Here is a 68,232-nt window from a genome sequence, read left to right as displayed (position 1 = left end):
AAAAACTGTCTATTACAGAATTCTAAGCCATTATCAGTCCTAAGAGATTTTAGTTTCTTACTGGTTTGATTTTCAACAAGAGTTTTCCATTTTTCAAACTTGTCAAAAGCTTCTAATTTATGTTTCATTAAAAACACAAACACTTTCCGAGAATAGTTATCAATTATAGAGAGGAAATACCGATTACCCCCATGAGTTGGCACATTGGATGGACCCCAAACAGAACCTCCGGGGATCTAGTTCGTTAGGCGGTTTCTTGAGAGCCATTAGGTTGGCTCTTGGAAACCGCCGGAACCGGAGAGGATAGAGAGACACGACGGTCATTTTCGGTTTGAGAGAGAAGAAGGAGAAAGCGGCGGAACCCGCGTGAGGAGAGAGAGAGAGTTGATTAGGGTTTGATAGGGAGAGAGTATATATATAGTCAAACCGGGTCAGATTTGGTGGAGCGGGTCGGGTACCGGGTAGGGGCCTCTAGGTAGTGGGCTTGGTGTGAGTGGGCCTCGGGTTTTTGGGCCATTTTATCTAACACCTTCTAATATTTTATTTTGAATTTTATAAGATTATTTTTTAAAAAAATTTCCAAACTTTAAAATATTTTATAAAATATTAACTTATATTTTCATTTAAATAGTCTAGAGTAAACTGGTCTACCTTAGTGCTTTAGACTTGCTTTTCTTTATAGACAGTGTTTGAAGTTCCGTATCTATTGAGTCTGAGCCCACCAAATTATAAGAAATCACTGGAATTTAATTAAACTCGGACCAGGATCTAAATAGCTCCTCAACCTCGTAACAGCGAGGGTTAGCCTAAACACACAACGCCAAAGCAAGAGAGTGATGAATGCCCGACGGCCCTAATTATTCGTCTTAAAACTAAAATAACTTGTTAGAATTTAAGAATTAAGATAAAAATGACAATGTATTATTTTTTAATCTTTAACTAAATGAACTTATAAGATTTTAGTATTTTCATATGTAAATTATCTTATTATTAAATCTTTCAAATTCTTATTAAGAAGGGAGTCTTGATAATTTTAAATTAATTCTACACACATATTTAAGTATACCACATATGATATACTTTAACGCCGAGGTACGTAAGATGGTCCACTCTTCCAATAGTCAGTAAATAAGATTTACATACGACGGAGAAATAATTGACCAAAAATTCAAATTCAATTTAGTCAAACTTAATTAATTATACAATTTTTTATTTAATATTGTATGTTAATCACTTGATAAATATAGCGATAATTATATTTAATCTCAAAATATCAACTAATCTTTAGTATATCCCTAAATAATATTTAAATCACGAATGATAATGAAATAATAAATTATAATAAAGTAAGTACATATTAATAAAAGTTAGCTTTAGTCTTAACCATCGATCAGATCAAAATCTCATTAATAAATAGTTGTCATTCTAAAGGAAAGTACAAGTACAAATTCCTAATATACCTTTGCATGCTAAACCAATTCAAATACTCTTCTTAAAAATCGAAAAAAAAAAGAAAAATAAAAAGGTAATCTTTGCTATTATTTTGCCTTCTAAGTGTAATTATAACTAATCGGCTTATTACTTAGGTACATGCACAGTTGGACTTATATTCCCAAATGACCCACAAGAGAAAATCCTAATAATCAACCAAGGAGGCGTCATTCCAGTGTCGATGGGAGCTATTTCCTGGTGGTTTAATGGTGGAGATTCTGATATTACCATAATATTCTTAGGGGAGAGCAGCCAATCCTACAATCCAGGCCAGTTCGACTACTTTTTCCAGACAGGATCCCTTGGTGCTCTAGCGGGATTCTCCACCGAACTTATTAGTAAAATATATTGTTTGAACGAATCGGATTCAAAAAAGCTTGCGAACAGTCAAACTAACGCATTGCTTGTCAAGATTGGCGAAGAAATAAATATGCCCCGCCAATCCAATTGCGAAACTAAAGACTATGTCTTTTATTTTGATGATTTAATCTCTTCTGGTGTTAATGGATCGACGTCTGGAGTTAATCACGCTGAACTAACTGCGAAGAATTTCCCTTTTCTTGACAAAATAGGGCTTAGTGCCAGTCTGGTGAGGCTCGAGCCCAATTCTGTATTGGATCCGTATTACAGTACAGATGGATCACATCAAATTATTTATGTTACGAAAGGCAGTGGTCGGATTCAAATCGTGGGCCTTAATGGCAACCAAGTGTTGGATGCTCGTGTGCAAAAAGATCATGCACTTGTGGTGCCCAAGTTCTTTGCGGCAACTCAATTAGCTGGTGAACATGGAATGGAATATTTTTGTGTTTTCACATCTCCAAGGTAAGTTCAAAATATAATTTCTTTTTTCCCTAACCAATAAATAGTTGAAATAAAGAGTTTCAGGTACTCGAGAGTAATTTTCATAATGAAGAAATGAATTAAAATTGAAAATGCTAGGCATTTGATTCTTGTGCTTGCAGGCCGATACAAGGGCAGTTGGCTGGGAACAAATCAGCTTGGAAAGCTTTATCTTTACCTGTTCTTCAAGCTGCATTGAATGTATCTCCAGAGTTGGCGAAACTTTTCAAGTCGAAGATATAACAATTCCTTTTGAGGAATACAACCTATATTATGTATTTGAGTATGGTATTTGTTAGGAGGTGAACACCTCATGTATGTGTGTGTGTATTTTTTTTGTATATGAGTTGTCTACAATATATAATTTGGATAATTATAAATTTAAATAATTTTAAATTATTCAACTCTGAATTTCAACTATCTATTATTGTGTTAATGAAGTTCAAATTCCTCCAATAATAAGCATTTCAAATTTAAATCAATCAATTCAATACATATATATGTATCAATTTTTTTGATCCGAAAAATACATTTCAATTGATAAGATAATTAATTCAGTCAACTTTTTAAATTGTACGTTAATTTAACTGCCAATAACATATTTTACTTTTTTTTATAATGTATTTTAAATTCACACATGGATGACGACGTATCATGACAATTGATTAATATAAATTAAATCGAATTATGGAGTTGGGAGACGAAATAATCAAATTAAATCCATCCAAAGTAGATAATTTCAAATTCTATGCTGACCAAAATAGGTTTTTGAAGTTTTCAAGTAACAAACGCACACTGTTTTTGATTTTTTCAATTCAATTAGAAGTTGAACAAAACCATTCATATAAATATAAATATAAGAAATTGACCAATCGACTTTAATATTCAGTATATATATCAATTTATCATAGACTAATTAAATATGTAAAGTAATAAATCATAAACTATTATAAGTATCTAGGTGGGATTAATTGAACTTAATATTTGTCGTTCGATGTGTTATAGACACAAAGCGACAATTTTGATACTATTAATTTTTTAAAAATATTATTTAATTAACAAGATAATTAATTTATGTATTTTTTTTTTGAATTTGATATTAATTATGTTTTTTAATTAATATATTTTATTTTTATTTATAATAAATTTTAAATTTTAAAAAATTATTTATTATATGCATTAAAACGACGTGCTGTCACGAGTAATTAATATATATATATATATATATATATGGAGTATGGCCCAGGGAATATATGTAGCAAAAACATAGTATATTTTTTTGTAAATTATATTATATTATAATTACCAACTTAACTATATTTATGTAATTATCACTCCACTCAAGAAAATTATTAATTTAAGTGAATCCAACGTCAATATGGCAGATCGAGACAATAATATTTGAATGGATAAATATAAAAATTTTAATTTTTTTAAAAAAATTAAAAGAATTAGTAAATAAATTGATTTAAGAATAATATTAATTGACAAAAGTTTGTATTTCTATTTCCATTGAAAAAATATTTTTATTATAGGAGTTGTTGCATCAACTAATCACCATTAAATAACAATTTATTATTTTAATGAATTTTATTATTTGTAAATATGTTGAATTGATATTACAAGGAAAACGTCAAAGGCAAGAAATGGTCCTTATTTTGAAGTTATTATTAAAAGGGATAATTATACGTAAACTCTATGATTGGAAAAAATATATCTAACACATATGATGTTTGCTTCCATCTAACAAATAAATTTCTCGTTTATTTAAACCTCGCCAAATATGCTAATATTAACAAAAAAAAAAAAAGAAAAACTGAATAAAATCTGATATTTATCTTCAACTGACTTATTATTGACTTATTGAAAATCAAATCATCTTTTTCAACTAAATTACTCCTCACATGCATTAACGTGTGAAGATGTATGAGGTAATTTGACCATAAAAGTATTTTTTTGACCTGCAATAAATCAATAATAAGTTAATCAAATGTATTTTATTTGTTTTCTTAATATCAACAAATGCAGTGAATTTTAACTAACGAAATGACTTATTTATTAGACGGAAGCAAACCTTATGAGTACTAAATGTAATTTTTCAAACAACAATATTTTTACGTATAATTACATAAAACCTCAGAGAAAGAAAGTGTAATTATTCCTTATTAAAACGACATAATTATGCATTTCTATCTTCATTAAAAAAATATATATTTTGCTCTATACTTTTTGCATTGAAAAAATATCATGGGTTCAAAGAATGCAGCGGTGACATTTTTAGTTGACAACCAACATATAGTCAAAGGTCAAGCAGCTCTGGTCTTGAACAAGTCTCTAGACTTTTGATTTGACAAAATATTTGAATTCCAACTATGCACATCTTGGTATTTTTATTTTTTTATATTGATAGATATGAGATTATATTTAATTATATAAATATTTTTTATTGTTTAAAAAATTACAAGTGCATCTTCTGACAACTACATCTTATATTTCATGGCAAAATTTTATACAAACACAACTGATGTACATTTTGTGTAAAAATTTCGGAGGGTGTCAATGTAATTTAATCTTATTGTTATAATAATTTCTACATGTCTATTGTGTATTTACACCAGGGATAGTTGTAGCATTTTCTCATGAGATTTGGTGTAGTTAGAGGTAGATCTTTTATGGTTTGAAAAATTACACATAGTATCCCAATGTTTACTTCTTTCAACAAATACTTTCTTCGTTAGTCGGAATCTGCCGAATTTACTGATATTAGCAAAAAAATTTAAAGAAAAAATTCAAATTACTCCGGATTGATTTAATTTTGATTTATTGCAAATTAAATAAAATCTTTCTTCCCATACTACCCGGATACATCTCCACATGTTAGTATATGTTATTAGGTACATCTTTACGCTTGTAATAATAACTTAGTCAGAAAATATTTATTTTATTTGCAATAAGTCAATTGTACGTAAATATAATTTTTTTTTTAAATATCAGCAAATTTAGTTAATTTTGACTAATAAATGGGTATTTTTATTGAATGAAAACAAACATCAGTTTATATAATTTCACAAACTATAAAAAATTTACGTGTAACTATACTAAATATGAGCAGAGAGAATGATGTTATAATTATCCATTTTTTCCTTCTATTTCATCTCTAATTTTTCCTTTTTCTTTCTAAATTATTTTATTAACTTTGTACTTTTCTCTCTTCTCACCTTTTACGACTGTTTCTTCTTTTTTTCTCTCAATAACTTGTTATAATTTTTGATACCGTAGTCAATTAATACATATGTATATATATTTAAAAAAATTAAAAAAAAAAATATCCATGTATTATTATATATAGAGGCAGAGGCTGAGCCGGTTTTTGAAACACACACATCATCCAATTATAGCTTCTTGTGCAACTCTCAGCATACATTCTACGTACGTACGCAGTGCATAACTTGATGGAGTCTAATTCATCTTCCCAAACGGCGGACGCCTCCGTGTATGAAGGCGAAGCCGGCGGATACTACCCTGGGACAGGGCCCCAATCTCCGGCGATTCCCCAGGGGAAGCTCGCCGCCGGGAAACTTGTTTTGCATCCGCGCGGCTTTTCTCCGCCGCACTACTCCGACACTTTCAATATCGGTTATGTTGCCCAAGGTTTGTGCTGGCTATGTTTGTACAACTATGTGTTAATACATACATATATATATATATATATTGCGTTTATAGGATAAAATAATATTATTATTATTATTTTCATAAGATGTTGTTAGTTATGATAATTTTATAATGAATATGATCAAAATTATTAAAATCTTATAAATTAGTTGGCACTATAAAAATTACTAGTTTATTGAGACGGAGTGCGACGGTTAAAGAACATTGCAAGCTGTGACAACATTTGTATGTAATTTGTGATGGATAATATTAGGTACAAATAATATTGTATGTAATAATTATTTTTTTATTTTCAGTGGATCTTTTGGAGTGAGTGTCGGTGTAATGATGTTGTCGTTTTTAATAAATGTGTGTAAAATTTTACAAAAAGCTAAGACATTTCAAAATTAATTTCCACAAATATTTGTCATTATTCAGTCTTTTTAAATTCAATAATCACTAATAAGTTTATAATACAGGTACATGCACAGTTGGACTTATCTCCCCAAATGATCCGCAAGAAAAAGTCTTGATAATCAAGAAAGGAGACGCCTTTCCGATGAATATAGGAACTATTTCCTGGTGGTTCAACGGTGGAGATTCTGATTTCACTATAATATTTCTAGGCGAGCGTAGCCAATCCCTCAACCCTGGCCAATCCGACTACTTTTTCCTGACTGGACCCATAGGTGTTCTAGCAGCCTTTTCCCCCGAATTTATTACTAAAATATTTCACCTAAAAGAATCGGAAGCAAACATTCTTATGAGCAGCCAAACTAACCCATTCCTTGTCAAGGTTGGTAAAGAAATAAATATGCCTAATCAATCCAATTGCGAAACTAGGGAATACGTTTTCAATTTGGATGGTTTAATTTCTTCTGGAGTTAATTATGCTAATATAACTGCTGAAAATTTCCCTTTGCTCGACAAAATTGGGCTTAGTGCCAGTTTGGTGAGGCTCGAGCCCAACACTGTACTGAACCCATCTTATAGTGCAAATGGGTCTCAAATCATTTATGTTTTAAGAGGTAGTGGTCGGGTTCAAATCATGGGCCTTAATGGCACTCGAGTCTTGGACGCTGACGTGCAAGAAGATGAAGCATTTGTGGTGCCCAAGCTCTTCGTGGCAACTCAATTAGCCGGTGAACAAGGAATGGAACTCTTTTGTGTTTCCACATCTTCGAGGTAAGTTTAGGATATAATCTAAAGAACGACCGTAAGAAAAAACAAATTTTTTTTGACCAATAAATGATTGAGTTTTACGCACTCAATAGTGATTTGATGCTTTTGGTTGCAGGCCGGTAGTAGGGCAATTGGGTGGGAAAGATTCGGCTTGGAAAGCTTTATCTTCATCTGTCCTTCAAGCTGCATTGAATGTATCTCCAGAGTTGGTAGAATTGTTCAAGTCGAAGATGGATTTATAAGACGATAACAATTCCTTTTAGGGAATATAAATTGTATTATGTAAGGAGGAGGAGGTGCACACCTCTTGTGGGTGTCTGCATCTGCAATAATTGTTTATTCCTGTAATAAAAATAAGATGTCATAATTGAATCATAGATTATTCTCTTAAAAAAGCTTAATTTATTTGAATTTATGGATTTTTTAAATTTAGGATTTCAAATTTCTAACAATAAATTATCCGAATTTATTTGGATCATTTTAAATTCAAAGCATTTGAGATCCTTCAAATCTATTTCTGATTTATATTTTTCTGAATACTGATGGATTTTAAATTCTTTTGATACGAAGTTATTTGAATTTTTTTTTTCCAAATTCTTCTCCCAAATTCAAATTCATAAATATTAACGTAACCAAAAGTTACATTTCTATTAAAAAGAAAGTGAAATTGATTTACGAAAGTATTTCAAATAATTTATATTAAAAGTCTTTAAAATCCATCAGTATTTTATAAAAATATAATTCAAAATAAAGAAGTAAATATTTAAAATTATTCAAATAAATAAAAAAATATTATTAAAAATCTGAAATCTCTTATCTCAGTCAATCATACTCCAATGAAATTGATGAGTCAATCCACCTACACGTCTTTTTTTTTATTTATATTATTTAATAAAAATATAGAATATGCACACAAACACGGATATAATATACGTCAGGCCGCTAGTTCTATATTAATTATTTCATATCATAAAAAATATATAATATTAAAATATAGGAATAATTACACGTAAATTTTTTATGATTTGAAAAATTATACTTAATATTTTTTATGTTTCTTTCTATTCAATAAATAGATCGTCGTTGATCAAAATTTATGAAATTTATTAATATTCGCAAAGCAATTGAATGAAATTCAATATCTACTATCGATTAATTTATTACTAACTTATTACAGATCAAAAAAAAAAAATTTGACCGAATTTCAATGTTTTTTTTTGGCAGATCATACGGAAAATTATTTTTTATCTTAATATCAGTAAATTTAATAAATTTTAACTTACTAATTAATTTATTTATTAAATGAAAATAAACATAAGAGGTACAAAATATAATTTTTTAAACTACAAAATTTACATATAAAATTAAAAAAATGATAGTGTAATTATCCCTAAAATCTATGACGATGAATAGTTGACCAATAGGTTATTGAAGTTTGCAAGAGACAAACTAACACTGTTTTTAATTTTTCTATTCAATTAGAAGTTGACCAAAATAATTCGTACAAATATATATATATATATATGTATTCATATTTTTATTGATCAATCAATTATGATTTTCAATATACCAAAAATTAATAATCTTAATTTTATACCGGGCCCCACAGCAAATGTCAAAGAAATCTTCAACGTCAATTTCTCCCTTACTAATCCACGTATCATGTCAGATTCAGTACACCTTCCATATATGGCATACATAGTTAATGGTAGTTTATCCTGTCGCAGTTTCTTCAAAATCGCTCCATGACATCTCATGGGACCCAAAGATATAAGCTGACAAACATCCACTATGTTTGGTTTCATTTTTTATTTATTTTGGTGTGTTTTGTGGAGATAGAGAGAAACAAAGATAAATAAGTATGTGTTAAAAATAGTATTTATGTTTGAATTTATTTTTGTAGATAATATAAAATAAGTATGATATGTTCGATGAATTTAGTGGGAGACAAAAACTATTGTTCATTGTCAAATCATGTCTCTTATATATATATTTATAGGGTGAATAGCAATTTATCCCCCTATGATATTGAAAATGAGCACATTACCACCCTATGAAAAAAAATATAGCAACTTACCCTCGGAGGTAAATTGTTTCATTTTAAAACTCATAGAGAGGTAAATTGTTGTATTTTAAAAAATACAGGAGGTAAATCACTATTTATTTTTTCATAAGGGAATTTGCTCATTTGCAATATCACAAGGGGATTGCTTGTATTTTTACGTATATTAATATATATATAAGTATGTATATAATTTTTTGACTTGTTTGGTCGATAATTAATGTAGACTTATTTAGACAAAAAATAAATAAGACATTATTTCAAAACACCACCAAACACTATGATGATATCTCAATCCTAATACATAGTTAATTGATATTTTATACTGTCACAATATCTTCAAAATCGCTCCATGATATCTTGTGGGATCCAAAGGGATAAGCTGACAAACATCATATCTTATTGACGACAATCCATGTGATGTTTCGTAGATTGAAATTGTCGTGAATTATATAATTATTGTCTTTATGATAATATTAAAAAGAAAACACAAGTTTTGATTTTACAGAATATTTTGGATTTGAATTCTCTATATGTTGATTTTTTTTATTTTCACAATAAATTATATCGAATATTCTCGAGAGTATGTTTAATATACATACACACACAAAAATATTCTTTAAAAAATTATAGGTACGTATTTTAAAATTATAGTTATAATTATAAGTACATTTCTGATTCAGTAGTAAAAAGTTAAACAAACACCTTATGAGGGAGTATATCTGTAATTTCACAAAAAATAGAGGTGTTCAGAAATAAGCTGAACCTAAGAGATTTCGGTACAATTTATATTTTTATAATAATTGATATCAAGAAAATTAAAGCAGAAATAGACCATCACAATAATGTAATAAAAACAACAAATAAATTAAAAGAATTACTCATAAGATAGAAAGAAAAATCTTAATTCTGATAAAAAAAAATTAATTTCTCATAAGATGAACAAAAATATTATATAATTGATATAAAAAAATATTTTGATTTTTTCAAATAAATAAGCAAAATATTAAACCTTTTATAAAAAACATTATTATATTTTGCTATTTTTAGATCTAAATTTATTAAAATAACATTATTAATGCATTTCATTTTCTCACGACTAAATTTGGCATTGCAATTAAAGAAATTAAATATTTACCTAATTATCTGTTAAGCAAAGACGGAAGAAAAGGCGCAACTCCAGAAAAAATTTGGGCTAAATTCCATTTTACCCCTGTATTTTTTTAAATAATTAAAAACCCCTCTTATATTTTATAAATTACTAAAAACCCCCTGTGTTTGAATAAACTCAGCAAAAAGAAAAAATCTCTTTGGTTAGAAACTAATAGAAGGTGGGGTGCAAGCGCTAAAGTGCGTTTGGGCTTCATTTTTTTATTTTGCTTATTTTTTACCTTTTTTTTTAATTTTAATTGACTAAAATTCCCCTAATTATATTTAAAATTACTATAATCAAATTGATTTTTTTAAAAATTTCTTTTTACATTTCATCTTTTCTAAAAATACAAATTCTTTTATTTTTGAACATAATGATATTAAATATTAAACAAAATTATAGTTAAATGTCTAATAATTAAGTTAATTAAAAAATAAAACTAACTATAATTAATAATTAAGTTGATTAAAATTAAGGCTAAAATGTATTTTTTTTGCCCCTTTCTCGTCGGAAACTTCTCTCTAAATTTTCTGCACCTTCAAGACGAGTTTTCGGCCACTAGTGGTACCATTCGGATCCTCTTTTCAAAAGTAACATTTTCATGCCCTCAATCTGAGTTTTCGTCAATGGGAGAGATTGTACTCAAGCCACAACTGTCGAACCTGTTTGCAGTCAATTCATCACCGTTCGGACGAATCTCGATTTTGATTAGATCGAACGATCAATATCTGATTAAAAAAGATCAAATGATCATTAAAATAAGAAATAATATATATTAAGTAAGGGTATAGTGATCATTCTATAAAAAAAAAAAATAACGCCATTAGTTATGTTTAACGGGGAGGGACGATTGAGCTACGTTTAAGAAATACTGGGGATTAGCCTCTTTTTAAAACAAAAAGAAATTTTTGACTGACTTTTTAAAACACGGGAATTTTATACATTACCAAATTGATAACCATAAAGCTTGTCCTGAAATATGTTCCGTAACATGATAAAATTGTGCATCATCTATAATTATACATTTAATTTATAATAAAATAATTACATCGCTCTCTTCTATAATTTTTGTTTAATTACACGTAAACCCTATATATTTTGAGAAATTATATCTAATTCTCTTGTCGTTTGTTTTCGTCCAATAAATCTCTTTATTAGTTAAAATTCGTCAAATTTGTTGCTATGAAACAAAATTCATATTTACCGTCCGATTGGCTTATTAAAAGTCAAATAAATTTTTATCTGACCAAATTATCTTTATATATTTTCACACACTAATACATCTAAAAATGTATATATTTACCCTTATAGAGTAGTTTTCTTTAATGCTTTACTTTTTATCCAATTACGATACATATATATTTTAAAAATTTTAAATTAATTATGCACGCATATTTGAATTTTCGCACACATTTGAGTGTGCCCGCGTATTAATTTTTTCTTACAGAACTGTCTCTTCAATAATAGACTAATAGTGTTGTATTATATATGGGGGCGCACAGCCTTGAAACTCACACACACCATCCTCCAATTATTGCTTGTGCGCAACTCTCACCATTACCTTATACATACACAGTTCATAAGTCGATGGATTTCAATTTATCTCCCCAACCTGCCGACACCACTGTCTATGAAGGCGACGCCGGCGGATACTACTCTTGGACAGGGGCCAAATCTCCCGCGATTCCCCAGGCCAAGGTCGCCGCCGGAAAACTGGTTTTGCGTCCGCGCGGCTTTGCTCTGCCGCACTACGCAGACACTTTTAAGATCGGTTATGTTGCCCAAGGTTTGTGCTGTCTACGCTTATACAATAATGGGTAGAAATACATTTTGTGCCGGTGATCTTTGAGAACTTACAGGTCCTTGAACTATTGCAATGCTTACAAGAACAAATCCCTGAACCACGTTCGGCCTTTGCATGCTAAAGAAATTCAAATATTTTTCTTGAAAATAATATCCATAGAAAAACGACGACGATTTTTGAATTAATTTCCACAAATTTTTGTCATTATTCAGTGTTTTAAGTTTAGTAATTACTAATTAGCTTAAAACAGGTACATGCATAGTAGGACTTGTCTTTCCAAATGACCCACAAGAGAAAGTCCTGATAATCAACAAAGGGGACGCCATTCCGGTGCAAATGGGGGCTATTTCCTGGTGGTTCAACGGTGGTGATTCCGATTTCACCATAATATTTTTAGGTGAGAGTAGCCAATCCTACAGTCCAGGCCAATTCGACTACTTTTTCCTGACAGGGCCCATCGGTGTTCTGGCAACATTTTCTCCTGAATTTATTACTAAAATATTTCACTTGAAAGAGTCGGAAACGGAGACGCTAGTACACAGCCAAGCTAATCCGTTGCTTGTCAAGCTTGATAAAGGAATAAATATGCCCAATCAATCCAATTGCGACACTAGAGAATATGTTTTCAATTTGGATGATTTAATTTCTTCTGGAGTCAATTATGCTGAAATAACTGCCGAAAATTTTCCTCTGCTTGAAAAAATTGGGCTTAGTGCTAGCCTGGTGAGGCTAGAATCTCACTCTATCCTAAACCCGTATTATAATGTGAACGGATCTCAAATCATTTATGTCCTAAAAGGCAGTGGTCGGGTTCAAATCATGGGCCTTAATGGTACCCGAGTCTTGGATGCCGACGTGCAAGAAGATCAGGCATTCGTGGTGCCAAAGTTCTTCGCAGCAACTCAATTAGCCGGTGAACATGGAATGGAATTCTTTTGTCTTTCCACGTCTTCAAGGTAAGTTCAGGATACATTTTTTATTTTTTCGCAATAAAAAATTTAAAGAACGAGCATAGAGTAATCTAAAATAAATGGTTTTGACCAATAAATAGTTGAAATAAAGGGTTTTGAGCACTCAATAATGGATTAAAACTGAAAATAATGATTGTTTGATACTTTTGGTTGCAGGCCGATAGTAGGGCAATTGGCTGGAAAAGAATCGGCTTGGAAAGCTTTATCGTCGCCCGTCCTCCAAGCTGCACTTAATGTATCTCAAGAATTCGTAGCATTTTTCAAATCGAAAATTAATTTATAAAACTGTTAGTTGTTACTTTTAAGAAATGCGCTTTATATTATTTGGATTGTACCTGTAATAAGGAGGTGGGCACCTCCCAAGTGTGTTTCTGGGGATGAAGTATTGTATTTTCTAATATGAATTCTACACAATAATTGTGTGTTTCTTATATTGTAACAAAAACATTGGTATTGATAGTATTCTTAAGTTTATTTATTTTATTTTTTAAAATATGACGTGTTGATTATGTATTTTATTATTATTTATAACGTAATTTTAAGTGTGAAAATTTATTTGTTATATGTACCAAAAATGATGTGCCACGATAGCTAGTATAAAAAATAACGAAACAACTTATATTAGTGAAAAATACATATAAAATTATAATTGTCTATAAATAAATTAAAAAAAATCACTAGAGATGTTTTAAGATGTTCACTTTTACCAATTTAATCATCAAAATCTTTACTACTTTGTATGTACTCTCAACCCATTATTCTTCTTGCAGATTATTTATACATTTGATTTCTATATTTAATAATTTACTCATATTTGAAAAATTATTAAGTTTTGTGAGGTTTTATTATAATATTATAGTCACGGCTTATTAAATAAAGGAATAATTACATCTATACTCTTAATCTATGATTTATGTATATAAATTATTATTATATTTTAAAAAATTATATATATACCCATTATAAATGTGAACATCATTTATATAAATCATCTATAGTTTTTGAAAAATTACACACACTTTACAAAAACGTCAATAGCATTACTTGTTAGGGGTGATTTTTGTAATTATATAAAAGATAAGGGTAATGATAATTTATGTAAATAAATTATAAATTAGGGGTGTAAATATAAATATTCCTTAAATAAATAATTATTATTGTTCAATAATCAATATTATTTTAAATGGGCTTTATCAATAATTGCAGTATTCAGCCACTGGGCCTTGCAACCTATATCGACCCGTTAAATAATCGGGCCAACCCGATCCAATTGAGATGTCCGGACTTGTTGGGAAATTGAATGGATTTACATCCCCACTGCAGGCGGGAAAATTTCCACCCCTCACCCCCACTGCAGGCACATAGCACACTCTCTGTAATCAGCTGTGCGTCCATATCGCAAACACTTTGTGGGCAGAAAGCTTTGTCTCAATCCTCATCAGAAGTAGGTCGGCTCAGAGATGTCGAAGTTTGAGTACCCGAGACTTCCTCGGCACGAGATCCTTGCTGCGCTGGCGGACTCCCAAATCGCCACCCTGTCGGAGGCGGATCTCCTCCGCCCAGACCCAGACCTTATCTTCAACCTCTACACCCAAATTTTCCTCCTCATAGACACACTTCAGTGAGAAAACACTAACCCTAAATCTTAGTGGATTCTAGATTTTTCTTTTCTTCCTTCCCGATGCTTGTGTGCGTAGTTGTTGAATTCCATTTATAATGTCCATAAGTCTCCAGGGAGGACCAGGGGCAGATGGAGTTCGGGGCGCTGGAACTCCTTGAAAACCCGGATCATCACATGCACTCAGTTCAGGTCATGAATTTGTACAACAAAATCCGAGAGCTTGTCGCTGCCGTCAATTGCCCCAAGGCTTTCACTCCGAAAGACTTGATAAAGCCGGAGACTGAACGCACGGAACTCTTTCTCAGCGCCCTTCTCAATTTTTACATCTACAGGTTTTTTTTGCAAAAATACATGGTGGTTGCTTCTGGATTGTCTGGTGGGCAATAGAATGAAATTATATTCGATGAATAATTGTACTTTTATTTTGGTTTAGAGAGACAAAATTAGATCTATTGAAGCCTATTGGGGATGATTTGAATCTTTTTGAGGAGCGAGAACTAGCTGCTAAAGATAGAATGTCCCAGGTACTATTTTGAGTCTAAGGTTTTTGCTGATACTTATATGAGATGTTGATTGATGTATATACCTGTTTCTTAATTTTTCAACGTCAGTTGAATGCGGAGATAGCAGAGTGTGAAGAGTTGAGAGAGAGGGAGGTGCCGCTTGTCCAAGAAGTAAATTCAAAAGTCAAGGAACTTCATCAGACTGTTTCAGGTCTTAACAAGCATCAAATGACCTTGAAGACTTCAATTAAGCAATTGAAGGAGAAAGCTAAAGAAATGGATGAGAAGGTTCGGCTTGTGGCTTAATGTTTGTCTTCATTCAATATCTTGGATTCTTTAAGTGGATTCTTCTGTTTTATCTGTATGTTTATATTTGCCTACTACAATTTCCCTTGCAAGGTTCACAGCTTAATATAAGGCAAGCCATATTAGTTTATTCCGAAGATATGTCTTAAGTTTTACCTTTGTCAACATCAGTTGCCAAACTGGATTTGCATATGTTTGTGTTTCTAGTCGTAACTCTTCCTGATTCTTATGCATATCAGATATCTGAAGCAGAATTCGCGTTAGTCCAAAGTGTCCAAGAAAATGCCAATTTACGGTCCAAAATTGTCCAGTCACCAGACAAGCTTCAGGTAATGTGTATCTTAAATGCTGATATGCATCAATTTGCCTACTTGCTGTTGTGTCTTAAATGCATGAGTTTTCTGTGCCATGCCATGGTTCAATGGACCAATCACGTCAAAGCCAAAAAAGGATACAGGATTAGGCTACATAAAGTTATACTTTATAGGGAGTATCAGTGTATGCCCGAACTGATGGTGTCATATAGTTGATAAACATACCAGATCCACTGTTCAGGCATTAATAAGGAACCAAGGCGTCAATCATGTTGGGGGGGTTATCCATGCATTGCATCTTTACTGGGTTATACCATTGGTATGTGACTTTAATTTGCTGAAACCTGTTTATGTTGTATTTTTGTTGTGTCATTTCAAGGGTGAACTTATTTCATAGTACTTTGTTTCAACCGGTCTGTCTTCCTCTAGATACCATGTGTAATTCATCTAACCAAACCCGGTACTCAAGTCTGTCTTATCCTATAATTAAGCCTGATGTTTAGACTTTTTCTTTGTGTCTAACATTGTGTAGCATGCCTTACTCAATATATTCATAGCTGACTAAGATCCTTCTTAATAGGTTGGATTGAAGAAGTATTCCGCTGAAACCCTTATAGCCTAACTGTCTATTGTATCTGTTTTCTTGATTGTCCCAATTTTCTAAACTGTTATGACCAACTTTTACAGAGGGCTCTGGAGGAGAAAAAGTTGGTGCAAATTGAGACAAAGAATGCTGAAAGAGCTGCAGTACAAGCTTTCCAGGATAAAACCACCATACTTGAGGCATATGCTAAGGTGTTCTGTGTCTAGAACTAGTCACATTAAAATTTGACCTTCATAATCATCCATATTTTTGTTGACTGAATTGTATGCCATGGCCGTTTCTGTTACTATTTAAATTCACTCCAGGAGTTGCATTTACGAACTCATTGTAAACGCATTTATGTACTTATTTTGACTCTTTGATGATATTCAATGAGCTTACTGAGATTTTCTTTTTGGCCCTCAGGCTTGCAAGAAAATGTCTAAACACTTCGCTCAGATGCAAGCAGTACAAGAGCAGGTTTGTCAATATCGAATGCACATTAGTTATGCTTCATGACCTTGTTCTCCTTTACTATTTTATGGTGATATAAACCTTTAGTGGAATGGGTCAAACTGCAAAGGTGCATCTTTTATATCTCTTTTTGGGGATTCGTTGTGTTTTTAATTTCGCCGAAATCTGGTCATTCTTTCTTCCCTTTATTTTCTTTTGGTTGTCAAATCTGCATCGAAGTGGAAAAGTAACATCAATAAACGTGACCTCTAGGATAGTCCATGTGGCTAATGCAAGCACTTGTTTTCATGTCTGATTCTTTGATTTGCTGTTCATTACTGCCAAGTGCCAACAGGTAAATTCTGCGAAGTCAGTTGATAAAGATGTTAAAGTCCTCAAAAGCAAACTCAGTGATGAAGGAGTTTTGATTAAGTCACTCGAAGCAAAAGTTGTGGAGCTACAATCAATAGGTACCCATAGTTTAATCTCCTTTGAATTACTATTCTTTCTACTTTGCTCTTGCTCTTAAGTTCAATATAATCTGCAGCGGACCAGTTAAAAGAGTTTAGAAGACAGTTGGAGAAAGAGACAGCTCTCAAGCATGAGGAGGTGACCAAAGAGTTAAATAATGTAAAATTAGAAGTGGGATCAAAGAGGAAGGCGTTAGAAGTGAGGCATAGACAGGTGGAATCTGTGGTTTCAGAGGTATGTACATATCTCAATTTTCTAAGGTTACTTTATTGAACTAATTGTCTGATTTTACATTTATATGCATGTAACGTTTTACAGGCGGATGCTATAATTTCAAAGAAAAATATTGTAAAGGAGGAGGGAGAAGCCACAATGCAAGAATTAGGCAGTAAATGTGAAGAAATTGTGGCTGAGGTACACCTTTTCATGTTTATAGTTTCTTTTGTTATTTTTTTCTGTTTCTTTATTAATTAGATTTTCTGTTCTTCTTACAATTTTCTTAATTCCGTCGCCATAATCTCGATCAATTTACTTCTACAACTCTTAATAAAATTAGTTAATTCACAAGCCATTGAGCAATTAAACCTACTCAAATTGTTCTGATAATTATAAATTGTGTGTGCAGTTCAATAACTACTCAAAATTGATAAGCAATTCGGTGGCGGAGACCGAGGCAGACTAAAAAGTTATTCATGGAAGGAACTGAATGTATGAATTCTGCCCTTGAGCTGTGTGCTTTGTCCTGCTGAAGCATGGAAATTGTTAAATATCTGTCACAGTTTTATCTCTTATGAAACTGAATGCCTGAAGAATCTTGTATTTATATGAGAAACTGATGGAACGAAATCTTGTATGTCTACTCTCCTTTCCCGTATAGGAAGGTTTCTTTTACTCTTAACTAATCCTAGTTGATGCTATTTCACTGAGTCGAGTTTCTGAATTTGAATCTCATCAAATTGAGTAGAGCAGTAATAATTGCATTGTATCAATTAATAAATGCAATTATGATTTATAATATCATTCATCTCTTCTTTGAAGTAAGTATGATGATGTGTGGTCTTTTTTATTTCTTGTGAAAAATTATGGGTAGCTTGGCTTGTAAAAGATGTGTAATAAATGCAAGCAATGAGAGGAAGGAATGTGGCATTGAATGAGATTTTAGGTTGCGTCAATTCAGAACTATCTCTTCCCGCAATTATTAAATCTTAGGAAACAGCAGCCCAACCCCCTTCCTCACTCACTAAATCAATTCTTTGCTCAACTAATTGCCAAAAAGCCATAGCTGATTCTTTTGTGGCCATTCTTCATCATGCACACACCACTGTTTTCCATTTACCATTACACATCTACATGATCTATCTATCTATCTATATATATATTGCACTAATCACAACACATAGTCACTAGACCTTTCTATACTGTCGTATAAGTTTGGTTGAAATTAAATTAATTATATGATAAATATAATATACTCATAATTTAATTTATGTATAATTTAAAAAAAATAATCAATTATACAAAATATATTGTATTTATTCTATAATTAATTGGAGTTGAGGAAACATATTTAGGTAATAATTTTCCCTCCCTGTGTTTTCAATTTCATTCCCACAAAACAAAGCCTTTAATTTCAACTTAAGAAAGTAGCATAAGTATGAAATAATGAAAAGCCAAGAACTCATAAAGCAACTCCACCATATCAAAAAAAGAACTCCACTCTTCACTCCCTCTTCCCCCTCCTTTCACACTCCACCACTCTTCACAATGCCAACAGGGCGCCGCCGCCTCCTTATGTTCCTTTCTCTCTCACTCTCGGCGCTCCTCGTCCGCTCCCACTACTTCCCCTCTACTCCCTCTGCTGCTCAGTCCGACTGGAAGTCCGCCCGCGCTACCTACTATGCTGCCGCCGACCCCATCGACGCTGTTGGCGGCGCTTGCGGCTACGGAGACTTGGAAAAGAACGGATACGGCAAGGCCACCGCTGCTCTCAGCACCGTCCTCTTCGAGAAGGGCCAGATCTGCGGCGCCTGTTTTGAAATCCGCTGCGTGGAGGACCTCCGATGGTGCATCCCCGGCACTTCCATCATCGTCACCACTTCCATCACGGTCACCGCCACCAATTTCTGCGCCCCCAACTACGGGTTCGAGGCCGACGGCGGCGGCCGGTGCAACCCCCCGAACTCGCATTTCGTGCTCCCCATAGAGTCGTTTGAGAAGATCGCTATTTGGAAGGCGTCTAATATGCCTGTGCAGTACCGAAGAATCAGGTGTAGGAAGGAGGGAGGAGTGCGATTCACCATCGGCGGCGCTGGAATATTCCTGTCGGTGCTGATAAGCAACGTCGCCGGCGCCGGAGATGTAGCGGCGGTGAAAATCAAGGGATCTCGTACGGGGTGGCTTCCGATGGGGAGAAATTGGGGGCAAAACTGGCACATAAACGCGGATTTAAAGAACCAACCGCTGTCGTTTGAAATTACGAGCAGCGATGGAGTTACACTAACATCATACAATGTAGCCCCCAAAAACTGGGAATTCGGGCAAACATTCGAAGGTAAGCAGTTCGAATCGTAGGAGTTTGATGAGGTTGGTTGTGTCTAGTGTAGGGGCCTAGGCTCAAGTCTTGGCCTAATTTTTCTTGTACTGCATATTGTAGTGTCTTACTCTAATTTTCTGACACGTCCAAGAAAACCACCTGAGAAAGAACATTTGATCATCATCTCCACATGTGCACTTTTTGCAGCGTAAAACCTCAATCTATCAGAAGAGTATATGTTGCATCTTACCAAATATTTCATTACTCCATGGGAGCTGCAAATGTTTAAATTTGAGTTGGCGTCATGTATTGTATTTTTGTCTTTATACACACATTACTCGAGTAAAATACTTAATATTTAAATATACAAGCGATTGTCGTTTTTAACTTGGTAATATTTGAGAATAATTGCGCTTTGATTAGGCCAAATATTTCCCTTGATTGGTGGTTAAATTCGATGATTTCATGTACTGATTGTGTAGAAAATTGTAACACGATATCAAGTGTGCTTCAATCACTCAAGAAATGTACATGTATCCATGATGATTGATGATTTACCATCTTTTGTTGTATGAATACGGAGATACGAATGTACCTCAAACTATTGTTATTATAATTATAATTTTAATTTTTCAAACATATAATAAAATTAACACTACAATAAAAATACATAATCACTCAACTCTTAATTGCAATTTCTTGGACGTTCATAATTTAGCAATCAAATTGGTTATTTAGCATCATCATCTTTTCTCCCTTGTATCAAGGTTTTGGATTCAGTACCAATTCTTATTGTTAGAGGGGGTTCCTTTGCTAAAATCCAACCTAATCAAATTAAAATTTTCTTATATTGAAATTGGTTAAATACCGAATCGATTCCATAAATATTCAATAAAATTCAGTTGCACTTAATTTTTCACCGAGTTAATGATTTTTTTTATTAAAAAATCCTACATATTTATATTACAGATAATATTTTAATATATATTTATTATGGTTATGCATATTAATATTATATATTTATAATATTTGTAGGTATAATATTTATTGTATTTGTATATAATATATAATATAAAGAAAAACTAATATTCGGTACAATATGGTATATTGGTATCAAATATCAATATCTAGCAAGTACCAAAATTTATCAAAATTGGTTAATGAATATTGAATATTGGTATCAAATATTTTGATATTCCTTATATTTGGTTAAATTCAACATGATCAATTTATCGAATTGTATACACTCCTATAGAGTGCTACAAAAGAAAAGGAAAAAAATAATCATACTTTAATTAACTTAATTGTTTGACAATACTTAACTTGATGATATTACAAATCTTTTTGAAACATAACTGATAATAATTCATTTATATATATATGTTTTCTGGTGATTGAATAATGTTCATAGTATAACGAATATTAAAAATTTAAATTTTCATTAATGATCAGATGTCAAAAGTTCATTTTAAGGAGTTAGTTAATATTAAACGTTTAATATTATTAATTATAAAAAATAGGCTAATCCTTTCCCATTGAGAAAAATAATTTAAAATAAAATAGATTAATACTTTAGAATGGGAAAATAAACAACGAAAGAGTCGCTATTTACTAACAACACTTTATATCGCATTCCTATTCTTCCCGCCATCTTCTTCAAACGCATCCCCGTCCATCCTCCTCCGCCGCCGACGCCGCCAGCCTTTCTCCGGGACACACGCTGGCCTCCGATTTCTCCATGAAATGGGACCTCCAATCTTCTCCAAAACCAACAATGAGTACCCTCCTAGAACCCTTCCTCAGATCGTCTCAAGTCCCAATTCAGCCCTCCTCCTACGCCGCCGTTTTCCAGGCATTCACGGGGAAGAGCCTCCTCAAACAAGGACAGCAGCTGCACTCACACTTGCTGCTCCGCGGACTGCGCGGGACCTCCTTCCTCGCAGCCAAAATGGTCGCCATGTACGCCAGCTCCGGTGACATTACCTCCGCGTCCCGCATTTTCCACTCCACTCCAAATCCATCTCCCCTTTTGTTCAATTCTATCATTCGTGCGTTCAGCTTGTACAGATATTCTGAGGAGACGCTGCAGGTTTACGTGCGAATGTGTACTTTGGGTTTTCGCGGGGATTATTTCACGTACCCGTTTGTTTTGAAGTCTGTTGCAGACTTGTGCTTTGTTCGCTTTGGGAAGTGTACTCATGGGTTGTCCATGAAACATGGGCTGGCTTTTGATATGTATGTGGGAACTTCGTTGATCGATATGTATGTAAAATGTGGTGAATGCGGTGATGCGCGTAGACTTTTTGATGAAATGCCTGTCAGGGATGTGGCGTCTTGGAATGCGTTGATTTCAGGTTACATGAGAGATGGTGCCGTTGATTTAGCCAAAGAGTTATTTGATAAAATGCCCTTGAAGAATATTGTGTCCTGGACGAGTATGATTTCAGGGTACACTCAGAATGGGCTGGCGAGTGAGGCTTTGGAATTGTTTGATGAGATGTTGAAGGAAGACTCAGAAGTGAAGCCCAATTGGGTGACGATTATGAGCGTCTTGCCGGCATGTGGGCATTCTTCAGCACTAGAGCGGGGTAGGAGAATTCATGGTTTTGCTCAAGAAAAAGGTTTGGACTCTCATCCTTCGGTACAAACTGCGTTTGTTGGGATGTATGCTAAATGCGGTAGTCTAGTCGATGCTCGTTGGTGCTTTGATAGAATAAAACCAAACTTGAGGAACTTGGTTGCTTGGAATACAATGATTACTGCGTATGCTTCTCATGGTCTTGGTATGGAGGCAGTTCGGACGTTTGAGCAAATGATTCAAGCTGGGGTTCATCCCGATGGCATTACATTTACAGGATTGTTATCAGGATGTAATCATTCTGGACTTGTCGATATCGGATTAAGATACTTCGAGTCTATGAGTTCAGTATATTCTGTGGAGAAAAAGCATGAGCATTATGCTTGTGTTGTCGACCTTTTGGGCCGTGCTGGGAGATTGGTGGAAGCCTACGAGCTTATCTCTCAAATGCCAATGCAAGCTGGGGCAAGTGCTTGGGGTTCTTTACTGGCTGCCGGTAGATGTCATCGCAATCTAGAGATAGCAGAACTAGCAGCTAAAAAATTATTCATTTTAGAACCCGAGAATAGTGGGAACTATGTTATACTCTCGAATATGTATGCTGAAGCTGGCATGTGGGAGGAAGTGAATCATTTGAGAGCTCTATTGAAATCACAGAATGTGAAGAAGAATCCTGGATGTAGTTGGATTGAAATTAAAGGTAAAGCCCATCTATTCCTTGGGGGAGATGCATCTCATCCCCAAACAAAGCAAATTTACTTGCTCCTGGAGGAACTTCCCGAGAAGATGAAGGCAGCTGGTTATGTACCAGATACTAGCTTTGCGTTGCACGATGTGAGTGAAGAGGAAAAAGAATATTCTCTAACAACACACAGCGAAAAGCTGGCAATTGCTTTTGGGCTCCTTAACACAAGTCCTGGCACAGTTCTCCGAGTTACCAAGAACCTTAGAATCTGTGGAGACTGCCACACAGCAATCAAATTCATTTCTAAGATATATGACCGGGAGATTGTTGTGAGGGATGTAAATCGCTTTCATCATTTTAAAGAGGGGTCTTGCTCCTGCGGAGACTACTGGTGAAAAAAGGAGGACCCGTAATTTATCATCTAATATTCACCTCCACAGATTTGTTGCATTAATTCTCTGCACCAGTGCACAAAGGTTACAGCTTGATTTATGAAGAACTTTCAGCATGAGAAAGCAACATATAAGGATTGGCTTCCTCCTCCATTCAAGGATTTCACCTTCTACTTGAAGTCATATCAATTGACACTCACCAACTGTAATGTGATCGTAGCTTGAAGTAAACAACATTGATTGGAGAAGTAGCTTATTCCATGGATGCACAGGGAGCAGATCTCCATGTCTGCAGGATTCATGCTGAAATACCCCCTAGTGGATTGGAAAAGAAAGAGACTTGCATGCTAGAAGCATACAGGGAAACTAAGTTCATGATTGCAAAAGCAAACGAGGATCAAGTTGCTCATTTAAGCTCCAATAGACTTAAAGTTAGCTTGCATTTGAGGTGAGTTACCAGTCCCACTAAAATCAAAATTGAACTCAGTTTTTTGCCATTGCACCACTTTACCAGACCTGCATTTTGGCGGTAAGACAAAATGTGCATGTTTTCTCACTGACACAACTACTTACTATGACATCTTTGATTGTGTTCAATGTTGAAGTTAATAAATATAACATATGTAGGATTTTTGGAAAGACAGTTTGTTGCTGAGAATATGTTGCTTCCACTGTAATGTGAGATATGTCTTCCTATAAAGATCTTATTTTGAAGCTATACATAATAGTGATTGTATTCATAAAATTTTAAATTTATTTAACATGGAATATAAATAAAATAAAAGTATCAAATTGCGTTTTTAGATTTTATAAATTAACCAAACCATGATTTTTATCTTTATATCCAACAAAATTCATTCAACCTTTTTTTCTTTTTAGTATACGATTCGTCACATCATTGAATGCATTCAAATTCAATACTATTAAATAGATCAATAAATGAAAAACTCTCATTGGTGATTGTCCCAAATAGTAGGCATAAATTCATATTTGTGGGGTTCAAATTCATAATTTTTTTTCATTATAAAGCCTCAACCTTATCAATGAAGCAAACTCTCGTTGGGGATTCATTCAATCTTTCAATTCCATAAATTTACATATGTAAAGCAAATTATAAAAACAAAAAAAAAAAAAAATCAAGAACTAGACATGAAACCATGCCAGCACCAAAATCAAATAAAACATAGAGGTTTTTTCTTCAAACTTGTAATCCATCATACATATACTATCCTCCCACAATTCCCACAAATCCCACAAAACAAAATTGGTAAAATATTGCAATAAATGTGTATTAGTTGGGAGGGGCACAATAGAGTTGACAGAGACAAACATCCTTGGACTTCGGAGAACATCCAGACAAAATAATACAATTCTCCCCCGAACTTATCTTTACAAAAATCTTTGCATTTGTTGGTTTCACATCCTGGAAAGTTGACTCTCCTCTCACACATATGTGGCGTCTCTGATTCCATACCTGACAACAATTTACTTGTCAGAAATCCATACATATAATTTTATAATTCATTTTCATTAAATTGATCAAATATACAACACAAATAAGTTTGAATAGCAATCATTAGTTAGTTTCAATAATAATAATAATAGATAGAAGATATAAAGGGGTGGGGTGATAAGGAAAAGATGGAAGAGCATAGGGACCAGGTAGAGTTGAGGTTAGGATGATAGTGCAGCAGCATATCAACATTGTTGCTACTTTCATCCTCTTCTTTCTATTTTATGAGAAATAAAATATGATTTTATTATTATCATTTGAACTTCATTATATGTATATATATATATATATATATAGGTAGATGATGAGAGGAGTAGTGATTGGTGCTGATGAGGCAATTAATGTGGAAATTTGCATTGTGTGAGAAGTAGTAATTAAAGAGGGTGGAGAATGTAGCTACCAAAATTTATTACATTTATAATCTTTTCATTTTAGGGAAATTTGCACTCATACTTTAAAAGGTCATCTAATCACAGTAAAAGATTATAATAAATTTTATAAATAATTATATTATGGGGGGAAAAATAAGAAAAGATTGATTGGGGTGAGAGAGGCTCGAACTCTCGACCTCAGGATCACTCAACAAGCTATGAGACCTACGCGCTAGCCAACTGCGCCACCACCCCTTTTGTTTCCTGACTTCCGCGGGAAGTTTTTATACACTAATGAAATATTCTCAATCCAAAAATGTAACTTGAAAAGTATGAAGAATGATTTCCAAAGTTCATTTGCCATAATTATGAAGAGGGGAATGTACGTATAGTAAGATTAAGCAGGCCTGAAAAATATGATAAGTATTAATAATTGAAACACACTTGATGCATGTACATAATTTATAAAAGTATTTTGGTATTTTTATCAACTATGCTAGTTACTATATGATCTCACCTTAATAATAGGATGGATAAACCTTAGTTCTATCTAATTCCCTTTAGGGAAAAAGAATCTTAGTTTTATCTATTCATTAAGGGGGGACGAAAAATAATTTATATGAAAAAATTTAAAAAATACAATAATTCAGATGGCATGTATAATTTACCATAAAACGAAAACAGTCGAAAATTGTCTCAAATATGTATTACAGAAGTAGTTTTTGGTGTCCTCTTGTTTGTCTGAATGAAAAGCAGATCATGGGCACTTCTGACTGTTGAGCTTGGAGATGTTCCTACAGCAATGATAATGCCTCCTGCTGCTGCTATTCTTCCACAGGGTCAGCTTGCTTTCTGAAGATGAAGATGGCTTATTTGTGTTTGATGATGGATAGACAAAAGTCGCATTTTAGAAATACATTTTGTATTCTGTTTTGCTGCTCTATTGTTGTATATCTGATGTGGCGTACTCATTGGTCCATGTCATGGGTGAGGTGGTTAGTTAGTTACTGGTAGTTTTTGGGTTAGTTGGCTTGTTTGTATTTAAGCATGGGTTCGAACTCCAGCCGTTATCTTCTTCTCCAATTTTTGAATACTGAACCAGATTTCCTAGGTTCTTCCATCCCCTGTTTTATGGCTGTATCAACTTTGATGTTTTGTGCCAAATTCAACACTGACTCACTGGGTTCCCAGTGACCAGCGCCCTTGATCAAAAAAACTCACGTTCACAATTCCATGTCAAGGCAGTGTTTATTCATCAGAGTATTTGATACATTTACCTTACGACCAGTATAGAAGTTGATCTGTACAATACTACTCGAAGTGTTGTGGCTGCTTCTACATGTTATCCTCTACAGAAAGAGCAAGGTATTACATATTATCTTGATTCCTCCTCCACGGGAACAACAGAATATGTACATGATATATTTTCTATATTCGTGCCATTTTCTTTGACCTTGCTCCATGATATTCTCCACATCTGTAGTAAACTGAGCCTGAAGTCAAAAGTTTAAAATGAACTCATTAATGTGCAACAATAAACCAGCAAAAGAACGTCTGCGAGTTATTTAGCAATAATCAGAACTTTTTGAATTGTAAAAAACTATGACAAACACAACTGTTGGACAGGGCAGTTTCTAACTTGAAACTTGAGCAACTTAAAGCAAAGTTTCAAGCTATATCATATGGGTTGCAGTTGGTAGATAATCTTGATGTGGTTTTCAAGTGTCTCTCTGTCGCTGGGGCTCAAATCTCAATTATTGTGGAAATGAGCTCGCCCGTGTGTGCTTTTTTGTTTGTTTGAAAAGGATTAAACGTTTCGTTTTCTTCCTTTTCTTTTAAATTTTTTGTAAATTACAATTTACAACAACTTTCCTAAGGTTTGACATAGTTACAAATACCCCTAATTGTTTAAAAAATTACAGATATCCCCGTAATTTTAACGGCCGTGTAACAATTAGCCCAATCCGTTAAGTTTTCATTCATTTTTTGTGGTGATTCAACCAAAATGCCGTTGTGGATTAAAAATTATAATTTTATTTATTTTTTAAAATTTTCTAATATTTTTTATGGACTAAGTGAATAATTTTTTTATTAATTTTTAAAATTTCTCCATCCACCCTGTTTGATTTTTTTATAAAATTTTTAATTTTAAAAAAATACTGTAAGGGCAAAGTTGACAATTTCATACCTCCATCCAAGAATTACATCATACCTCCATCTAATAATTACATAATTTTATCAAAAATTATGGGTATTTATAATATTTCAAACAATGTGATATTCGTACTTATGCCAAATCTTAAACTTTTATATAGAAAATGCTCCCTTGAGGTACCGTAGAAATATAGATTGCATGCTCAGATAAAGAAGATCATCAATAATTTCCTCATACAGCTATTTCATAGAAATAGCCAGCTGAAAGCAATGCATCACACATATTATAAGATGCACAAAATAAGAGCATCAACAGAAGAAAACCATACCTTTCTTCTGCAACCTCCCTCTTTGCAAGCATAAGTGTTAAGAAGACGGGGACCATAGCAGCGCATAAATGCTTGAGCGTGTGCCCACTCACAATATGATAAGTCAAACTATAAATAGGTTTGTCAGCTGCTTCTTCAATCTTAGCTAGGAGATAGAACCCTGTAAATATAAACAAACATTTACTCAATCATAACAGAAACTCATAGCAGGACTGCAGCAATAAACAATGCATACCTGCTGCCCACAGCCAATATGTAGAATGTGTGTACATAGGAGGCAATAGTATAGCCATTACGGGGATTGCTATACATGGAACGAACTGAACCAAAGCATAAGGACGAAGGTCATCGAAAAACCTACAAAAGAAAAATTGTTAGCTAGGTTATCAAGCTGAAAAAGCAAGATGGACAGAATCTGTCAACACATCTGCTTTTGTAGTGGTGCAACCATTTTTAGTGACCTCCACATTTGCAAAATGTTGATATTATTGAAAGGCTTCATAACAGACACAAAGACTCTGGAGTCTATATAGTTTGTAAGATTTTATCCTGCTTGACCATTAACTTACACCTTTTCTGTAAAAATACAAGAATATATATAAATTGCCAGATTCAGGGAAATTGGCGACTGCAACATTGTTTTACTAATTAACATAAAACAGTATTATGTATCACTACAAACAAGAGTTTGCTTACCTCCAATATAAAATACTGACTGCACCTGCCAAGAGAAGGGGAATAATGGACAAGGTTCCTTTACGCTCATCTACCCTCTCAATAATAAAGATCGCGATGATTGAGGTAAATGCCACTGTCATCTATGATCATCATATTTCAAGTGTCAATAACTAACCTCGCTACCATATAAAAAATAATCAATCAAATAATTGAAATCAAACACCCCTGGGAAGCCATGCAGTTCAAAGTGCATGAAAGCTCACCGGCAAGCGGTCCCAGACAAGACGAGCATCATTAGGTTTAAGATGATAGTAAGAGGAACCAAAAGCAACTGCTGCAACACCAATGAAGAAAAATGTCCAACCGCAAAGCTCACCCTGCAAGCTTTTGATGCATACATATGAAGAGAAAATTATAACCCTAAGAAATTGCTGTGAAGGGCTATCAAAATTTTACTACTTCGCTATGATAAGGAAACAAAAATATAGCACCTTAGCTTAAAGTAGTTCTTGTAGTAGCAAAGTACAAGGCCTATTAGACCAACAATGAAGAATGGGAAGTTGGAAATCACATTCAATGTGTTTGGTATTCCTGCAATGATAAAATGACAAGCAAAAAATGAAGCAGCCCAGACTGGAAACTATGACTTTCTTGATAAAGTTATAACAATAACTATGACAATAACCACAAACAGCAGCAGCATTTCTAGCATTGGATCTCAAATTCATGGCCTTGCTTTAGAATCAATATTTAGCTCTGGCGTCATATTCATGACCAGTTTTGACACCCGAGATTTCTGAAGAAGGAGAATTCATATATATTTATTTACAAAAGAATTCACACTACCGTTCCCCCCCCCCCCCCCCCCAAAAAAAAAAAAAAAAGAAAGAAAACGACGTTTTTAAAACTGTGATCTGATAAATACAAGTCACCAAAAAAAAGAAGCCCCTGAAACAGTTAATCGAAAACATATCAAGTGACTAACTACTGAATACCAAACATACACATAAAAATGGATTCTATTCCTAGAAGTTGCAATTTCAGATAACGCAACCGTGAAAACTACTCACAGTCAACGAAAAACTAAAAATAAACATTAATAATTAACCAAAATACTTGACAAAAGAAAATGCAAAAATTACCAAAGAATTCACGTTGATCGGCAAAATCGTGGTATTCCTGAGACTGAGGAATTGCTGGAGTGACTAACATCAGTACTACGAAGCATACGATAGCAACGCCCCATGCCAACACCGTACGCTTCCTCATCTCCTCTGAGCTCTGAAGGTAGTGAAGAGAACTGGCGGCGGGAAACTGCGCGCAAAGATCGGGAAGATCAAAAAGCCGATCGCTGCAAATTGGTACCCAGATTTTTATCTTTCGTCTTCCCTTTTCCAAATCGGGAAGAGGAGAAGATACTCGCGTTCTCAACACGATTTCATGACTTAAAGTCGCGGATGACACGTCATGAAACTCGTGACTGAAGCGATAAAGGCTGATGTTTGAAGTCGCTCTCGTCAAAGTAGGAAAAAGAGAAAAACGCAGCCCAAAATAATAGAGAAATTGAGTGTAGTGGAATCTCCTTCTCCTCTTCCTAGGAATCATCATAATTAACTAGGGAAAAAGAAAATTTTGGTCCATTAACTTTGTCCAACCCCCACCCCCTAAAGTAGTAAAGAAGGACTCTTTGAGGTCACATTTTCTTTCTATCCGACAGGACAAACAAATAGGAAGGGTTAATTTGAGTACACTAACTTTCGTTGTATCACATTTTGATCAATAATTTACAGAAATGGGTCAATTAAAATCCTAATTTGTATTTAATTGACCTATTTCTGTAAATTATTGGTCAAAATGTGATAACAATAAAAGTTAGTGTACTAAAATTAATCACGGATAAATTTAATGGAACAAATTTTTTTTTTCCCTAATTAACTACCTCACACCACACTTCTGTGTCCTCTCCCAACTTCTTGCTCCAAATCCCATCCCATTCGATCCCTCTCCTCTCAAATCCTACTCTCCTTTTTTAAAATTATTATATATTAATATTTATATTTTTAATATATATATATATATAATTATTTATATACAAGATAATGCATTGCGCAAGATTATACATATTATATCTATAATTTGAGATGTAATATCGACTTTTTAATAAGATTCACATGAACGCACATTTCCATCTTTTCATAATTTTTGCCTAGATAATGATTATTATAGCGAGTTTTTTTTTTAATAAAGAAATATATAACGTGTTATATGTTATTGCGTTGGTGCAAAGAAATATTATCTTCTTTCACTACTGTAATAATGCACAGAAGCAGAAATACAACAGCTTGAACGATGATGAACAGCAACCTGGAGACTAAGGATGGTAGAAGTTGCTGAAGCTGGCGTATTGACACTAACAACTTTGTAAGTGAAAGAGCACTTTTATACCCATTGTTTTATTTTTCAGTCTTTAAAAGTTGTTATTAGAATTTGTACGCCTTAGGTAGTGAAATTGCAACTTTTACTTTGTTCGTCTACTAGTCGTTGAGGCGCTGTTGTGAAATTGCTTTTTGCTTCTTCCCTATACGTGTCAGACTTCGGTGAGATGCAGGGGGAGTGAAATCGATTTCTTGAATCATGAAGTTACAACTTCTTTTCTGTTCTTCTTCTTCTTGACACTTTTTCTTTTACCAAGAATTGTTGAATGCAAGAATTCAATGAATCCCAGAGGACGAATTCAACTGAAAATCGAAAGATCAAGATTCAGGTATATATGTGGCTGGTCTTTTTTTGGGGTTTTCTTGAAAATGTTCCGTTATTCGCCGCGTGTGGTTTTGAATTTTTTCTTGAAGTTTTGCGTGGAGATTCCACCAATCCTTAGCTTTTAATTCCTTATATTATTCGCGTCTTGCTTTCAGGGAGGCCTCGAATATGAACCCACTTTCTTGTTTTTATTTCTGTTATGTAGGGTTTGCAATTGCGAGTACATTGTGCCGCATGGTTTCATGGTCGGATGAAATAACAGGTTCTCTTTTTTTGTTTAGTTTTTTTTTTCCCATGTTTTCTTGTGGAGACGTTAAATCTTAGAAATATCCACATACGAATTGCTGCTGTTTACAAGACTTTACGCCATTATCTCTAATTTTTCTTTTGAAAGGATGTTCACTGTCGTTTCTGCTTTTCATTTCCCTGTTTTCGTGGATGTGTTTTTCTATTATTTTCATCTTTGATTAAAGAAAACTTTGCGGTCGACAAATTGTTGTGAATTAGATATGGTTCTTTTTTTCTCTTTCTGGTTGCAGTGAATTAAATATGATATTGCTGGTGCCTTGTGGTTCTATTACAAAAATGAAGGAAATATTCTATTGTCAGGCTCCAGTGCCTCTACAACTTCTGGGAAAAATGAAGAAGATGGCACTTTCATTGTATCCCCAGGTGACTTATTACCTTAATTTATATTTTTCAATCTTTCTTAAAGCTTATCGTATGTATCTGATTCATAATTTGTGAAATCTGAAAGCCAATTTACAATTGAATTGTACATTTTGCACTTGTTCTTGCAGTCATGTTTGTGACGTTTTGCCAATTTCACTTATTCTTAATGCTAATCAATGGTTAGGCTAGCACTAAAACCATGTTCTATGGGCCGACTGCCATTGATTGTGGATGAAGTTGGCTCTTGGCAAATTTGTTAGATTATATATAGATTATAGCTCTCGAAATGATTTTATTGTTGAAGAATTTCAGTCCTCCACCTGTGATTTTTCATGGTCATCGAGGTCTTGTTTTCTATGTACTTGATTATATAGACATGTTTACTAGCCTTCTCTCTTATTGATGACCTAATGCTTCTAGCTCTTATATGAATATTTGGTGATTGTGTTCTTTATTTAAACTGGTGGCAAGGTGTGCAGGCCGTGGATTGGTTTGTAATCTTGGTGTTTGGCTGATCTTCCCATGATTGGGATGGGAAAGAATAGAAGTTTTAACAACATATAACTGCTGGTCTTTAATGCTTCCATGTCTCTTTGCGATTGTATATGGTACTACAATTTCTTTCTACGTCCGAGGCTAATTTTACAGAATGGCTCAGCAGACTGTTTGAGTTTGAATTAGTTGAGGATTCCCTTGTTTTGGAGAGCGATGGACAATCATGATTTCTCTTCGGATTAGCTGCATTAGAGCGCCTGATAATATTCACAGGATGCAGAAGTTTTCTCATCGTGGGACATTGCTGGGAAGCCGGTTAGCACCATTATCCACTTATGGCCATCTAAAACATTAAAGGTAAGAGAAACATCACTTTGCATCACCTAATCTGATAACAACTAGTAGCTGCACAACTGCCACAAATAATGATTCTGTAGTTTCTTCTTTTGTTTTTCTCTTATAATCTTGAAGAACATTTTTTATTGGTAGTATTGGAGAAATTACCTTATGAATGTGCTTAATTTGTTTGATTGGTAATCTAGATAGAAAATCTGTTTGCCTAACATTGAACCTAAGTAATATTATTTCATTCTCTGTTTTCATTGGGCACGTACTGTGGGCAAAGAATAACGGAAAAGCTCTTGTCTATCTATCGAATTTTAGATGTTGATTTTTCATAGAAAGAAATCTGCACTTCTTGAAATTCGATAATTTCTGACTCTTTGTTGCAAGATTTTTACTTTTGATGTTTCTTTTCTAAAGTTCGAAAACTTACAACAAACTGCAAACCCAAGTTCGGGGAGTTTTATCTTCAACTACTTAAAGCAAAAATCAAACAACCATTGTCTATATATGTTGAGTTTGTCAATTATATCATGGTGATGGTCTTACAACTACTCTAAGGTAATGGGAACCTCATGTAGTGACAGCTTGACTTTAATCAACATATGTGTCACTTTCTGAGCCATAAGTAAGTTTTTATTTCCTACTATTACCCTTGTTACCATCAGTTTCAGCCTATCTCCTAACTTTATATGTATGTGTATATATTGGACTGTAAGGGCCATGTGTATGTTGTCTTTCAATTTGAGTTTATATCGTGAAGTGCTTTTGCCATGTTGTTTATGCCTTTCGACTGGAGAATGCTATGAGCAATGATTTCAGTCATAGGCGGACACTGTGGCACCCAATGATTTTCATATCTCAGTTTCTTTAATTCTGTCTTAATGCATACTATATGATATGAAGGCAATATCTGTTCTTTCTTTCGGCGACTCATAACACATATAGCATGCAATTACAGAAGGCTATCAACTTACATGAGAAATTGTTTTTCGATACTATGTGTAACATGCATTTATTTGATTGTATAAGTGAAGCATGTGAGTGAGTATAGGTGATCTACACTCGTTTATTATAAGGCTGAGGGATGGAATCTAAATTTGGTTTGTCAATGTTGTGCGAACTAAAGTAATCTCATATTCTTAAAAATTGTGTGGAATCAAAAGGATTGAGTAGGAAATTTAAATACTAAACTGAAACACACATGAGCTACAAAAAGTATGTATTTTGACAATATTGAGAGCTTAATGGTGGCCGGTGTGGCTATATTTTTCTCTTTCTATTTTTCTAACTGAAAAGTAAGTCATGTTTTCTATTCATTCTTCTCTGTTAATTTTTTTGCCATAATTGAAAGTCAAGATAAAGGTGAAACCATTGCTTTTATACTTTGTAAACTTCAAAAACCTAAAGCTCTGTCTGGTTTCTGTGAAAAGTTCAACGTTATCATCGTTGTAATTTGGAAGATGATAGGAATTGCAATTTTTGGGGCATATTAGAATATGATGATGCAATTGGAGAGTTGAGTGTTAAATTGAAGAACGAACCTCCATTTGTTTTTGTAAATTTATCTTGGTTTATTCGTTGTGTTGGGTTTTGTTCATGGTCTTGCGTTGGAGTTTTTTGATGTCATTTATTTATCATTTTGTGTAATTATACACAAACATCACGTTTATTCATGTTGTTGACATCTTCGACTTTGCAGGTGTATCACATAAAATTTTGTTGGAAAATCTTTATTGTTCAATCATGTACTGTCTTATTTGTGAACTTTGATAATGGAACACTATATCAAAATATAGGATGGTTGTCTACATGCCAATTTTTATTTTTTCCCACCAAGATTTGGTAGTTGGTACGTCTTTGTCAATATATATAATTTGCAAAATTGTGAAACGATTTTAAAGAACATGGAGTTTTGGTAACTATAATAGTCTCATACATGAGAAATCATATGATTTGCATTTGAGGAATTAACTATAGTCTATATGTTACAAATTTATTTTAACTTATCAAATGCTTTTGTTTTCTAAAATAGTGAATTTACTACAAGTTTTTTACTTGCATATGCATGAATTTTGTCCAATTGCTCGTATGAAAAAATGTTCTTCCACCATCAACTCTTTTGTTTTCAAATCAACATTGATTAGATTGCACAATTTATTTATTTTTTTTTTAAAAAATCTCTATATATTTGTATCTATAAATATATAAGTAATGAAGTATAAAATCTATGTAATAATTGTTTTTCTGTAAGTGCATGATATGGTCGCATATTTAGACCTCCAAGAAAAACCATATTTTATTGTTGTTGTAATGAAACTAAATATAATAGCTTTTATAATCGTAAAAAGTACTTCAAAATCATTCATTTGATTAAATGGATGAAATATCACATTTGTATTAAATTTTTTATAAGTTTTTGAAGACGCTAATTAACAAGAGACATTATTAACTATATTAACATTTGCCAGTATAAATATACACCTATTTGAAAAATAAATTAATTAAATTGGCATGTAGACAACCGTTCAATATTTTAGTATATGATGTTTTATTATTGATGTTTACAAGTAAAATAAGTTGTGGTTTGTACAATAAAGATTTTCTAGCAAACTTTGTTGTGGGGCACGTGCAAACTTCATCTGTCAATAACATGAATAAATATGGTGTTGTGTAAAATTTATACAAAATTTTAAATTTATGACAACGAAAAATTTCTAAAAAGCAAATCTTGGAACATAACATAACACAAGAATAATTGAGAATAAATTTGCAACATCAGTGGAGAATTGTTCTCCAGTTTAGGCTTCAACTCTCCAACTTGCGTCCGTAGTATTCTCTAAGGCCTCAAAAGATTGTATTCCCTCTCTTTCTAAATTATAATAGCGAGAACATAGAGCTTTAATAATAGAAATCGGGGGACTTTTGGTTTTTGAAGTTTACAAAGGGAAAATGCAATGGCATTAAACTTTACTTGATTTTCAGATATGAGAAAAAATTGACATGGAGGAAACAAATAGGAACATGGACTTATTATTCAGTAAGAAAAGTGAGAGAGAAATCTGTAGTTACATAGGTTATCATTTGGTTTTAAATGTTGTCAAGGTGCATCCTTTGAGCCAGCCAATGTGTGTTTAGTTTAGTATTTAAGTTTCTTACAACAATCTTTTGAACGCCCATACAACTCTTAGGAACATGAGGTTATTCAAGTAAGCACATATTGCAAACCAAATAAAGACTCTAAACACCTCAGCCTTCATGGACGAGTATGTAGAGAGATTGCATGTTTTTCTCATTATTTTTTATTTTTATTTTTACAGGTTGACATCAGATCGAAAGATTGCGATTGGAAGTCGACATACTTGAGGGAAATGGCTTTCCGTATAACACCTGACGCTATTGAAGACGATCTCAAGTCTCAACACAAGAGCTTTTCCTAATTGTACGCACCAGTATCCACCTGATGAGTTCAAGTGATTCTGAATACAGAGGCTCTCGATGACAAATGAGGAGTCTTGCCTACTGTAAATTAGAATATTTTGTTAGTATTTTATAGCTTTTCTGATATTAAAAGTTAGGCGCCTTAGAAAGATGTAAAAGAAAGGTTTTTCCAAGAAAATGCAATCCCACATTCCTGGTTGAGATGAAATTTTAATTTCCCATCCAATCTTTTTTGCCTGGCTGCCAAGAGGTCTTTAAATTCCATGAAATTGCAAAGGCACTAATTTCCTGTATAAGTCAACTATTCCATGCGGACGGCACACTAATTCTTTGCATCAATTCCAAATTTCCACATAAAATGCTATTAAGCCAAAAGCAGACAAGAAAATCAGGTCAACTTGCTCCATTAAACATTCAAATTTAAGAAAGGACTCACACAAGAGAAACTTGTCTATTTCCTCTTAATTTTCTCTATTCTTTCCATCTTCTTTTTGTCACTGCACCACACTGGCAACGTCCTCCCCTTTGAAACCACACATATACATAAACTTCTCATCTTCGAAAATATATGAAATATGAGAATTACAAGGAGTGAGTTCGTGTAACAAAGTCCACATGCTGTGGAATAAGCGAGAAATACCTAAAGAATTATGTGTTTTCCTTCTTTTTAGAGCATATGAGTTGATTCTGATCAGAACATATATTCTCACATTTGTGATCTTCTTTTCAATTTCTATACCAAACAGAAGAAAGTATATATTTCAATCATCTTCCTCCAAACTTGGTACAGTAGATATACATCACATCTTGGCCTCAAACAAATGGGTGTTAAAACTGCTTTCTTGCATCGAAATTTGGATGAACAAAGATACATGTGTCAACCTTGTGGTGTTGTTAATAACAAACAAATCACTTTATGGATTAAAACAATCTCCTAGACAATGGAATAAGAAATTTGATCATTTCATTCATTCTTCAAAATTCCAAAATAGCGTATATGGTCCTTGTCTGTACTTTAAATACGATAACCACGTCCCTCTCTTTCTTGTACTCAATGTGGATGACATGTTGAATGTCAGTTCTAGCATAAGCATGATTGAATGTTTTCAAAAGAATTTATGCAAAAATTTTGAAATGAAAAATCTAGGTAATTCCAGGAAAAAATTGGGATTGACTATGGAAAGGGATATAAAAGATTCTACGATTTTCTTAAACCAAATATTTTATGTAAAATCTGTGCTTGAAAAATTTTCTATGTCAAACTCAAAATCTTCTCTATTCCTTTGACTGCTCATTTTCAACTATGTAAAGACCAAATTCCAAAAACAGATTATGAGAAAGAATACATGAAAAATATTTCTTATTCAAATGCAATTGGTTCTGTCATGTATCTTCTAGTTAGTACTAAACCTGATATTGCATATATTGTTAGTTGTTTGATTAGATATATGTCGAATCCAGGTCTTGCTCATTAGGAAGCTCTTAAATGGCTTTTGAGATATTTGAATGACTCTATTAGTTCTAGTATTAATTCTCTAAATGCTTTGAAGGTGCAAAATTAGTTGGCTATGTGGATTCCAAATATGCAAATGATAGGGATAGTAAGAAAATCAACTACCTCTTATGTGTTTACTTTGTGTGGAGCATGCATTACCTAGAAATCACAACTTCAACACATTTTTCGACTTTCTAATACTAAAGCTGAATATATTGTCACAACTGAAGCTTTTAGAAAAGTTATTTGGCTTGAAGGATTATTAAAAGAATCATCTGAAGATAAAGAAGACCGCAAGCAATCAGGATCGGAATCAGAAAAAAAACAGCTTCTCCAAACTGATGAAAAAATAAGGTGACAGCAAAAGAAGTCAAGAGATTTGACCAAATCACACGTGTCAACAATGAAGCGACACTTGGCAGATGAATGCCATGCAGACGTGAAAACATCGTTTCAAGTCCGGACAATTTGGTTATAAATATAACCCCTCCCCCCTTTTATTCGTAGGCCCTCAACAATCTTCATATGTTGAAGTAGAGGCACTTGTAATTTGTTTTTCTTTCTTTAGTTATATAAAAGTTTGATTTAGCATAAGAAGGGATACATGCCACCTGTGAGTTCTCTTATTTATCTTTATGCACTTGCCACCTTCATTCTTGTTTCTATTATGGTTAGCCTAATGCAATGTTAAATTACTGCTGCTAAATTATTCAACTATAACGGAGATAACATGGCTATATATATTTATATATATAAAATAAATAAAAAAAGAGTGTTTTTCATTACTTATGAAAATAAGGAGAAATTGAAAAACTATAAAGATAAGACACTTTGTGTCGTTATTTTAAATTATGGGTATGAACGAGGTCGACCTTGCCATCACTGTCTGGTTTTGCCGTTCTTTGGCGATTGTTCTTGGGCCTTAGTGTGGTATCTTCTGACTAAAATTCAATACCCATTAGTTTAAATTAATGTAAAAGGTTCCTAATTTAATCTTCTCTCATGTTATTCGATTCTTTTTATATTTGTCATAATCGAAAAATATTCTTTTGCTACATTCCACCTTCATGGTCGATTTTCTCAACCGCCTACATGGTCGCATTTATTTTATTTTCTCTTATGCATTCCGCCTACATGATCGGTTCTTCATACCGCTTTATGGTCGGATTTAAATTTTGTTTTGAGTTTTCCTCCATGACCTTCGGTCATGGCTATATGGTATCAGTACCATAACTCTACTAAGGAATACATCTTTATACCATCTAAATGAAGTTAATGTCTTACATTTTAGATTCTGTAGTAGTGTTCGAATATTTTCACTATTATCTGACCATCTACTTGTAAAATGTTCAACAATGTTTATAGCTAATGTATAAACTACTTTCTCTTTTCTAATATATTATTTTCAATTTTTACTATATTTAATATTTCATCTTTATCAGCTTGGCTGAGATAATTATCCCACCATCTCTTTAACTGACCAGTGAATCCTGCTATGATCATTTAGCAATAGCCTTTTTGAAATTATTATTTCCTTTAAAGATAGTAATATGCATCATCCTTCTATGTATAGTATTATAAATTTGTCTTTCTGTAAATCCATCAATGTTCCATTCATAAATTTGTTTTCCATTATAACTATTTTGGTCGAATATCTCTTGTTCTTCATAAAGAACATCTTGGGTGTTGGTTTAGGATAATAAAATTTTATTGGCATTGGTTTCCTATCGAATTTTTCTAATTTGTTAATTTCTTCCATGAATTCATTTTTATAATTCTGAGGATCTACGTCATTATTTAGAGTATTTAATTGAAGAGTTTTAAATTTTTGATTCAGTAACTTTTTTAGGTCTCTTATAGGTTTTAAATTAAAAACCTTAGTAGGGATATTTGCTTCCAAAAATTCACTTTTATAGGGAGGGCTGACAATATATTTCTTCCTATGCCAGAATGCATTGGGATGTTCATCACATATTTATAGTTCAAATTTATTTTGGATCATTTTAATCTTTCTTTGTAATTATGATTTTTAAGTAGTTCATTTATTTGTAATAAATTTATTTATTTCTTGATAAAGCATATTTGGTTGGTCTTAGATATTATTAAATCTTTTATTTCATTTATAATCATGTTTATTGGTTGGGTGATAAATTCAAATTTTATTATTTCATTATCAAAGGTTCCTAGTATACCTTTGAAGCTAATTGGAACCTGCATCCAGGAAGGATTAAATTTATGCAATGAAATTAGACTAAACAGACAAATTAAAAGACAAAATTTAACAAGAGAAAAGCCAATTAGGGATAATATATTTTTAAAAAATATCCAATACAAAAAATAAATTAACTAAAATTATTTTAGAAATAAAATAATGTATTTTGATTTTAAAAACTTATAAGTAATATTAAATCACATGTAAAATATGTATGATAATTGCATTTGATGTTATAGTTCTTTTTACATATATATTGATGAATATTGTATTTTTTATCACATACTTTTTCAACAAAATATAACAAATATAAAAAATTAATAAAAAAATAATAATAATAGAGATAATTTTGTCAATTCAAAAAGGATAAAAGCTGAAAATGCGTCAAAAAAAGTTATCCCATTTGCATGTCATGCGCGTGTAGATAACTCTCCATTTTTTTTTTACATATACAGAAAGAGTATTTTTTGCAAGGTTTATAATTAAATATGCACTTTTTTTACTATTAAGTTAACACGGGTAAATATGTAACAATTTTTTCATTTCACAAGGGGAACCATATGCAATTTTTCGTTTTTGTTGCTAGTGAAGTAATCAAGTTATTGATATATCGAGTTTGATTATTTTTATCTATAAATTTAAATTAAGTGTGATGTTATACTATTTATTAACAGTAATAAATTTATATGTACATATATATTTTTTGTATAATATTTTTAAAAATTTAGACTCACACTAGTCATACAAATTACAATGTATAAGTACAAAGTTATAAGAAAAAAATACTTTTAAATATTTTTTTTACTGCTCTATATTTCCTCGCATTTAAATTAGCAAAAGAAAAAAGTTAATTATTAACATTATTTTTTTTTTGGTTTAAAAGTAAATATGATACACAGTAAAAATTGTATAGCTAATATAATCATGAGATTTAAATTTAATTTTTTGTTTGATAGATTTCAAATTTCACTCGATTTCGATTCGATCATAAAATAAAAATATCAAATTATTTAAACTATATAATATAATTAATATTCATTCAAACATATTCAATTCAAATGTATTTTTAAAATTCAATAATAATTTATATAAAATTAATAATAATACATTCGACTCGATTAAAATTTTAATTATGTTGAGATGAAGAAGTGCTATTTACCAAAAAATGCGTAATCATTCCCATTAATAAGAAAAAGACATCACGCGAAAAGCGCGTGCCTGTGGATAGCTGCCCATTGACAGGGCTAACCCGCCCCAACGAAACTACTACCCCACGGCTTTGCCCCCACTTCTCAGTAAAACACCCCCACCGCCGTCTGCCTCTTCCTTGTATATAAAGCAAACAAGATTCTACCTCCTAGGGTTTCTCACTTTCTCTGTCTACCATCCTCAACCTCTTCCTTTCACTCAGCGGAGTGTGCAAATGGCGCAGTCGCTGGAGCTTTTGTTGATTCAATTCCTGATGCCGGACAACGACGCTCGGCGGCAGGCGGAGGATCAAATTAAGCGGTTGGCGAAGGATCCACAGGTGGTGCCTTCCCTAATACACCACCTCCGCACAGCCAAGACCCCGAATGTCCGCCAACTCGCCGCTGTTCTCCTCCGGAAGAAGATCACCGGGCACTGGGGAAAGTTATCACCGCAGCTCCGCCAGCTAGTCAAACAGTCACTCATTGAAAGTATTACTGTGGAACACAGGTTCGGCTTTCGCTAATATTTTAGTGTTTCGGTGCCAATTTCACTGTGTAGTTTATATTCTTTGAAGAAATTTCTGCTGGTTCGTTAGTTAGCTACCATGTCAGAGTGTTGGACGAAAAGTATTCCGGTTGAAAGATAATTATAATTAGCCTATTTGGAATTGGTTCCTTCTGAATTTTGAACGTTTTGTTAAAGTTTGCTCTAAAGCCCGGTTTTCATGCTCGAGAGGCGGTTCCTCTCCTTTGTTAATTTCTTAATGGTTTTCCTCCCTAGGAACTTTGCAACTCATCATTTTTTGAGTATTTGTTTGAGCAGTTTTCGTTTTCAGTAGCTTGCAATGACCCTGGTCTATCTGGCCTCTTTCAGTTATTGACCCTATGTCATATCTGGCCTCTTGCAATGTCAATCTAACAAAGAATTTTTATTTAAAAAAAATAAAATAATGGTGGCTATGTCTATCAACCAATTCAAATCATAGTAGATTGGTGGAAAAAGTTTGTACATTTCCTGTATTCCTTCAAAGTCTCGGAGTTCTGATGCTTTTGTGAAACCATTTGTGCTTCAAGTTAGATTGTATGCGGTGTTACTGTCTGGCACTATTTTCTTGGTTTGGGTTATGATAATGAGAATGATTCATGTCTTACCATTTTGACAGTCCTCCGGTGAGGCGAGCTAGTGCAAATGTGGTTAGTATCATCGCAAAATATGCTGTCCCGGCTGGAGAATGGCCTGATTTGTTGCCATTTCTATTCCAATGTAGTCAAAGCGCACAAGAAGAGCATAGAGAAGTAAGTCATAAACTCTCTGGTTATCAAGCAGAAGTCCTTCTAAACTCCTTTATTCGTTTTGAGCTATTTTCATGTTTAGTAGTTTTTGGTTGGGTTACCCATTAACTGTCCAACTGAATGTTTCCTTTAGTACTTTTTTAAGAGATAATTGTTCTCTTGGAAGTCAATCCAACAGTGTGAAAACCTTGTTCAAGCTATACCCACTGCATAAAACAAGATGTGAAGATTGTATAGAAATCATATGTAACAGTATTTACGCACTAAAGGAGTGACATTACATCAGTTCAGATTGAAAGCACAAAATTGGCTCATTTTCATGCAGCACTTTCCTGTTCCTAATACTTCTGAGAATGTATTCTTCCATTCTTTTACCATTATGATTAACAGGTTTTGCAACTTCTCAGACTGTCATTTCCTTTTCCTTTTTGCTGATTGGTGATTCTATTTCTCCCTGCACTTCTCCTAAGTAAAGACATTATGACGCGAGCCAAAATGCTTTCTTCATCTTCATTGGAGACTGTCTGAAGTTGATCAAACTTCTTATGCTTTTAACACTTCGACATAGATCTCTACCATCACTTCCCTGCATTTATTGAGAATGTGCCCATATGTGTTGACGCAACAACTCCTTGATCCACGTTTTTAAATAGATTTACATGCCTTTGAACTTCGATTTTTGATGAGCTTGTGCGCCTAATCTAGCGTTCTCATTTTTTGCTGTGTTTTTTATCTTTATCTTCATATGCTTGCCAACTGTAACAAGCTAAAGAATTGTTTGTTCTTAGGTGGCATTGATACTCTTCAGCTCATTGACAGAAACTATTGGGAATTCATTTCGGCCGTACTTTGCAGATTTGCAATCTCTGCTACTGAAGTGCCTACAAGATGAGACCAGTAATCGTGTTAGAGTTGCTGCTCTCAAGTAATGTTTTGCCTCAAGTGTTTTCTGACAATGTTAATTCTTTTAAATAACTGAGCAAGGTGCTTACCCATCTGCTTTTTGGTGTAACAGGGCAGTTGGTTCTTTTCTAGAGTTCACTCATGACGAGGCAGAAGTAGTGAGTTACTATTTTCTCACTGTTGAACGTTTATAGATTTAATTGTAGTACAAACTAACAACTGCATGTTATGGAAAAAGGGGCAATAAGCTAGAATTTGGTACATAATCAATGATTTTAGTCATCATTTTCATGGTGGTCATGCCAATTGGAAGCATGGCTGGTAACTAGAGAGACTTGTAGAACCCTTGTGTAACATGTAATGAATGCAAGCTCTGGCACTCCTTTTAGAGAACTTTTGTGATTTAGTTGCTCCTTTCTATCTTTTGGTGCTACTTCTATTTGGTTGGCTTGTGCGCTTGATTTTCTCTAGTTTGAGTAGTATGTAATATATGGCATACATTAGTCGTGTATCACCATAAACGAGATCTAGTTCTCTATTTTAACTCTGGAATCCCAAATCACAGACCAAGCATTTCAACATCCTCTAAAGAGAGAAAATAATTGCGGTCACAAAGCTTAGTTAGATCCCAAATGGTTTTCTATTTTAGAGTCTTCAATGTGTTCTCGTAACAGTTTAATTTTCATAAGAATTAGAAGTTCTATTTATCTGTTACTGTCCGTTGGTATGGTTTCAAATTTTGCTTCAGGCTTCTGACCATATTAATACGATCACTGGACATTATTGTTTTGGCAAAACAGAAGCATGATTTGCTTGTTTTTGCCACATATCCACTAACAAAGATATGATCCAAAATGGCTAGTTGTACTGGGTGATTAGCTGGCCTGGCCTGTGTAGTCAGTGGTCACATACTTTCTTTGAGATATTGTCCTAGATGACTTCTTATGGCTGATGTTCGTATTTACAGATCAAGTTCAGAGAGTTTATTCCCAGCATTTTGAATGTATCGAGGCAATGCCTTGCTTCTGGTGAAGAGGATGTTGCTGTCATTGCCTTCGAGATATTTGATGAGTTAATCGAGTCCCCTGCTCCTCTTCTTGGGGAGTCTGTAAAAGCCATAGTTCAATTTTCTCTTGAAGTTTGTGCTAGTCCGAATCTGGAATCTAATACACGCCATCAGGTCACCAGCAGCATCTGTGATAGTTTTAACCAATTTTACTATTCTACTCACTGGGGCCATGCTTATTTTTTTGTTTCTTATAGAAGTGTTTATGCCTGACATCTTGCTTGCTTCTTCCATGTTAGGCGATTCAAATAATTTCATGGCTTGCAAAATATAAATCAAGTTCGCTCAAAAAGTATAAGCTGGTTGGACCGATCCTGCAAATTATGTGCCCTTTACTTGCAGAATCAACTAACCGGGATGAGGATGATGATCTTGCACCTGACCGAGCTGCTGCAGAAGTTATTGATACGATGGCTTTGAATCTGCCAAAGCAAGTATTTCCGCCTGTTTTTGAATTTGCTTCCTTAAGCAGTCAGAATGCCAATCCGAAGTTCAGGGAAGCTTCAGTTACAGCTTTAGGTGTTATTTCGGAGGGTTGTTTGGAGTTGATGAAAGACAAACTGGAACCTGTTCTTCATATTACTTTGGGGGCTCTTAGAGATCCTGAACAAATGGTACGAGGGGCTGCGTCCTTTGCTCTTGGTCAATTCGCTGAGCATCTACAGCCTGAAATTGTATCTCACCATGAAAGTGTTCTTCCATGTATTTTGAATGCTCTAGAGGATACATCTGATGAAGTCAAGGTAAACACATGATACAAATTTCAACAGGTCTAATTCCATGCTCTATCTACTTAAATATCACAATAGGTTCCTTTTTTTTTATTTCACAGGAGAAGTCTTATTATGCATTGGCAGCATTTTGTGAGAACATGGGTGAAGAAATTCTTCCTTTTCTAGATCCTTTGATGGGAAAACTACTTGGCGCCCTCCAAAGTAGCCCACGTAATTTGCAGGAGACGTGCATGGTACGGTACTTGTGCATTTGCAATTAGTGTTCCAAATTGGTAAAGTTGTCATCATTATCAACATTTTGGCTTGCTGTTATTTTAGTCTGCAATCGGTTCAGTGGCATCTGCTGCAGAACAAGCTTTTGTTCCATATGCTGAAAGGGTTCTCGAGTTGATGAAAATCTTTATGGTACTTACTAATGATGAGGACCTTCGGTCACGAGCAAGGGCTACCGAGTTGGCGGGAATAGTTGCAATGTCTGTTGGGAGGTTAAGAATGGAACCAATTTTGCCTGCCTTCGTCGAAGCTGCAATATCTGTATTATCTCTATCACTTTCTACTAACTAGAAATTATCAACTTGGATTCTTTTATTAAGGCATTTGCTATCTCAGGGTTTTGTGTTGGAGTTTAGTGAGCTTCGAGAGTACACTCATGGATTCTTCAGCAATGTGGCCGAACTTTTAGAAGATGGGTTCACTCAGGTATTTTCTTTTTCCATGCATCTGACCTTCATGTGCATAGAGATCTAATATCTAAAAATATGTATTGCATGTTGAAACAGTACCTTCCACATGTAGTTCCTCTGGCCTTTTCGTCCTGCAACCTTGATGATGGCTCTGCTGTGGATATTGATGATTCTGATGAGGATGAAAATGTCAATGGTTTTGGTGGTGTCTCATCTGATGACGAAGCACATGATGAACCAAGAGTTCGTAATATTAGTGTAAGAACAGGTGTTTTGGATGAAAAAGCAGCTGCTACTCAAGCCCTTGGCTTATTTGCTCTGCACACAAAGAGCTCCTACGCACCGTATCCTTTGTGATTTGTTCTGCATGTAGTTAGGTATGTATTGGCTGCAAGATATTAACATTCATCATAGTTGGTTGCCTTAATTTGAACTTAAGGTACATAGAGGAGACTCTGAAGATTCTAGTTAGGCACTCGACATACTTTCACGAGGATGTTCGTCTTCAGGCTATAATTTCACTGAAATGTAAGTGACAGTACTTGTAATGTAATTGTCAGTCATGCAGATAATGATTCTATATGGGTTTGGTTGAGTTTCATGCTTGACACCTCTGTCTGCAGTTTTGATTTTTGGTATGTTTATTTTGCTGCATATTCAACTGCTTGCAGTTTTTTATATTTGTGAAAATGCACCAGAGTTGCATATGCTGACAATTGGATGCTTAACACCAGATCATGCCTTTATGCAAATCTCCTTGAACTTGAAGATTGCAGGCACATTTTTTTTTTAATATTTTCTGTTGTAATAACACTGTCAGTTTCATGTGAAATATCTGTTCACGACAGTCTGACTGTGACAATAATGTGATATTTTTTTAGTTGCAATAGGTTCCTATTAGAATTTGTGGCTTTATCTGTTCAGATCTTCCAGATTTTGGACAGTCAATTATGTTTGCTTTTTTATTCAGGTTTGGACTATAGAGTTGTATTCGATTGTGATTTTCATAAATGGTACTTGAGCTTCTTCAGGATATCTTATTCCTGTGTCTAAGCTTTATTATTCTCTTGCTTTTTAGAAACCGTTCTTTTATTGATGCTCTGATATAATTAACTGTCCAACGAGTGTCTGCTATTATGGAATTGTTGGGCTTACTTAGTTATTTGTGATTGCCAGATATTTTGACAGCCATACGAGCAGTTTTCCAGAATCATAATGTGAGTGCTGAAGAACTATTCTAAGCGTACTTTCATTTTTCACTTATCTATGTAGAAAATGGGCTTTTGATGGATGAACAAGTTTTTTCATGCTCTGATTGTTGTAATGTATAATGCAACCTATATTTATGTTTGACTGATGAGTTACTTTTTCGTGTTGCTTCTATTTTAATCGTCTAATCAGTTTCCAGTTTCAGAGGTTCAATAATTTCATTTCGTCTTGGGCAAATCTCCATTGTAGATTTTATTAGAGGATAATGAATTGAATTGTTTTTGCAGGAAGGAATTACAAAGATTAAAGAGGTTCTTGGTGAGAATAGTTATTCCAGTCACCACTTATAAATTCACGATATGTCTATGCTAAACTTAAGAGGAAATTTGTTTTTGTTTCTTCATCTACAGATACTGTGATGAATATTTATATAAAGACAATGTCTGAAGATGATGACAAGGAAGTTGTTGCTCAAGCCTGCATGAGCATTGCCGACATCACCAATGATTTTGGATATATGGCTGTTGAGCCTTGTATGTTGTCAACATGATTTTATCGTTTTTATGTCTTGTTGAACATGTATTCCGGTCTGAAGAAACTTATAAGGTGCTTTTACTTTTCTCTGCATTTCAACTTCAGACATGCCTCGCCTTGTTGAAGCCACTTTGGTACTGCTTAGAGAGGAATCTAGTTGTCAGTTGATAGAATCGGACAGTGAGATAGATGACGATGATAAGGAGCATGATGAAGTGCTCATGGACGCAGTGTCTGACCTCCTTCCAGCATTTGCAAAGGTAATGGGTGCCCAATTCGCTCCAATATTCTCAAAGCTGTTTGAGCCTCTGATGAAATTTGCGGTTAGTAATCTGCTGCTCAAGCCACTATGTGAAGTAAATCCCTGCTTGCATTTTGTTTATTTTTAAAGGTCCCTGGAATTGGCTATTACAGAAACAATCACGCCCACCACAAGACAGGACAATGGTTGTTGCAACCCTTGCAGAAGTTGCTCAGCATATGGGTGCTCCAATTGCTGGCTATGTTGATGTAAGCTTTTAGGAAAAAAGCAATGCTTCTCTTTATTTTTCTCATTTTGATCTGAAATTCATTTGCTAGAGACTGGCTCCTATGTTTCAGGCTGTGATGCATCTTGTACTCAAAGAATTAGGATCCCCTGAGGCAACCAATCGAAGAAATGCTGCATTTTGTGTGGGTGAGCTGTGCAAAAATGGTGGCAACTCAGTTCTGAAGTATCCTTCTATATGTCAAAACGCTCATTTGGTTCTGTTATTTTTGCAATATGCATGCAGAAAATTTTAATGCAGTACTGATAAATGTTGAGTTTTTAATTAAATGAAGTATCTGTGTTACATGATCACAACTCTATTAAAACAAAATTTAAGGTTTTGGATTGGATTTTCAATCTGTTCCTATCTAAGTGACACAGTAGATCATTATCTATTTGTATTTAGCCACGTCCCTATACATCTATACTCTCAGGGTTGTGTCTTTTGCTGGGTACGCTTCAAATCGACTGACACTTCGTCTTAGTCTTACCTTCTTGGCCGCTCCAAGATTGATTTATTCTCTTTTGTTCTCTCTCTAAGATTGCTTGTGCTCCTTATATTTAAAATAGATACTATGCTGATGTTTTACCTCGCCTTTATCCATTATTTGGGGAATCTGAGCCAGATAATGCGGTGAGGGACAATGCCGCTGGTGCAGTGGCAAGGATGATAATGGCTCACCCAGAGTCCATTCCACTTAACCAGGTTGGTATTCTAGTTTATCATGCACTAAGTTTTATCTTTCTATTTTGTCGTTGTAGTAGGTTGACTCACTCTATTTGGCAGGTGCTACCTGTTTTGCTGCAAGTGCTTCCATTGAAAGAGGATTACGAAGAATCTACATCAGTATATGGATGCATATGTAATCTAGTTTTATCATCTAATGCTCAGGTACTTGCATCATTTTGGGCCAAAGTTTCTTTATTCATGTTCACTTGGGACTGTGTATTCTGTAGTTATCTTAATCTTTGAAAATAGTTAGTATCTTGAGGCATTATATTCCTTCCAACTTTGGGGTGATTTGCTTTCTGGATTTGCAGATACTGTCTTTGGTCCCACAGCTGGTTAATATATTTGCGCAAGTCGCTGTGTCACCCGTTGAAACTCCTGAAGTTAAGGTGCATATAGGCAGAGCATTCTCTCACCTGATATCACTTTATGGTCATCAAATGCAGCCTCTTTTGGGCAACCTTCCACCTGCACATGCCAATGCTCTAGCAGCAATTGCACCTAAGAGTTGAGACATATGCAACCCTGTGGAATTCGTACTTGGTTTTATGCTCCTTCTGGTCGGTCTCCAATGTTGTTAATCCCATTAAATGGGATGATTGCGAGAATTAGTTTGGAAAGCGAGGTATGGAATTTATTAGTTGATATAATGCATATTTTTGAATTACATCGAGGAAATGCATCTTAGTTTATGTGCATGCATACCAACAAACATTTTGAGAGCTTTGGTGTCCTGAACTTTGAGGATACTATTCTTGGGAATTGTTAACCTCATTGTTATCATTTCTTACTTTGTTTGTAAACCTTTGACTGCTTCCTTAATTGTTATCCCATAGTTAACTTAATGGGACTATTTATCTTAAAATTGTCGTGCAATATCACTGTATTTGTTTGGTTCCTGATTGGGTTCACCATATTGCATGTTCAGTAGTTGATTTCCTCTACAACTTTAACGTGATATGTTGTGGAAAATCTTGTTCTATTTTGCCTATTTTATGGCCAGTTCATAGTTTTGTTCCCTCTCATTAGTTTACACAAACGAAGTCTTTCTTATGACCTCAATTCCTGTAAGTTCTCACAAGGGTCAGGTCCGTAAATTGTGTTATCTTGTCCTGCTTATGACCTCAACTGAAAACCAGCTTCCATACCCAACTACCCTGGCATGTATCCGATATAATAACCAGGAAGATTTGAATTGGGCAACATTTTTGTTGCAATAATCTCAAATTATACTTATATCATAATTTGTAATTTCTGAAAGTTGATCATGTCTTAATTTTCTTCTCGCAGGTTTTACTTTTGGTTCCTCTCTGCTGCTGTCTCCGGTTTTCCAGTTTGGGGATGTAGCGTTCCCTCAATTTTGGTGTGTATTCTTTGGTATTTATCTATCTTATTCTTTGAATGTTTGTAAGGCTTGTTTGCTGCTATTCATTTATTACTTCACAAGTCAGCCCAAATAGCTTAGAAGGAATGTAGTGGGTGTTTTTATGCTATAATATTTATCACATACACAATCGAGTGTGTATATTTGGTTTTGCTTATTGGATATTTTCTTGTTATCTCAAGGTGTTATTAAAATTAACATGATAGCATCATATATATACATATCCAATAGCTATTAACGAACTTGGGAAAAGTCTGTTTTTGCTGTTCTGCAATTGACTGGTGCAGCTGTGTATCGTATGATTCTTTTGTCTCCCAGTACAATTTTATCCACACTTCTGGTTGGCATTTCCAGTCTAATTTACTGGCGCCTGATGGGATTCAGTCTTTCCAATAGTCAGGTTTCTCGGGGAAGGATTGATGCAAAATTTTGGTGGTCTTTTGTCTGTTGTGTTATATTTTATCGGTAGGTGATGGTTGCTGACTTTTCGGATTGGATACAAGTTCCCTTAGTAGTAGAAAGCATAGGCCTTTTGTCTGTAGATTCTTGACCCAGGGAAAATTGGTTTTCCAGGTTAATACCAAAAGCAAATTCATACCTCTTTTTACTTTTCTGAGTTGAGATGTACCACAAAATCCCATCTGGATATAATATAATAAATTAATACAACAAAAATTATTAAAATAAATGACTATTGCAGAAGTAGATAAATACTCGCGAGATTTAAATCTTTTCAAAATTTTGGGTGGGAGCTTCCTTTGCAGCTCGCCTGTGGATTAATCTAGTCTTTTTTGTATATTTTGTCACTTGCAGGACACAATATATTAATTTATCACCCCGTCTAATTACTAAAAGAAAAAGAAAAAGGAAAACTTTGAAGAACCCCGAAGTAGATGTGTGGATAAGAGGATCATATGAGCCGAGAAATGATCTTGTCCTTCAGTTCCTCAATGTAGCCCTCAGCTTCAGAGGAACTTTGGTTTACCTGTAGAAAATCATGGAACTTATGAGAGATTACAAGTTGTTCTGCTAAATTTAGACTCATGTCATTTTTGGTTTGATTGTTTACAAGATTAACATTTTTAGTCCCATAATTTAAAAGCATTAGCACTTTTGGTCCTTATGTATTTTTTTATTTATAATTTAACAATGTAGGCCACATGCCTAATACGTTGTTGTTAAATATTTTTAATTGGAGGAAAAATTGACCATTTTTTCAATAGTAGTAGCATATGAGTGTTTCATTTGGCCTACTTGATTCACTTGTGGAAACATGATTTTTTGTGTTGATTCTACTTTGGTTCAACTTATAGAAATATGGGAGAGAGAATTTAATTTTTATGAAAGAAGAGAAAAATCAGCTTTTTTTGTTGTAATTTCCTTCGAGACTTATTTTTTCCCCTTAAATGCAGTCGTATTTTTCCCAAAAAATGGTCCTAAGCTAGAAATTAAACCAATACTCTATATAGTAAAAAATACTTAAAGATTACATGCTAGGCATGTGCGCTACACCGTTAAATTGTAGACAAAAAAGTGGATTAGGATCAAAAGTGCTAATTTTTATAAGTTACGGGACTAAAAGTGCTAATCCAGTAATGAATATGACCAAAAGTAAAACAAAACCTAACTTATGAGACAAAAAATATTCACTATGTTTGGTTTTATTTTTAACTTATTTTGATGTGTATTGTGGAGATAGAGAGACAAAAACAAAGATAAATAAGTATGTGTTAGAGATAGTGCGTATGCTTGGATTTGTTTTTGGAGATAATATAAAATGAATATGATATGTTTTATGTTGTTTAATAGAAGACAAAAACTCCTATTCATTGTTAAATCATATCTCTTTTATATATATTTATTTATATGTATGAGTACGTATATAATTTTTTTTATTTGTAGGGCCTATAATTAGTGTAAACTTATTTTGACAAAAAACAAAAGAGACACTATCTCAAAACATCTCAAAACACCATCAAAACTTTCAAAATAAATCAAGGCAAACATTATCCATGTTTTGGCCTATCTCGAAAATGAAGCAAAATTGAAACCAAAAATATTTTGATTATTTCCCCTTAAATCTCAATTTCGAGAAAAACTTTATATAAATCGTTCACATCACCAACATTTATTAAATTCAAATTAATTATAACTCTAGCGCCATCAAATATACTTCTAATGTTCATTTATTTATTTATAAATATGTTGTGTGCTCTATCTAACTTTTTATTGTTCACTTATATGTTATCCTTAGTAATTTATGTAACACTCCGAATCAAAGTTCACATACTACATAGAGCAAAATGTAATTTTGATCTCATAACCACAAGAGGCACCATATTTAGTTCAAATGTTTCTATGGCAAAAATACTACATCAGCAATTCTGGTAGAAAAATTTTCAAAATCCCCAAATCAAAGAGGCAACATGCCAAACATATGTAATTTTCAGTAAATTTAACATTTTCTCGCAACATCTGATCAGGCTAAATGTGTTATTTTTTAGTTATATATAATTCTCAGTTGTAAATTCAAAATCAGACAATAAGATATTGAATTTTTCCATAATTATATATATATATATATATAATCATATGCAATGAGTATTAATTTTAGTCTTTATTTATGATATATGCTTATATATGCACACACATGAAATCATAATTAATCCAGTTAACTAAAATCAAGAATGAAATTACTAATAAACAAAACTGAAAAGTGACCTGGATGTGTAAATGGCAGCAGATTCTGCTCTCACATACATCAACTGTGGAAGCACTCTTGATATTGCAAATGCCCTCATCATCTTCCACCGCTTGCAATAGATTTGTGAATCCCACTACTTCTCCATCTTCATCATCTTCTCGACTACCCATGCAAACTTGAACAACTGCTTCTTCTTGATTAATTTTGTTCACACAAACCGTGAGATTTTGGTGTTCTGCACTTGCAATCTTCTTCTTTGAAGTTGATGATTGCTGCACAATGTTGTCCTTCTTGGATCTCAGTGCTTCCACCTCGTTTTCCAGCTCCGGGATGTACTTCACCACTCTCTCAACTATGGCTGGTGCACTCCATCTCTTCTGCAACATATATATATATATATGACCCTAAGTTGTTATATCTAGCAGTATCAAAACGCTGCGTTTGTTCCACAAGTTTGCGTCTCTTTGCATTTTATGTTCCACAAGTTAGTGTCTCTTTGCGATTTGAGTCCTATGTTTCACTCACCACATTGCATTTCATACTCCAAGATATTTTCAAGTCTCAAGTATTAATAATTCCATTAAATTTCTGATGGAAACAGCCTCATAGTTCCCCTCAATGTACTTATTCCATAACTTCAAAAAAGTTGCAATTCTTGTCCCAAGTCTTAATTCTGTTAGATTTATAACGGAATTAAAACAACAAGTTCCCATTAAGAGTACTTTAAACGGAATTCGTGACATGCACGTGCTGTTTCCTAATTGTGAGACGTCTGATAAACGAAATGGGACGTCCTAAATTGTCATAAACTAAGAAAAAATAGAAACGATCAAATTCAAGATAACCTGAACTACTGTATAATAGTACGTACTTACAGGAATTATATATATGTATGGTGTGGTGTTGAATTGATTTAATTAGTTACCTTCGATCTTCTTGAATCGGGCAGCAAGGAACGGAGAGCAAGATAAGATGCATTGAGCTTCATCCTTCGGATCCTCTCCTTGGCATTATGGTCCAGCTTCTTGGCGACCACGTCGGATGGCCCTTCTTCTGCACTTTGTTCCATGCCTGCAGTAGTACTCCTCTCGTTGTTATTTCTAATTAATTTGCAGCTTCTTGATCTCCTTGTTTTCGAGTTCTTAGGGTTGCATCTAATCTTCATCAATTCCAACCCTTTGTCCAATATAGGCTGTTGCTCATCAACATGATCAACTACATCTGCTGAATTCATGATCATGGTGGCGGCCTCATGATCCATTCGATTACTGTGAATCTCCGTGTTAACGGTCTCATCACGATCAGCTGGGGCCCAAGTTTGTCTCAGTATTTCTTGATAGAGCGGCCAAGAATCATCGAATGGGCTCAAGAATTCGGGGCTCTCGATGTCGTTGAGGGGATCAGCGATGGGTGAAGTACTAGGCATATTTTCACACTAATGTACAGACAGGTAACTTGTACAAGGACATGGAAAAGAGAAAAAATTAAGGTATGTATTAGTACTAAATTGATGATGTCCCTTTAGTACAACAACAACAACAACAACTAGTAGTGTAGTACCACTAGCTAGGTTGTTGTACTTTTGCCTTAATGGTTTGAGTTACTTCTAAATTGACATGGCATGCATGTATGTATGAATGTAGGATCCGGGAATCTCGGGTGATTGGGTGGTCCACAAAACTTGATGAAACCCTAGTTTTCCACAAAATGCTTAATCACAAGAACAATTGATGGCAAAGAAATTGATGAGTTTTTGACACAACTCATGAGATTCATCAATCATCAGTTTTCAACAATATGCATGTATGTATGGAAGGAGAGACAAATTAAGATATATGACTAACCTTGTACAAGGTTTCTATGGATAAAAGGAGCCAGCTGCAGCACAGTTGAAGCACACCACACAATATGTAAGAATTATAGACAATCAAGATTAATATCAGACAAAGTGATAAAATCATAATAAAAGAAGATCAGAAAGGGTTTTCAGACAATCAAGATTTGTAAGTCCCCAAGAATGGGATAAACTTTTTGGGGTGGGGGTGGCTGCTATATATACATATATAACACATACCACTGTGTGTGTGTTTGTGAAGTTGTACAGACAGCACTGATTCAATCTCTACATATGATGATGATGAGACAAAGTAGCTGCTGCAGTGATGATGTAAAGAAAAAATAGATGAGAATTAATTAGGATATTTTAATTATGTATGTAAAGAGTTTAATTTTAAGAGGTCAAATTAAAATATTCATAATCCCTTTGTCACAATCTTTACTATTATATATATATATGAATCAGGTATGATTTTCTCAACGCATGAAATTAAATTAAAAAAAGTCAATTGTAAAGTGGATAATGAGAAGATTAGTTAAAATTTTTAATTAAGTTTGTGGGCTGGATTGATTAATTAATTATATATTTACATGCAAAATATATAATTAATATAGTACTAATTAAATTAATTAATTTCATTTTCTGCTGAACTTTTTAATTAATTCTCTGGCTGGAGTTAATTAGCAAAGTCTAATTTATAATTAATCACAAATAGTACAGAATTAAATGATACATTAATTACACCTAATTTTCAATCTGTGTAACAGCTACATATACATATAGGTGGCCCTCTGCATTTGTTTATTGGTGATGCTTTCCCATTCCCATGTATATATATAGTACAACACTCTTATATAGTACACTGCCATATATGTTGAAGTACAACTCCTTCATTTCATTTGCCCTACATATAAAGGTAAAAACACAATTTTGGTCCAATTTTTTAGAATAATTAAAAATTTCCAAATTTTAAAGGTTACGTGTGGCCCATGTGAGGAATTTTTTTTTAGGTAAATGTAATTTTCATTAAATAAATAGTACAATCGTACAGTACAACAGTACTCAATGAGTAACGTCTCCCTCGACAGGCCAAGGGATACGTCGAAATCTATATAATGCATAAGAACTAATAGAGCAAGTGCGGTTGGTTCTCGCTCAAACTGCTCAAAACGTCTCAAGTTCCGTTCTTGCCAGATATGATAAACACATGAAGCCAATAGCGCACGATAAGCCAGATTAATAACTTGTTGCCCTCTCTATTTTCTTGTAGCCCAATATCCGGAAGTTCTCGCGAAGAGAATAAGATGCTGCTCCCCCTCCCTCTGTCTTTTCCCGCTTTGCTAATCTTCCCCGCGGGCACAGGAGGAAGAAACCTAAGAGACTAAGAGAAGACGTTCAACTCTTAGGTCCTTTTTTTCAGTGCAACATAGGAAAGCGCCCTCTTTTTGTCATCTCTTGGCCTATTGGGATAGCACGGGCTTTGCTTCCCTTTACAAGATTCCGACTTGGCCCGGGAAAGTGCTGGCAACAACAGAAAGGAAGTATCTATGTCCATTGACCAGTCTTGGTTCAGCTAATTGAAACGAATAGATCATCGAATAGTTATAAGGCACCGTCTGGCATAACTGCATCGAAAGAATAAATCCCATGTAAGGAATTCCAACCAAATTTGGTTTCTTTCAACTAAAAAATTGATATTTTTAAAAATTATAATTCTAAAACACTATTCACAATTGGGCCTACACCAATAGTGACACCACCCCACGTTAGTGGACACAAAATTATATTTTTTCCACCTATATAACTAAATATTCTCATTCTCCCATAAATTAAAACCATTTTATCAATTGGTAATTATTTGCTATAGTTAAGCTAGAAAATTCACCAGTAAAACGTTGTTTGATCCGTAAGGTTAATGCCTCAAAATCAAAAAATTGTGTGTTCGAATTATACGAATGTAATTACATGTCTAATACTTTAGTATATATTGTTTTGTTGTTGTATAATATAGATTTTAAATTTATTTAATACGAAGTATTCTTGATTTATCGGCCCAGTAAGGAAGCAAAGCCCAGTATGTCTGGTTGGGCTGAGTTCATAATCCAAATATTCCGATTTCCATATGTTCCAAAATCTGTTACTCGGAGAAGAACGGAGCGAAAATGTCTTCCCTCTTTGCTGCCATTTCTTGTACTTACACCCTCCAGCGTTCCCTCCACGCGCCGCTGTCTCGCACGCTGCGAAAGGATGCGTTTTGGTGCCATCAAAAGAGGAACAAGAAGCGATTGTCTGTAGCTTGTGCGTTGCCTTTCGACATCTCCCCGCCTCCCATTGACCTCGACCCCCTCGTAAGCCCCATTTTCCACATACAAACATGCAATATCTATTGGACTAACTCAGAATTCGTTGTTATTTGAATTATCTATGCGAAATTTCAACGGCAATTGACATGTCGTACAAGGAAACACATTGCAATATGGCGCACTCCACCAATGGCCCTGCATCAGTTGAACCGGCATTCGTTTGTTTGCTTTTTAGGATGTTGTTGACTATCAGTTTTCCGTGTTGATTTTTAGTCTACTGAAATATGTAGGCTTTGGTTGTTAGATGATGGCGGGCTTGTTAGTGCAACTACTGGGTTTTATTATTATTAGAGTTGAGAACTGAGGTCCCTGTATACTTGTTTAATAGCTATATGGCTGTGAATTTACTCGGATGAAGTGATTTGGCATCCGAAAGACTGAAATTTTGGTTGATGCTAGTCAAAACTTATTGTTAATAAGTGGAACTCACGAATTATTTTCACATTATTCTATAAGTCTTTCATCTACAATTGACTATTAGAAAGTTAGTATATTGGTGAATTGCGTTGAAATAGGAATTAGTAGAGCCATCTATAATGATTGTCAGACAATTTGATGCTATTGCTGAGAAATTAATTCTGTAAAGGCTTCTTGATGAACAATACTAGATGCCAATTATAGGTATAGGACAGAAGTAGTTTGGGAAGAAATATAGATGACCTGAGTTTTCTTTGAGCTTTCTGGGTCTTGTTGCTTGAATTTGGCAAAATTGTAACTAGTATATGTTGCTTCTTTTTGCGTTCTGGTCTAAAGTTGGCATGGATCTTTTTTGTTTATAAAAGACAAAAATGCTCTTTCATTGTTCTCATTTAAGAAAGGGATCCTTGTTGGGCCTTCTCAGGAGACAATTATTGATCCTGAAGCGGAAGCATCGGGAGAAGTGACAGCGGATACATATGGCAATGATGACGAGGCAGTGGATGCAGTTGACAATGGTGTTGCGGTGTGTAGATAGTTACATCTGAAATCTTGTCATTGTTGGTTCGTTAAAATCATTGTTATCATCATGAGTATGTGGTGTACCTGTGTTTCTCTACTCATATTACGCTACAGGAAGAACTTTTCTGTTTCTGATTCACCTGTTCCGCTAAATTACTTTCACCTCTCTTTTTGCCTAGAACTTGTTTATTTGACATCTTAGATGCATGCTGAATTGTTCAAGTTGGAATCGGTATCTGCTAAAGCTCTAGTGCATGAATATGAACTGATTGTTAATTTTGCCACATTCTTTCATTAATCTGCATAGGTGCTTTTGAATTTTCTGATTAATTTCCTAAAACACTTTTTTTCTCCTTTGATGTATATTGGCTTGATTAATGAGAACTTGTTTATTTTGTTTTTGTCGTGCTGATTAGGTTGTGGATCTTTCAAATTATGGCCGAATAAGAGGTAATTCTTTCTATACTTCTATGATAATTTCAGTTTTTTCCATGAAAATTTGTGAATCACTAAATTAATCAACTGTATCACAAGTGATGCCAGTTGCTGAAGCGAATGAATAGTAATGTTTTGCTATCAAACAACTGAAGCCTTTTAATGTGGCAAATAGCACATAAAATGGTGTGGGAGCCAGTGAACTGGTTTAAGTCTGAACTCAACCCATTGACAAAAAATTTAAGTGCCCGGCCTTAGGAATAAACTTGCCTCTGCTCTTGAAGGGGGCATGTTAGAGATTAATTAAGTGCATTTCCTCTGTAACATAATGAGCTGTTAGCATAGTGGGCCACATGCTTCCTTATGGATTGTTATAAATATGCTCAAAGGTTAAAGTACGGACAAGGACCTTTTTCCTGAGAACTACTTTACGGCCTGTTAACCGAAAAGGCTCCTTGTATTGCAATGATCATTTCAACCATTGAACTTAATTCTGTTAGAGAACTAAGAAACAATTAGCAAATTACAATTTCATGCTGATCTCATTATTATGTGTTCAATATTGTGACTTTGAATGAATGAATCATTTGTGGCCTAACATAATACTATTTGTTGTTTGATTGCATAGCAAATTCTTGACTAGGCTACTCAAAATGTTCACTTAATAATTTGTCTTGAATATAATGGTTGTTTTTTCCTTCAATGTTGATTTCTGATGAAGTCAGTGGGGAAGATCGGATTCAGTTTCTTCACAATCAAACTACTGCAAACTTTGAATGTCTTGATGAAGGCCAGGTAGTTCAAAGGCATTTTTTCTTTAATATCGTAACCTGATGTAGTTTAGTTTCGGTATTGTATTGATCATTTAATGAAATTTGCAGGGGTGTGATACAGTTTTTGTTACACCAACTGCTCGCACAATTGATATATCTCATGCATGGGTCATGGTAATCCAATTTAGCAATTGTGCAAAGTAGTTTGAACTTTCAGTATCTTGTATAATCTTACGCCATTTTATCGTTATTGTTTATATGGATGTTACAAACAGAAAAATGCAATAGTGCTGGTGGTCTCACCGATGACTTGTGGAAGCATAATTGAAATGCTGAAGAAGTATGCTTTTACATGTTTTCTCTTAATTTGCATTTACCTAATTTTTCTCTTAGTGCTGCAATTCATTTTATCCGTCGAATCACAATTATTCTATCTACATTGAAATACAGAAACAGTCATGTGTTAGCAATGCAACTGTCTTTCTTCTATAGGTACATATTTTTTGCTGACAAGGTGGAAATACAAGATATCACCGAGCAGACTAGCATGTTTGCGTTATTAGGACCTAAAAGCAACAAAGTATGTGTGTTTGTAAATTTGGTTAGATGAGGTCTTGCTTTTCATGTTTATGTCTCTTTCCTCACATCTCTGATACGTGATGTGGGAACAGATAATGGAGGACTTGAATCTAGGAGATCTTGTTGGACAACCATATGGCTCTCACAAACATTACAGTGTAAATTCTGATGCTGCAGATACTGTAGAATTGACAAGTTCATGCTGCTTTCTCCCAAATAGAAGTTACTATTTTGGTATTTTGGTTTCTTGCAATGCGTGTGTCTAAATATGATTACTAGCTTACAGTCTGGCTAAACTTTTATTCTTTCTGTGTGTTTAGGGGGTGCCAAAACCTTTTATTTTCAAGGCTACGAGATTTATAATAGTTGTTCCAAAAAATTATGTAGCTTTTTAATTCAGTGATTAGTTTCGGGGTGTACCTTCAACTCTTCGGTATGTAACTTTCATCTTAATAGATACATAAGTTATCTAAATTTATAAGGGACCTACAATTTTATCTGTAAGTTCCCAAAGTTCATAGATGACTTTGTAGCTACTGAGATCACAGTTGGGCAGCTTTTAACTTATGCAAATGCATCTCTAATATACCATCATCAATGATGCCAGGAAACTTAGCTGATATAAATAGATGCTACTTGAATTGTATGATTATGAGGCCCATGGTAGATGATAAATGCTAGTTTTGTGTTAATTAACCATGTGATTTGTATTGAGCTTTGCAGTTTTTCATATGCAGAAATTTATTGGGAACTTCTTTCTTTATACAGGTTGGTGGGATGCCACTGACTGTGGCAGTAGGAAGTATCACTTCGGTGGAAGGTTTCACATTTATGATGTCTCCAGCTGTTGCTGGATCAGTCTGGAAGGCTCTTTTAGGTCAGGGTGCAATTTCTATGGGTTCCAGTACTTGGGAGACACTGAGGATTCTTCGAGGTCATAAACCTTATCTTTGTTTTTCTTTTCTACTTAGTTTCCATTTAACACATTTACATGTTGATTTTCTACAATTATTCAAAGCAACTTTTCCACTAACTAGCACCTTTTATCATTTGACAAGGCTACTTTCTTTCTAGATTGCTTGTGACAACATGTATTCTTATTTAGACATCTAGAATGTCATACTCTTTCATAAGATATATTAGCATTTGGTTCTCTGTGTTGGACTAATGACATGTTTGACATCTGCAGGAAGACCAACTCCTGGCAAAGAACTCACAGATGAATTTAATGTTTTAGAGGCTGGTCTCTGGAGAGCTGTCTCTTTGAATAAAGGTAGCACAACATAAAAATTTCTTTCTATGTGAAAGAGATTGTGTGGTTTTTTGAGGCTGAATTCCTTTCAGGCTGTTATAAAGGACAAGAGACCATTTCAAGACTTGTAACTTATGATGGAATCAAGCAGAGATTATGGGGGATCCGTTTATCCTCTCCAGTGGGACCATGCAGCATCATCACAATTGATGGGAAGAAGGTTGCCTCCATTATCTTCTCAATATCATGAAAAGTTTATTTAACAATCCAAAAGATCTTGTCCTGAGTTAAAGAAGATAATATGCAATGAACACAGGCACACAAAGAGACGCCAAGAAAAACCTAACCTGGTCCATATTTTTATTTTGTTTATCTGTATTTTATTTTCAATGTTTACTATTTTGAGGTACAGCAAAAATGCGTTCATGCAGGTAGGAAAATTGACGAGCTTCACAGCTGGTACAAAATCATCCGGGCCATTTGGATTAGGATATATTAAGAGGAGGGCAGCTTCAGAGAGCGACTCTGTAACTGTTGGTGACAGCGTCATTGGGACACTGGTAGAAGTTCCCTTTCTTAGGGAACAACTTCCACCACCAAAGCCTTAGCCTAGATACTCTTAGCTTCCTTGTTAATTTAAACAATGGTCCTCTTAAGTGGCTGGTGTGCCCTTTGTGAATGTTGTATTCCTATCATTTCTGTTCAGATATGGCATACAGTAATTATGTATGTGAACAAGTTGTCACTAATCTTAAATGTCTAAATTATTACAAGAACAACTCTACGATCAATTTTAGCGGGAAAACTGAAGAAAACCTTATGTTATATATAAACTTAACGCTAATTTGAGGTGGCCAAGAAGAAGAGGATGGTCTGTAACATACAGTAGTTGATAAAAATGTGATGTGATGTGGATTTTACTGTATGTTGATTGTCCCTTTGAATTTTATGCTATGACGAAATCTTTGGTGAAATCATGTATAAGTGGCCTTCTGTGTTTCTTTTGTTGAATACTCCATCTTTGATGAGTATAGGAGGAACTTGATCTTCTCTTCAAGAACAAGAAGACTTCTTTCTGGGGAAGCATGTATATACACCATTTTACAGAATCTACCCACCTAAAATCTAAAAGGGCATCTACATGTCTCTGCCTCCCTGTCTGAATTTCTTCTCTTTCAGGCATTAACTATGAAAAAGAAAAACAGAAGATCCAATTATCAAGAACATTCTGCTAAAATGCTAACTACTTCTGAGCGTTGATCATCACTCAATTCCGCCGGAAACTCAACCAGAAACTTCAGTCTAAGGTCTCCTCTCTTACCTTCTTTTGACATGGGCATACCCTGTCCTGGTATGATCTTCTCGTATCCAGGATATATAATATCGTCTATTGACAGGTTTATTTGTCCTCCTCCCAGTAAAGGGACAGGCAGACTGCATCCTGTGAGAGCCTGAACCAGAGGAACCTCAACTCCCAGCTCCAAATCATCGCCTTCTCGTTTAAATAACGGATGGCTTTTCTCATCAATAGAGAAGATTACATCAGCTGGAAAGGTCCCTGGTCTCTCATCTCCCTTCCCTTCAAATGTGATCTTTGTCCCTTTTTTCCATCCAGGCTTCACTTTGATTTTTACTGTCTCTTCTTCTTGAACAATTAGCCTGTCACCCAAAGAATGTGCAACATCGGGTAAGGGAAATTTGTTTGCATTATTAAAGTTATCATTCCATGTTAATTTGATGGGTAATCATATGATTTTACTGCAGGGAATTCATGCATTCAAGAAAGATGTTTAATCTTTTCGGTGTATCTTGCTCAGCTTTTTGAAGGGAGGATGATAAAATAGCCGCAAAAAAAGCCAAGAAACTTGAAATTTGTCATACCCTGAGCTAGAGATGGCATCCCTTGTGATCTTGATCTTCTTGACGCATCCATGGCACAGTTCCTCAAGGGTGCATTCGAGCTTCTTCTCCACTGGGGGAGGTTTTTTCCGAACTGCAGATTGTGAAAAGAAAATAGGGGTTACGCAGCGCCGGCTCCCTATCTTTGATAGAGTGGCCGAGCCTGTAGGTGTGCGTGGGGTCGTTGGTGAGTTTGCTCCTGACAAGGTATTTGGATAAAAGGCATAGAAATCCATATGTGGAGTTGTGTTATAGCTAGAACTTCTGGAGAACATGGGACTTGATAGGGGGCTGTTCTGGCTTGTGGTACGTGAGAGGAGCGTCGGTTTGGAAATCTGGAGTTCCTCACCATCATCGTTGCGATCATCTTTATCTTTCTCATGGTCAGCCGACGACTTCTTCTTCTTGGGTGTTTTTGGGTGATGATTTCCATTGCATTCCATGCCTTCTTCTCTCTTCTTGATGCTGAGAGCCTAAAAGTGGTCAAAATGTGATTGTTATTGCCATGCAATGAAAATTATACAGGAAAAATCATTCATTTGCTGTGCACGGAGAAGGTACCCTATAGGCCTCATTGATGGAACTGAACTTGGCTTTGGCTTCGGCTTTGTTGGTGGGATTTCTATCAGGGTGCCATTTCTTCACCAGCGCTTTGTATGCTTTGCAAATATCAGAGGGGGATGCAGACTTTGGGATCCCAAGAACGCTGTAAAAGTTTGGTGTTTGTGACTTTGAAGCATCTCCCATCAAGGAGGGAAGGAGAGAGAGAGAAAGGGGTTGCAGAGAAGAGTGGAGAGAGAGAGAAAGGGGTTGCAGAGAAGGGTGGAGAGAGAGAGAAAGGAAAGGTAAGGAGAGATTTTCAAGAATGAAGGATGTGCAAGAAAATGGAGATATTTCCCAAAATAAGTGTGAGATTTGAGAGAACCAGACATGCCAGCAGGAAGCGCTTAGTTAGGAGCTTTTCTTAGGCACGTTTGTTGAGTTGGAAGAATAGGTCATCTTTCTAGCACTATCCATTCCCATTGTTGAAACTGTATTTTTTTCTTAAGAAAAATGATAATGGGAGCCAAGCAAATGAGCAAAAGTCAACAAAGTTACACACACAAATCACTCTGGTTGTTCAATTACTTCAACTTTGCCTCCATCTGTACAAACTATACACAATAATGCATCCTGTCAACGTCATAAGTTCATCCAGGAACAATCATGTCATACCATACAATGGCCTGTCAGGAATAGTTGGAACCTCAATATCTCCTTCTAACATTCTCAGAGCATCCAACATTGTTGGCCTCAAAGCCACCATCAAATGAGCACACAGAATCCCCACAAGCAAAAATCTCTCCATTATCATTCTGGGATATCTTCTATCCACCACAGAATCCTCACACCCCAAAAGGGAAGGATCCAAGACTTGCTCTAACCTCCCAGCTTTCATCAGCGACCAAGCCCAATCCGTGATCAAGAATGTCGACGATGAAAGATCAAGAGCCTTTCTTCCACACATGATTTCAAGAACTACTATCCCAAAGCTATAAACGTCGCTCTTCTCCGTCAGTTGCCCATAGAGAGCATATTCTGGGGCTAAGTAACCATGCGTTCCTGCAATCCGGGTCGTGAGATGGGATTCACCTTCATTTCCTTGTTTTGCCAGCCCGAAATCCCCCACTCTCGCTCTCATATATGAATCCAACAGTATGTTTGTGGGTTTAATGTCCCTATGGTATATAGGAGGTTTCACTCCATAGTGAAGATAAGCTAGTGCATTAGCCACATCAAGAATTATGTTTTTCCTCTGAGGCCAAGTCATTGGCCTCGTCCCAGTCTTGTATCGATCTTTCCGCTGTGGGAATAAATGGTCATCTAAGTTTCCGTTTGGCATGTATTCATACACCAAGTATTTATGGCTCTCCCCTTCTCTGTAGTTGCCTCCATCTGAGACACAGAAACCTCTAAGTGGCACAAGATTTCTGTGCTTCAAAGTGCTGATGATCTCTATTTCGCTGCAAAACTCAGCATCTCCTTGGAACTCTGAATCCATAACTTTCTTGACAGCAACCACGGTTCCATCAGGTAATTTTCCTTTGTACACAGCTCCAAACTGACCTTTGCCAATCAAATTCTTCTCTGAAAACTTATCAGTTGCTGTCTCAAGATCTTGAAACTTGAACCGTAGCGAGTCGGCCTTTGGCCTCCAGTTCAGCAATCCATCATCCTCAAAACCAGACTCCAAACTTGGAAAGCCTTCTGAAACTGTCTGTTCCCTTTTCCCACCATCCCAGCTCAACCAAAAACCAAGTAAACAAGTCATCACCACAACAGTACAACCTGCTGAAACTGAGCCGATAACGAGAGCCCATTCTCCTGCACTTGTTTGCAAGGACAATGGCAGCCCAAAGATGCAAGACAGTGCACCAACACTCTCAGGGCCTAACTCATTGACTACTCCAGCAGCATACAAAATAGTGTAGTAAAAGCAACCTTTCGAGTGAGAATCGTTACCATCAACTGCTAGTAATCGCGACTGAACACGAAAACCAGCAAGTACACATGCATCACAGGCAGTGAGGTCTGAGAGGTCAGGCCGACAAGCTGTGTCCAGGGACATAGACTGCCCCAACACCGTCAGCCAATCCTGCTTCGTTTGGATGTCAGCACATATATTAGAAGTGTTAACGAACTGCTGAGGCCGAAAACACAAAGTTGTAAGATTTTCAGGCAGGTTGAGATAGCTGAGCCTGCTCTGGAAATCTGAGAGGCAAGATAAGGAAGTCTGGAGGTCCGGCAGACGAAAAAGAGCCGTCTTCTTGAGGTGTTGAGCAATGCCAACGCCATAAAGGCTAGTAAGTGTCTGGCAACAATTGCTTGTGTGATCAGACGTTGTGTTTCCAATATTGTTTCTGCAAGAAGAGGAGTCCCATGAGATTGTTAGAACATAGTTGAGATCAATAGGACACTGAGATGAAGCACAGGGTTGAGAGAAAACACAGAGACATGCAATAGTTATGAGTACTACTACATAATCAAGAATCATATTTTGAGAGTTCAAATGAACTCTTTTCTCTCCAAGATAATAAAATAAGCAGACCAACTTTATGCCAAGATTATGAACAATACATCAAATTTTGTTGCTTACTTCAACTGTTTTAATAAAGGAAAAAAAGAAAGAAGAAGGAAAGTTCCTAACAGAGCTAACCTGTGTTTCTCCAAGACTCGAAAAATTCCACAGTCACACTCTCAGAACTTTCGTGCAAGAAGTGAAAAATACAATTTCTTTTTTCTTTTTGTGAAGAATGAAGCCATGAAAGTCACTTTAACTTGATGCTATCAATTTGCTCCCTATACATTAAAAAATACGGATAAGATATTACAAGAGCATCATATCATAAACCTTTATTATAACTAAACCAGAAAATCAAACTTTAGAATCAAGATTTATTCAAGAATGAGTACACACACACATATATATATATATGATTACTTGAATGTGACTAAATTTGAACCAAATACACGACAAGTGTAATATACTTGCTGGTGTACGGTTAAGAAGAATGATCAATCACAAGTGTATTACAAGCAGCTATGTAATTGGTTGGGTTCGGCCAACTTGATTTGGGCTAGAATTTTCATGATTATGCGATAAGCTGATCATGGGTTGACCCTGTTTCTTGTAATTCTTGAAACACTATTTTGTGTTAATATGCTTTTTGTTTTATTGACGTTGTTGTTTCATGTTTGGTTGGGCATAGGTGCCGGTCATTTCAGTCTACCCACTTGCCAATTTCTTAGCATGTTCCTTCAGTGCCAAGAACACGGAGACGGCCGAGGAGGGAAGGAGGATTAGTCACCTAATGCCTAAGGACAAGAAATAAAACAGTCGAGTTCATCAGATTTTCTTGTATTGATAATCAATTATATATATATGAAACATGCTTGCTCAAGTCTTTTCCTCTCCGTCCTGAAAACACTCATTCGACTCTATTATTTCCATAATCTAGCATTGCAAATGAGCAACTTGGAATTTCATAGGTCATAGCCTTATTTCTAAGGACAACACTTTGTTTGGGGAGTTCATCGTTTGATCTTATACTGAAAAATCGCCTTATCAAGAGAAATAAATACGTTGCTCGAAACCCTCATCTTCATTCAACATGAAATGACCGACATAATTGCAAAAGTTCATACTTACTTATAATAAATTACTTAATTCAATTTTTTAATTCATTAACGCTTAGTTGAATTTAGTGATCACAATATTGATGTTGTGTAATGGACTTACACGACTTTACATCTTTTTAAATAGTGGGTGAATTTAAATTCATGTGTGAATTGCTTGGACATGAGATGTATATTTGGATTGCAATTTTTTGAAATGTGGTGTGTAATTTTGAATCTCATTATATGGTTGGCTATAGCCTATAGTCTTTAATTTAGAAAAATAGGGTATGTCGTCTATCCACATACATGACGGGGTGTAATATCTAGAGGATTAGATATGGCCTAGTGCATTCAACTCTAAGTCGCCAATGAAATTAAGCCACGTCAGCATTATGATGTAAGTTAACTACCAATCAATTGCCAACATTTGAGATGAATTAGAGAAAAAGCAAATTTACTGACATAGCCCCAAGATCTAAATAAAAAGACCAAAACACCCTTTTGATAAGAAGGTAATAGCAAAATTACCGATTTACTTCTCAGCTGGTGTCCAGATGAACCCTACCAGACTCCGGGACTGTAAAACCCAGCCCAAGTCTTCGTCTTCCTCACTGTCAGTAGTGCACAAAATACACAGCAAACCACTGTACACAAAGAACCACTGAGGAAGAGACGAGAAACCCATTAAAAATTCGATCTTGAATTGTGGCTTCTTCGATGGACATGGTTTGATTATATGCAATCTTGAAAATTAAGACGCGAGTTGATCAAGATTCAAGAATGGGAACCCTGTTTAGATCTGGGTTTTGCTTTTTGATCCTTGTAATTTTGTGTATTTGTCTTTCTGGGCACTCGGTTTCTGCCCAGAACCGTAAGCCCAAGAATGTGCAGGTGGCTCTTAGAGCCAAGTGGTCTGGCACTCCACTTCTTCTGGAAGCCGGGTAATTTTCGTTTTTGGGTTTTCAGAGACTATTTGAATG

At 34.6% G+C, this 68,232-nt stretch overlaps 13 protein-coding genes and 1 long non-coding RNA gene across 20 annotated transcripts in view; 10 read left to right on the top strand and 4 right to left on the bottom strand.

The window, feature by feature from the left end:
* The window catches only part of LOC105169427 (glutelin type-B 2-like), a 6,198-nt gene extending 3,546 nt beyond the window's left edge, over positions 1-2,652 (top strand). Inside the window, exons 2-3 of the mRNA XM_011089819.2 lie at positions 1,587-2,316; positions 2,457-2,652. Of these exons, the coding sequence (XP_011088121.2) occupies positions 1,587-2,316; positions 2,457-2,577 (851 nt within the window). The 3' untranslated portion in view covers positions 2,578-2,652. The remainder of the gene's footprint in view (positions 1-1,586; positions 2,317-2,456) is intronic.
* LOC105169426 (glutelin type-B 2) lies at positions 5,713-7,542 on the top strand. Its single transcript, XM_011089818.2, has 3 exons — positions 5,713-5,985; positions 6,465-7,170; positions 7,283-7,542. The coding sequence occupies exons 1-3, from the start codon at positions 5,787-5,789 to the stop codon at positions 7,407-7,409; spliced, it is 1,032 nt and encodes a 343-aa protein (XP_011088120.1). The 5' UTR covers positions 5,713-5,786; the 3' UTR covers positions 7,410-7,542.
* On the top strand, positions 11,881-13,633 carry LOC105169425 (glutelin type-A 3). The gene is made up of 3 exons (XM_011089817.2): positions 11,881-12,168; positions 12,437-13,142; positions 13,314-13,633. The coding sequence occupies exons 1-3, from the start codon at positions 11,970-11,972 to the stop codon at positions 13,438-13,440; spliced, it is 1,032 nt and encodes a 343-aa protein (XP_011088119.1). The 5' UTR covers positions 11,881-11,969; the 3' UTR covers positions 13,441-13,633.
* Positions 14,471-18,299, top strand: LOC105169140 (probable kinetochore protein NUF2). Its single transcript, XM_011089443.2, has 11 exons — positions 14,471-14,778; positions 14,892-15,110; positions 15,212-15,302; positions 15,390-15,569; positions 15,827-15,916; positions 16,589-16,696; positions 16,911-16,964; positions 17,293-17,407; positions 17,485-17,642; positions 17,727-17,822; positions 18,034-18,299. Exons 1-11 carry the CDS (start codon positions 14,618-14,620, stop codon positions 18,088-18,090), a joined length of 1,329 nt encoding a protein of 442 aa, XP_011087745.1. The 5' UTR covers positions 14,471-14,617; the 3' UTR covers positions 18,091-18,299.
* Positions 19,061-20,306, top strand: LOC105169139 (expansin-A13). The gene has a single exon (XM_011089442.2). The coding sequence runs from the start codon at positions 19,071-19,073 to the stop codon at positions 19,977-19,979; it is 909 nt and encodes a 302-aa protein (XP_011087744.1). The 5' UTR covers positions 19,061-19,070; the 3' UTR covers positions 19,980-20,306.
* LOC105169137 (putative pentatricopeptide repeat-containing protein At3g49142) lies at positions 21,576-24,302 on the top strand. Its single transcript, XM_011089440.2, has one exon. The coding sequence runs from the start codon at positions 21,680-21,682 to the stop codon at positions 23,597-23,599; it is 1,920 nt and encodes a 639-aa protein (XP_011087742.1). The 5' UTR covers positions 21,576-21,679; the 3' UTR covers positions 23,600-24,302.
* LOC105169136 lies at positions 26,684-30,194 on the bottom strand. Its single transcript, XM_011089439.2, has 7 exons — positions 29,784-30,194; positions 29,133-29,232; positions 28,905-29,025; positions 28,660-28,781; positions 28,199-28,320; positions 27,964-28,123; positions 26,684-26,973 (listed from the first exon to the last, which is right to left on the bottom strand). Exons 1-7 carry the CDS (start codon positions 29,908-29,910, stop codon positions 26,856-26,858), a joined length of 870 nt encoding a protein of 289 aa, XP_011087741.2. The 5' UTR covers positions 29,911-30,194; the 3' UTR covers positions 26,684-26,855.
* On the top strand, positions 31,152-36,469 carry LOC105169134. Of its 5 annotated transcripts, none has more exons than XR_002287539.1 (5): positions 31,152-31,405; positions 31,607-31,663; positions 31,941-32,073; positions 32,553-32,925; positions 36,231-36,469. It is a non-coding gene; the product is annotated as an uncharacterized LOC105169134 (long non-coding RNA). The 5 variants fall into 5 exon arrangements; XR_848388.2 differs by having other exon boundaries at positions 32,545-32,925; XR_848387.2 differs by having other exon boundaries at positions 31,153-31,405; positions 32,011-32,073.
* On the top strand, positions 41,318-50,488 carry LOC105169132 (importin-4). Of its 3 annotated transcripts, none has more exons than XM_020695984.1 (21): positions 41,321-41,756; positions 42,412-42,544; positions 43,330-43,466; positions 43,557-43,602; positions 44,412-44,624; positions 44,750-45,253; positions 45,343-45,477; positions 45,563-45,778; positions 45,854-45,943; positions 46,024-46,271; positions 46,367-46,455; positions 47,104-47,144; positions 47,424-47,454; positions 47,547-47,669; positions 47,776-47,930; positions 48,085-48,180; positions 48,271-48,383; positions 48,770-48,905; positions 48,987-49,091; positions 49,241-49,554; positions 50,220-50,488. In XM_020695984.1, exons 1-20 carry the CDS (start codon positions 41,482-41,484, stop codon positions 49,439-49,441), a joined length of 3,087 nt encoding a protein of 1,028 aa, XP_020551643.1. In that variant the 5' UTR covers positions 41,321-41,481; the 3' UTR covers positions 49,442-49,554; positions 50,220-50,488. The 3 variants fall into 3 exon arrangements, with proteins under 3 accessions (XP_011087739.1, XP_020551643.1, XP_011087737.1); XM_011089435.2 differs by having other exon boundaries at positions 41,323-41,756; positions 47,776-47,993; XM_011089437.2 differs by lacking the exons at positions 48,770-48,905; positions 48,987-49,091; positions 49,241-49,554; positions 50,220-50,488 and having other exon boundaries at positions 41,318-41,756; positions 48,062-48,180; positions 48,271-48,351.
* Positions 51,036-55,039, bottom strand: LOC105169133 (transcription factor bHLH100). The gene is made up of 4 exons (XM_011089438.2): positions 54,862-55,039; positions 53,943-54,471; positions 53,035-53,394; positions 51,036-51,298 (listed from the first exon to the last, which is right to left on the bottom strand). Exons 2-4 carry the CDS (start codon positions 54,441-54,443, stop codon positions 51,224-51,226), a joined length of 936 nt encoding a protein of 311 aa, XP_011087740.1. The 5' UTR covers positions 54,444-54,471; positions 54,862-55,039; the 3' UTR covers positions 51,036-51,223.
* On the top strand, positions 56,967-62,375 carry LOC105169131 (putative transferase At1g60990, chloroplastic). Its single transcript, XM_011089434.2, has 12 exons — positions 56,967-57,202; positions 58,059-58,160; positions 58,573-58,606; positions 59,313-59,386; positions 59,473-59,538; positions 59,640-59,704; positions 59,857-59,944; positions 60,036-60,101; positions 60,712-60,877; positions 61,133-61,216; positions 61,288-61,415; positions 61,627-62,375. The coding sequence occupies exons 1-12, from the start codon at positions 57,017-57,019 to the stop codon at positions 61,801-61,803; spliced, it is 1,236 nt and encodes a 411-aa protein (XP_011087736.1). The 5' UTR covers positions 56,967-57,016; the 3' UTR covers positions 61,804-62,375.
* On the bottom strand, positions 61,987-64,044 carry LOC105169130 (dnaJ protein homolog 1-like). Its single transcript, XM_011089433.2, has 3 exons — positions 63,656-64,044; positions 63,077-63,567; positions 61,987-62,854 (listed from the first exon to the last, which is right to left on the bottom strand). Exons 1-3 carry the CDS (start codon positions 63,839-63,841, stop codon positions 62,413-62,415), a joined length of 1,119 nt encoding a protein of 372 aa, XP_011087735.1. The 5' UTR covers positions 63,842-64,044; the 3' UTR covers positions 61,987-62,412.
* LOC105169129 (probable receptor-like protein kinase At1g11050) lies at positions 64,199-66,208 on the bottom strand. Its single transcript, XM_011089432.2, has one exon. It carries the CDS (start codon positions 66,126-66,128, stop codon positions 64,299-64,301), a length of 1,830 nt encoding a protein of 609 aa, XP_011087734.1. The 5' UTR covers positions 66,129-66,208; the 3' UTR covers positions 64,199-64,298.
* LOC105169128 (UDP-glucose:glycoprotein glucosyltransferase) overlaps positions 67,788-68,232 on the top strand; it is a 19,246-nt gene continuing 18,801 nt past the window's right edge. Inside the window, exon 1 of the mRNA XM_020696073.1 lies at positions 67,788-68,193. Coding sequence (XP_020551732.1) covers positions 68,033-68,193 — 161 coding nt within the window. The 5' untranslated portion in view covers positions 67,788-68,032. The remainder of the gene's footprint in view (positions 68,194-68,232) is intronic.

Source organism: Sesamum indicum, linkage group LG8 (genome assembly GCF_000512975.1).
Source record: "Sesamum indicum cultivar Zhongzhi No. 13 linkage group LG8, S_indicum_v1.0, whole genome shotgun sequence".
Lineage (NCBI taxonomy): Eukaryota > Viridiplantae > Streptophyta > Magnoliopsida > Lamiales > Pedaliaceae > Sesamum > Sesamum indicum.
This window is presented reverse-complemented; position numbering and strand designations above follow the sequence as displayed.

Coding starts and splice junctions, on each gene's coding strand:
- LOC105169426 (XM_011089818.2), top strand. CDS start 5,787: ATGGAGTCTAATTCATCTTCCCAAACGGCGGACGCCTCCGTGTATGAA. Junction 5,986..6,464: donor TATCGGTTATGTTGCCCAAG/GTTTGTGCTGGC, acceptor TTTATAATACAG/GTACATGCACAGTTGGACTT. Junction 7,171..7,282: donor TGTGTTTCCACATCTTCGAG/GTAAGTTTAGGA, acceptor TTTTGGTTGCAG/GCCGGTAGTAGGGCAATTGG.
- LOC105169425 (XM_011089817.2), top strand. CDS start 11,970: ATGGATTTCAATTTATCTCCCCAACCTGCCGACACCACTGTCTATGAA. Junction 12,169..12,436: donor GATCGGTTATGTTGCCCAAG/GTTTGTGCTGTC, acceptor AGCTTAAAACAG/GTACATGCATAGTAGGACTT. Junction 13,143..13,313: donor TGTCTTTCCACGTCTTCAAG/GTAAGTTCAGGA, acceptor TTTTGGTTGCAG/GCCGATAGTAGGGCAATTGG.
- LOC105169140 (XM_011089443.2), top strand. CDS start 14,618: ATGTCGAAGTTTGAGTACCCGAGACTTCCTCGGCACGAGATCCTTGCT. Junction 14,779..14,891: donor CTCCTCATAGACACACTTCA/GTGAGAAAACAC, acceptor ATAAGTCTCCAG/GGAGGACCAGGGGCAGATGG. Junction 15,570..15,826: donor CTAAAGAAATGGATGAGAAG/GTTCGGCTTGTG, acceptor TATGCATATCAG/ATATCTGAAGCAGAATTCGC.
- LOC105169139 (XM_011089442.2), top strand. CDS start 19,071: ATGAAAAGCCAAGAACTCATAAAGCAACTCCACCATATCAAAAAAAGA.
- LOC105169137 (XM_011089440.2), top strand. CDS start 21,680: ATGAAATGGGACCTCCAATCTTCTCCAAAACCAACAATGAGTACCCTC.
- LOC105169136 (XM_011089439.2), bottom strand. CDS start 29,910: ATGAGGAAGCGTACGGTGTTGGCATGGGGCGTTGCTATCGTATGCTTC. Junction 28,321..28,659: donor GTCAGTATTTTATATTGGAG/GTAAGCAAACTC, acceptor TTTCTTTTGTAG/GTTTTTCGATGACCTTCGTC. Junction 26,974..27,963: donor AGGGAGGTTGCAGAAGAAAG/GTATGGTTTTCT, acceptor TTTTGACTTCAG/GCTCAGTTTACTACAGATGT.
- LOC105169132 (XM_011089435.2), top strand. CDS start 41,482: ATGGCGCAGTCGCTGGAGCTTTTGTTGATTCAATTCCTGATGCCGGAC. Junction 43,603..44,411: donor CTCATGACGAGGCAGAAGTA/GTGAGTTACTAT, acceptor TCGTATTTACAG/ATCAAGTTCAGAGAGTTTAT. Junction 47,145..47,423: donor CAGTTTTCCAGAATCATAAT/GTGAGTGCTGAA, acceptor TTGTTTTTGCAG/GAAGGAATTACAAAGATTAA.
- LOC105169133 (XM_011089438.2), bottom strand. CDS start 54,443: ATGCCTAGTACTTCACCCATCGCTGATCCCCTCAACGACATCGAGAGC. Junction 53,395..53,942: donor CCGATTCAAGAAGATCGAAG/GTAACTAATTAA, acceptor TATATGTTGCAG/AAGAGATGGAGTGCACCAGC. Junction 51,299..53,034: donor GCTGCCATTTACACATCCAG/GTCACTTTTCAG, acceptor GATTTTCTACAG/GTAAACCAAAGTTCCTCTGA.
- LOC105169131 (XM_011089434.2), top strand. CDS start 57,017: ATGTCTTCCCTCTTTGCTGCCATTTCTTGTACTTACACCCTCCAGCGT. Junction 59,705..59,856: donor ATAATTGAAATGCTGAAGAA/GTATGCTTTTAC, acceptor TTTCTTCTATAG/GTACATATTTTTTGCTGACA. Junction 60,878..61,132: donor GACACTGAGGATTCTTCGAG/GTCATAAACCTT, acceptor TGACATCTGCAG/GAAGACCAACTCCTGGCAAA.
- LOC105169130 (XM_011089433.2), bottom strand. CDS start 63,841: ATGGGAGATGCTTCAAAGTCACAAACACCAAACTTTTACAGCGTTCTT. Junction 63,568..63,655: donor CCATCAATGAGGCCTATAGG/GTACCTTCTCCG, acceptor GACCACTTTTAG/GCTCTCAGCATCAAGAAGAG. Junction 62,855..63,076: donor GATGCCATCTCTAGCTCAGG/GTATGACAAATT, acceptor TTTGGGTGACAG/GCTAATTGTTCAAGAAGAAG.
- LOC105169129 (XM_011089432.2), bottom strand. CDS start 66,128: ATGATTCTTGATTATGTAGTAGTACTCATAACTATTGCATGTCTCTGT.